The sequence below is a fragment of the Kogia breviceps genome, chromosome 5 (genome assembly GCF_026419965.1).
Source record: "Kogia breviceps isolate mKogBre1 chromosome 5, mKogBre1 haplotype 1, whole genome shotgun sequence".
NCBI lineage: Eukaryota > Metazoa > Chordata > Mammalia > Artiodactyla > Physeteridae > Kogia > Kogia breviceps.
In genome coordinates this window covers 100,605,448-100,677,536 of record NC_081314.1, presented here as the reverse complement: position 1 = coordinate 100,677,536, position 72,089 = coordinate 100,605,448, and the positions used below count along the sequence as shown (strand labels likewise).

The following is a 72,089-nucleotide window of genomic DNA, read 5'->3' as shown; positions in this document are numbered from 1 at the left end:
CTTGTTGTGTAGCCATGATGAAGAAAAAAAAAATCTGCTTACCAATGAAAAAAAGACAACTATAAATGGAATCTCAGCTATAGCAAAACCTTATTCTTCTGTCTCAGTGGTTCTCAACCCTGGATTGAGATTCATTAGAATCGCTGGAGGGAGAGATTTGAAAACTCATTAGAATCGCTGGAGGGAGAGATTTGTGTTTCTGTATTTCTTGAAACTCTTCACATTAACTCAGACAACTCTGCTATGGATACAAAATATTAATCCCACATTTTTTTTATTTGGCTTGAAATGACTTCTTTTTTTAGATTTTTTTCATTGTAAACACACCTTCTTATTTCCATTAAAAGTTAAAATGATCTTTTAATTTTTTTTAGCATACACCTACTTTCAAAGAGTAGCTTTCTGACAGTGTAACAGAGCAAGAGGGAAGTAGTCTATGATTTCTTATATAAAATCCACAAACTGTATGAATCTCACTCATGTAGCAGAGCGATAACTAGAGATTTGAACATGAAGTTTTGAACAGTGATATTTATATTGATACTTTTAAATGGTCTTATTTTGTGCTGCCCATCTCTATGATCAATTATTTCACGTGGCTAGTGAGTGTGGTGCAATGAAGCAGGTCTAGGAGTTTGATCTTCCTATGGCCCACTCCCTGTTCTTTAGCCATAGATTATATTATTATTATCCTTTTGCTTGCTTCTTTTGTGGGGCCAGTCAAAACTTGTTTGTGGGTAGGGACATTTAGCCCATTTGTACCATGTTTCTACCTTATTCTAAACTGGTGGGTTTCAAACTTTTGACTATAACTCACAGTAAGATATTTTACATTGTGATCCAGTAGACACACATCCATCCATACATGTATAGCACATAAACATTTTACAAAAATAATCTATTCCATTCCATCCTATACTATCCCATACTATTCTATTTCATGAGAAATGTTATTCTTGACCCACTAAGCTAATATACTAGCACAATAGTTATTTTAAAAGGTTTTTATAATCTAAACCCATGATTTTCAGCACAGCCTGTGGGTTATAGCATCCTCCTAAGGGGGTCAGTAAAACCCTCAAGGGGTGTGCAGATAGCTTGAAAACAAAACTGTTCTTTGTTCCATTGCTTTGATTTGGGTTTAGTGAAGAGAGTTAATTTATATAGATTTTCAAATATCGCATGTAGGAGAAAATGAGATTATTTAACGTTTCTGAAAGATCTAATCCCTACTTTCTTCAAATCCCATTTATATTTTATCTTTTTCATGGAGTCATCCGATGAGTGGATCAAACTAAACACCCATTGAAATTCACTTAGCAGTTAAATATGTATTGCTGGGTGACACCTTTTGTGTAATTCTTTGGGTCAGAGACATATATGTTATGATGAGCTTTGGTTTTCATACTGTTCTTGATAGACTGTTTACCAAAGTAGTCTGAAGAGGTGGGATCTCCGTGACTCTGAGGATTTATGTTTAAATTTGCCAAAGGTCCTGCTGTACTAGTTATAATGAAACGCTGTCTGCAGTCTCATCCACAATAATACCTTCTTTTGCTCACCTCCTTCCCCTCACTGACTTCTGTCTGGGATCCACTGTAAGGGCAGTTTACCTTGCCTACTGTGGCCCACAGCCATCTAGAGCTTGCCTGATGGTTCAGATCCCAGAGACCATTTTGGTTTATGAGAGAGTGCTGAAAAATTGTGTTTAAAATTATGTCTTATATTCCTAACCCTGGATATAACCAGGACTATAACTTTGTTAGAATTATGTTCATCTCATCTAAAACACAAAAGCTCATAAGCTATCTTCTTAAGAAGTGATAACTCTCCTCCCCTTCATAACTCTCATTCTCCAATATCTTGACCTCATTGACTTTCATTCTATAAATGTTAGGCTGATTTCTGCCTCTTTCCCCTAACTCTACTAGGTAAAGGATGAAATGTCCTTTTTTCAAAGGTTCTGTAACCCAGTTTTAGTTAGTCACTTAGATCATGTAGGTCCTTATTTTACAGATAACCAGAAAATCGAAGAGAAGCAAAATGAGTTACTCAAGTTATCACAGAATAAGTTACCACTAGATCCCCTGATTTTGAGTTTTTATTATGATAAATTACAAATATACAAGATATTGAAATAAAAGCATAATCTTTAATATTTTTTCTGTATTTCCTACACACAAAAAAAAACTTTTTTTCAATGAGTTATTTTTAAAACAGAAATACTGCCAATCCTTGAAAGTCAGGGTTAATGCTTAATTCTGTCCTCTTTACTGATTTTCAGAGTAAGGATTTGATATAATGATCACTTCCAGTGATCTATGAATAACCTTTTAAATTCATAAAATAGAAATAGTTAATGTGGTGCTTATTGAAATGTTTAAATAGAAGGATTTAAATTTTAAGTTCTCCCTGACTTCCACATCAATTCTTGAGTAATGCTTTTGTGTGTACATGCATGCTACTTGATCCAACTGGCTAAAACTTTGGTGGATCTCATTTCATTATGTCCCTAAGTGTGTGCTTTGTGGACCCAAATTTGTTGTTAGGCAAATAGCTTAGTTAGAGATATTAGAAATTATTACTTTGGAAGCAGCTTTTAGTTACTTCGTTTTATATTATCTATTACAAGCATGCACTACCTAGGAAGAACATTTAGCCACTTGGTATCAATCCCCACATCTAAAAAACAAAGGCAGCTCTCTGTTCACTTCAATGTATTCCTCAGAGTGTTGTCATGAAGGTTAATAGTACATTCCCCCAGATAGTTCAACATGACAAAAAAAAATTATGAACATTAATGAGAACAGGGTTGAAAATGTATTTCAGGCAGAACAAAGTGCTGTTATAAATTACCAGCTGCCTATTTTATTTTGTGATTATTGCTTCCTAAAGGCTTTTCTCTTTTTTTTGGTGGTACGCGGGCCTCTCACTGCTGTGGCCTCTCCCTTTGCGGAGCACAGGCTCCGGACGCACAGGCTCAGCGGCCATGGCTCACGGGCCCAGCCGCTCCACGGGGCATGTGGGATCTTCCCGGACCGGGGCATGAACCCGTGTCCCCTGCATCCGCAGGCAGATTTTCAACCACTGCGCCACCAGGGAAGCCCCCTAAAGGCTTTTGAGACCTTTGAGAAACAAATAAATCTAGATGCAAGGAGAAATAAATAAAAGTATAAAACCAATAACAACTTAATTTATATTTTTTCATGTAATTTTAATTTTACCATTTTTGTCTGTGGAAGGACAGAGCTGCTCAAAAAGTGAAACGGCTATTGCCATTTTTTTTTTTTTAACACTATTGAGATCAGGCTGTGAGACCTCTTACAGGTTTTATTTCTTATAAAAATGACAAGAGATAGATGTGAGGGTGTTCTAGATGCAACATTTGCCACCTAATTGATTGTCATAGACAGAGTTAAAAAAGCAGTAGAAGGTCTCTAAATCTTCTTGATATAGTAAAACCTAAATTCTGATAAGGGAGGTGATTTTAGAAAGAAGTTTCTGGGGAATTTATCACTATATTCTCCTACAGTTGTTAAAACATCATGCATTCATTGGCTCTTTATAACTGGAAGTCATCTCAGTCATTTCTAGCCAAATATTTCATTTCACACATGAGGTAACTGAGGGTAAGGCACATTATGTGACTTCCCCAAGACCACAGGCAATTAGTGATGAAATGAGAACCAGAGCCCAAGCCTATGGTTATATTTATACAAAGGTATGTTAGTGTGTGTTGCATAAGTGTCACATAAACGTTAGTGTGTGTTGCATAAATGTCCCCAAGACCATAGACAATTAGTGATGAAATGGGAACCAGAGCCCAAGCCTATAGTTATATTTATTCAAAGGTATGTTAGTGTGTGTTGCATAAATGTCACATTATATGAATTAATGGGCAACATGAAAACAAAAATATCTCAGTAAGCCTCTAGAAGGAAGTTGTTGGGAGGCCCAGCCTGTAATTTATGATGATACAACAATGTTTTTTCCTAAGAAATCTTTCATTATCCCAAGGTCATAAACATATTCTCCATAAATTAACCTCTAGAAGTTTTAATGTTGATAATGTAATTATGAAGCTGAAGTGTTTGCCTTTTGATTAAAAACTTTTGGAGGGCAGAAACATGTATTCAGAAATGCATATTCTGTGCATTTAGTGAAGTTACATCAAACTGGCATTTATCATCAACAAATTCAACTATGCAATCTTGGGGAAAAAAGAGAAATACAATTAATTTAAATAGCATGTTCAGTCTTCCTGTTATTCCAATCAATGAATTTATTTATGACTTTATGTAAGCATGAGATAGACAACATCAAACTGATATCCTACAGTTGATCTTAGTTCCCCTGTAACTCTGAGTATAAGCATCTCAAAGTGTGGTATATGATTTTAGCATTTAAAGGTGTGATTCTATCTCAACTTTTATTATGGCTTCTGAAGCAAAACAACCATTTACTCTGTGTTTAGTGTGAGGTTTTCCTGATGTTCTGTTTTGAGTAATTGAAAAATATCTTCTGAATTTTTTAAGGATCAACATTAAATTAAAACTATAGATGACCAAACCTAGCTATTCTTGAAGATTTTAAGCTCAAATTCTGACTATTTATCTGTAAGTCTAAGCAGACTTTGATAGTCATTTTTTAACAGGTTTTTGAGGAATATTTGATTTTATATGCAAGTAGTTAACTGACATACAGAATAGGAAATTGAATATAATAAATTTTTATAAAAGGCAATTTAATATGTTTGAAGGAGTTCAATTATCTGCTATAATAATCCATCTAAAAATTATTTAACTAACACTTAAAAATAGATTTTAAAATTTGTTCAATCTTACATTTTCTTAACTATCTCAATAATATATATAATCTTATATATAATCATGTCAATTTTACCTTAAAAATCTGAATTGTTTACTCAGTTACACATCTCAAATCAAAATAAAAGGACAAAACTGTTAGTTAAGTAGGTCAAATTCTCTAACACATTTGAATTACTAAGAATACCAACATGCATAGATTCTGTAACATGAAAAATGATTCTCTAGTTTTTGATTATCTTTAACACTTCTATGCCTACATAATCCTGGGGTTAATAGATGCTGATAGATGGAAAGCACTCATCTTCTAAGCTAACTGCAATTGCTTATTAGCCAGAGGTTTTGACTGGGACAATGGGTAGATTCTTATTAGTAATCGTCATGCAACATAACCTTATTTACAGCCTATACAAGGACTTGATAAATTAGAGAAGAATTGTTGTAGCCCACATGACTTTTCCAGACCATATAATCCACATTTCTAATGTTCTTTAGATTCCTGTTACATGTTAACTCAGTTTTTCTCTCTGCAATCTCAGTCATGCAGCTCTTAATATTTGATTAAATTTTGCATTTATGGACTCAAGATATTTGAATGAATTTCATCTAGCTTTAAATATTTCTGATTTTGACAGAATCTTGCATTTTCTCACATTCTTTTGGTCTGGTGGGACCATAGAATTCTTACCAACGTAAAGTGCTCAGATTTTCTATATTACAAGAGACTAAAGGGCTATCACACCTTAAATGCAAAGCATAAACCTTTGCATTTAGTTGTATTAACTAACTCCTTGGTCTCTTTTTTTGGATCCCAGATTAAGGGAAAAAAACAGGTATAAAATATACTTTTGGTGAATTGGGGAAAATTGAATATTGAATTGATATTGGATGCTACTATGAGTTAATTGTAATTTTCTTAAGTTTGGTAATGGTATTGTGGTTATGTAGAGATGGTCCATTTTTCTTATGAGATGTGTGCTGAAATATTAAGGGCCAAAATGACTGAAACTTAATACTAAATGATTCAACAATCACCATCACCACAACAACAGATAGATGGATGGATGGAGAGAGAAAGTAAAACAAAACTATGAGAAAATAATATCTACATGGTCCCTTCACATCTCAAGACTGTGTTCGAGTCCATGGCGGCCTCAGCATCTGAGAATGTCACCTTGATAATATAGATCTCATCTCCAAAGATACTAATCTATTCAATTGTGAGAAGAAAACCTGGCTGTGAACATCTCATGGATAATGTATATCTCTGTACAGGGTTTTGTATTTAAAATTAGTTTGCATCTTGGATACATTCAAATGAAGATTTGTTCTTTCTCTTTAAGTGAACTCAAATTATGCAAGAGACTGATTTTTGTCCATGGCAGGAAACACTTAATCTTCCCATTTCAAGATAACTCAGGTTTAAAATTTAGTTTCTTTGGTGTTAACTATTCAGTCATAGTCAATATTCTCTTTATCCCCCTTCTCCTAACTCCTCATGTTTCATGTATGGAAAGGGATGGTAGGGAGATAGTATAGTGCAGGTTTAAGAGCACAGATTCTGTAGCCAGATAACCTGGGTTCAGGTGCCATCTCTATCACCTCCTAGGTGAGTGACCTAAAGTAAGCTATCTAACTATCCTGCGCTTCAATTTATTCACCTGTAAAATGGGGACAATTATAGTACTTATAAGTTTGCAGTGAGAATTAAAAGGTAATATTGGTAAATAATGTTTAATAACTATTAAATAACGGTTACCAATAGTAATTATATAAACAAATAAATGATAAAAATTGATAAAGTATCTGATGATCAAATTCTTGCCTAGGTGGCTCCTTAGAGTTATGGGAGCAGCTACAGAGTGAAAAATCGGCAGGTGTAGGATCCAGTATTACTAACTACTCATAGGATTTTAGGCAATCTAAGATCTCTTTGGGTTTTAGTAAATGCAGATGTTGGAGAAATGATCTCTAAGGAATTTTCCAGTTCTAATGCTTTTTGATGTTACAGGAGAGTTGTAAGTTCTAAATAAATATCAAAGTCCTTTGAATAGTATAAAATATTTGATAAATGAATGTTACAAAAATCATCCCATGAAGTATACTCACAATATGCTTTCAGGAACAGGATCCTGGGAGGAGAATGACCAGAAGCGTTGCTGCTTGCTGGCATCATTTACCCTTTGGCCTCTGGCATTCAACCTGCTCAGCCGTGCACATTGATTATTTTACCCATTTCTGCCTTCCACACATGGGGGATTAATCTCAATGCTAAGATCTCCTGTGGCCTTAGAGCTCTATCTCCATAGAGATAGAAGAGGAGCTTTTTGACAAATCACCTGGAGCCATGGAGATTGTAGAGCCATGGTCAGATTGATTTGCTTTTTCAAGACTAAATTGGAAATTCAAATATTATGTTACAGGCACTGTGTCTCCATGCCACAGTACACTCTTTCCTTGCTGTCTCTGTCTTGCCAGTTATTTCCATCATAATGGAGCAAGCCTAACAATGTGGGCATGGTACCAGCTCCTATTGCTGTCTGATGCTCCAATGGGCTTTGGATATATGTGCATGTTGAGGGAACATTTAAATAATGTTTGTGTGCTGCACAGTCATAGAAACAACATTTCCACACCAGCTCCTTTGATCTCCTAAAAACCAGCTATCATAATACAAGCAGATGTTTGAATGGGTAGAAATAAATCCAAGTGGCTCCAGCCTACCCCATGGGGCCTCATACGACTCCATTGGCTCATTCAGGTTTGCCATTCCCCTGATCTTAGTGGGCACAGTTATCACATTTCAAGTAGGCCTGAGTTCCAACCACAAAATTAAAACAAACAAACAAAAAAACCCTTTCTACTAGAATGGTAAGGGGTCAGTGTTAGAGTTGGGAGGGAAAAAAAAGCAAGGAGAATCAGTTTCTTCAACTGAAAAACTCAAGGAGAGCAGTCTATGTCATGGATTATTAGCAGCTCTGGAGCAAACGATGTGCTTGACTTTAGTTTAAACCTGGTGCCAATGTCAAAATACAGATGGCAGCAAATTGTAAATAGTTAGCAGGTTGCCAAATTTGTTTGAAGCCACTTGGATGTGGAAATAATTCAGGAGGGAGCCAGAATCAGAAAAGCCTCCACAGAGGAGACATATTCCTGGAGAAAAAGAGCATTTGAGCAGAGGACAATGCATATGAGAAAAAGAAAACAAACAAAAGCATGACATGTTCTGGAAGTTGTGATAAGAGCATGTGCTAGACCACATATTGTGTGAGGTGGGGGTGCATAAGGAAGAGGTAAAGTAAACTAGCAGGGAATGTTTGGAGTCAGATTGAGGAATTGATGAGGAACTTAAATAAAGATGCCAGTAAAGTTGCAAGTAACAGGAGTGAAGCCTTTGGTATCTATATGAGGGGTAGAATCAGTAGAGTTGCAAATAACTATTAAAACTGTAGTTGGAGTTACTGATTGAAACATAGGGCTAAAAATACAGGAGAAAAATGTGATTGGGTGAAAAGTTAAGGTTTGTGTGTATTGCATCAGATACACACATAGGACTTCGATATGGAATACTTAGGCTGGAATTACAGGTCTGGATGTGAGGAGAGAGAGAAGAGCTGAAAATCTGATGACAAGAGAAGTATAGGGACTGGAACTTTAAATTCATATGAAGTTGGGAAGTTTCAAGGATAGAAAGATGAGGAGCGTGATCAGTGTGGTAGGAAATGAGCAATCATAAATGAAGGAGATTGGGTTGTGTGTTTTTTTGATATTGAATTGCATGAGCTGCCTCTATATTTTGGAGATTAATCCTTTGTCAGTTCCTTCATTTACAAATATTTTCTCCCATTCTGAGGGTTATCTTTTCGTCTTCAATCCAAAAATGGGAAGAAGACCTAAATAGACATTTCTCCAAAGAAGGTATACAGATTGCCAACAAACACATGAAAGAATTCTCAGCATCACTAATCATTAGAGGAATGCAAATCAAAACTACAATGAGGTATCACCTCACACTGGTCAGAATGGCCATCATCAAAAAATCTACAAACAGTAAATGCTGGAGAGGTTGTGGAGAAAAGGGAACCCTCTTGCACTGTTGGTGGGAATGTAAATTAATACAGCCACTATGGAGAACAATAGGGAGGTTCCTTAAAAAACTAAAAATTGAACTACCATACAACCCAGCAATCCCACTACTGGGCATATACCCTGAGAAAAACCATAATTCAAAAAGAGTCATGTACCACAATGTTCATTGCAGCTCTATTTACAGTAGCCAGGACATGGAAGCAACCTAAGTGTCCATCGACAGATGAATGGATAAAGAAGATGTGGCACATATATACAATGGAATATTGCTCAGCCATAAAAAGAAACGAAATTGAGTTATTAGTAGTGACGTGGACGGACCTAGAGTCTGTCATACAGAGTAAAGTAAGTCAGAAGGAGAAAAACAAATACCGTATGCTAACACATATATATAGAATCTTAAAAAAAAAAAAAAAAGTTTCTGAAGAACCTAGGGCCAGGACAGGAATAAAGACACAGACATAGAGAATGGACTTGAGGACACGGGGAGGGGGAGGGGTAAGCTGGGACGAAGTGAGAGGGTGGCATGGACATATGTACACTACCAAATGTAAAATAGATAGCTAGTGAGAAGCAGCCACATAGCACAGGGAGATCACCTCCGTGCTTTGTGTCCACCTAGAGGGGTGGGATAGGGAGGGTGGGAGGGAGATGCAAGAGGGAGGAGATATGGGGATATATGTTTATGTAGAGCTGATTCACTTTGTTATACAGCAGAAACTAGCACACCATTGTAAAGCAATTATACTCCAATAAAGATGTTAAAAATTTTTTTAAAAAAATAAATGAAGGAGAAACAGGACTATGCAGGGCATGAACACTAGTACAGGAAAGCATTTCACAGGGTGTGTAAATAGTGTTGCAAATGTTACAAAGAATTCCAGTAGTGTGAGGAAAAAAAGAGGTTGTTGGGTTTGGTCATTAGAGGATTCCTAGTACAAATAGAAGAGTAATTTCAGGGGAAAGACAGGAAAAAAGCAAAATCCCAGGGGGAGAGTGGACGAAAGTTAATGAACTAGAGAGTTAGAATGTACTAATCTTTGAAACAAGTTTCAAAGTAAAGAGAAGAGCAGTATGGCAATACCTTTGTAGTTTGAGAAGGAGATTATAGGGGAGGGGAAGTAGCCAAATAAAAGGAAAACTTGAATTGTATGACAGGTGTCAGTTCTAACCACCTAGCCTTCAATTATCTCTTTGTAGAATTTTGGAATAGGAAATGTCTCAAATATTCTAGGTTATGACCTTGGCTTCCATTTCTCCAGTTATCCCTTTAAGCTGTTATAACTTCCTAGAACCTTTAAGCACAGTTCCCTTGATGTGATGCTGCAACCTCCACCCAGGCCTTAAGTAAGGGGGCGTTGCACTTTTTCCACATGCCTATAGGCCACATGGGTGAATCAGTCTATTAAGATGTTGGAGTAACTAAAGAAAAAAAAAAGGAAAAATTATGTAAATAAAATAAAAAGCAGTAATTATTCTATACATTAGCTACTTAAAAAAATACTTATTGCCCTGGCATTGGTGAGGGTATTTTGTCCATTTATCATCATGTGGTCCTAAATGGCCTTAGTAGGGAATTCTCATCTGTTTGGTCTTTAGGTAGCATCACTGCCCTTGTTGTGTCCACCATGGCTGTCATATCTCACACCTTCTCTGTGGACTTTAGTACAAACTCTAGGCTTCCAGACTCTTCAGTCTTCCAACGCTGGCTCTTAAAGTTAAAGTCCAGATGTTTGAGAACCAAAATCTTCTCTGTCTCTAGTAGTCAAAAACCATGGATCTTTATAAAGCAGAAACTAACACACCATTGTAAAGCAATTATACTCCAATAAAGATGTTAAAAACAAACACAAAAAACCATGGATCTTTATGCAATTTTCTCTACTTTGAGTTAAAATAAGCTGCTTGGAAGTCAGAATTAGGCAATATTTTTCTTTTAATATAGGTTCTATTCTCATCTTCCTAAAAGGATCCAGAGCTGTGGGACAACAGAAGTGATCAGGAGGAAACTCATTCAAAATATTGTTATATTACTCAGGAATCCCACATAAAGATGGGCAATTTAGGGAATTTCCAGGGTAATTTTGACTATATGAGCTAGCTGTAGATCCTGACTGCTCAGTAGAATGCTATCCCTCTGAATGTGTTAGAAACATCCTCCTGTCAATATGTATTATACTTTCCTGAGGCACTCTTTTTTTTTTTTTTGTGGTACGCGGGACTCTCACTGTTGTGGCCTCTCCCGTTGCGGAGCACAGGCTCCGGACGCGCAGGCCCAGAGGCCATGGCTCACGGGCCCAGCCGCTCCGCGGCACATGGGATCTTCCCGGACCGGGGCACGAACCCGCGTCCCCTGCATCGGCAGGCGGACTCTCAACCACTGCGCCACCAGGGAAGCCCCCTGAGGCACTCTTTATTTTCTTTCATAGCACTTACCAAATATATATTTAAGTATATTTTAATGTATGCCATTATTATGACTTTTCCTCTCTCTAGTTTTTAAACTCCATGAGGGTAAGGACCATGTTTGTTTTGCTCATCACTGGATTGATTACAAGTGCCCTGAGTCTAATACTTAGAAATTGCTCATAAAAATTTGTGGAATGAATAAATAAATGAATGGATTAACTGAGAAATATCAAATAGTGGAGTACTAATAGAAAGGGGCTCTTGTGTTCTTAGGTAAGAGTTGACCAAAGTATGAAGTTATCTTTATTGTTATTGGTACCCATGCAAAAACCTTTGATTTTTGGAGGTGGGTTGATATCCAGCCAGAATATATCAGCATGGTGTCTCTTTTGATTGGCTGATTCCTGTGCTATGCCTGCTCATATGTATTTTGTACGTCATCTCTATTGAGAAATATTTTCATTCTGACATGATCACACTAATAGTCAATTGTTTAATTAATTAGAGGGAAATGGGCATTTAAGATAAATAAATTATCACTTTATTATTAATTTGTTATCACTGTACTTCATGAAAGGATGAAGGAAGTCAATATACTAATATATCTTCAAAGATACTTCAGAAGAATAAAAGGTACACATATCTTGAAAATAAATGTGGTAAATTATTTTAAAAAGCTTTTAGAGTGACTTAGTTCAATCTGTCAGTACCTCAAAAACTAAGGTGCTAGAATAAATGTTCTAAACTAAAAACTGTAGATCATTTAAATGCTATAGATTACTTTAGAAAACCCTCAACAGAAAGACAGGTGAGAAATGCGGGGAAAGGGAAATAAATGAGCACTCACTTTGTGTCAGAGAAAATTGGAGTAGATTTTACTCTTAGAAACAACCTTTAGAATTCATATTTCCTCATAGTATACATCACTATCTTTAGAGTCATAAAATTTCTGAATGTCTTCTTGATGACTAAGCCTGTTTCCTTCTCTGTTTGAGGCATTATTCTGAAAGTACACGGTGTGTTTTATTCTTTGTTTAGCAAGACAAGGACATTCTATGTTAAAGAATGTGTATGTACATAATAACGGATATTTCTGATGAAAATTTTATATTTTCATTTTCCTTTTAATATATAGTTGCCTCTAATGTCCCAGTGCAAACACAGAAATAAAGAACATAGAGCTTCAGTCTAGACACCCGATCAAAAAACAGATTTCTTCATTAAATAGTCATTGTCTCCAGCATGGTAAAACTGGTGATTTTGGAGGGTGAGCTAATACGTCCTTTTCCTAGAGGCAAGACCATGTAACACCGTGAGACTTGACTGAGCAAGACAGCTGCCTACCTGTACGACTTCAGTGCCTTTTTGCCCCAGGTCTTACCTGGGTCCTCTTGGTTCCTTTGAAGGCTGAAGTAGGGCTTTATTCTTTTAACTTAAATTTTGATCACTATTAAAATACCTACATTTCTTCTCCTCCCCTTCCCTGGGAACTCTTCAAACTATTTGCAGTCATTTAAAGCTTAATGAACTGTTTCTGAACTCTTCTGAGAAGCAGGCTTGGGTGGGTCATACAGAAGCACCAGGAAAGAGGTTAAGCCCCCTGTAGGGGACAGCAAGTCTGTGCAGAGTAGCAGGTCAGTAAATGCACAGGAGGGCTGAGAATGAGAGGATTAGGGTGATCACTGATGCCTAAGAGCCCATTCCATATTTTTGCATATCTGTATGATTAAACAATTTGCTTTAGTTTACTAAAAAAAAAAAAAATGCATGTCTTAGATTGACAATTAAATATTTGAAGAAATTATTTTTGGTTTGAATTTTCTATTTTTTCTTCCCAACTAGAAGAGTATCATACACAGTGGCCCATATGAAGGTAATAAAATTAAAGAAATATGAACTTTTGATGAATTGTTTCTGCAAAAGTTATTTCTCGAGAGTATGTAAAAGCTCTTTTGAACAGATTCACTTTTTCTCAGGTCACAGGGGTGCTGTTTAATAAATTACTTTTCTTGGGTACTAAGAGCCAACTTTATTCATCTGGAAAGGTTAATGCGGCTGTTCAAAGTGTCCAAGTTATTCCCAGAGAATAATTTATGCACTGAAAATCTGTTTTATTTGGGAAATGCCTAAAGAGAAAAAAAAAAGTGCAGTACAAATTAAACACAGGTAGATGTGGTAGTTCATAAATGAAGTTGTTTTTTTCCCTCCGAGCTTCATATATGGACTGATTTATATCCCTGACCATTTAAAATTTCAAAACTTCCTCTCCTCCACCCCAGAATTTCCTATCATTCCTTTTACTTTTTCTCCATAGCACTAATTGTAAATATACTCTGTATTCCACTTATAGATTTCGTTTTCTTCTGACTTCCCTCACTAGAATGTAAGTTCTATGCAAATAATTTTTTCTGATTGCATTACCTCAGCTCCCCTGGACACTACCAGGCACGTGTAAGCATTCAATAATATTTGATAAATGAATGTAGGAATAAATCAATATTGATTAAATTTACCAAGTAATCGCCAAATTTCCATTTGATGTACTGTTGTAAGGATCATTTTCTGGAAGGCAATGCCATATAATAGTTGAGGGTGGTTTCTGGAGTCATTGTGCATTGAATCTTTTTTTTTTTCTTTTTTAAAAAATTTTTTATTGGAGTATAGTTGCTTTACAATGTTGTGTTAGTTTCCGCTGTATAGTAAAGTGAATCAGCTATATGTATACTTATATCCCCTCTTTTTTGGATTTCCTTCCCATTTAGGTCACCACAAAGCATTGAGTAGAGTTCCCTGTGCTATACAGTAGGTTCTCATTAGTTATTTACTTTATACATAGTAGTGTATATATGTCAGTTCCAATCTCCCAATTCATCCCATTCCCCCTTTCCTCCCTTGGTGTCCATACATTTGTTCTCTATGGCTGTGTCTCTACTTCTGCTTTGCAAATAGGTTCATCTGTAGCATTTTTCTAGATTCCACATATATGTATTAATATACAGTATTTGTTTTTCTCTTTCTGACTTACTTCATGCTGTATGACAGTCTCGAGGTCCATTCATGTCTCTGCAAATGGCACAATTTTGTTCCTTCTTATGGCTGAGTAATATTCCATTGTATATATGTATCACATCTTCTTTATCCATTCCTCTGTTGATGGACATTTAGATTGCTTCCATGACCTGGCTATTGTACATGGTACTGCAATGAACACTGGGGTGCATGTATCTCTTTGAATTATGGTTTTCTCTGGGTATATGCCCAGGAGTGGGATTTCTGGATCATATGGTATGTACATTGAATCTTAATTCTCATACTGGTCATCTGTTTAACCTTGGGCAAATTCCCTAACATTTCTGTGCCTCAGTGTTTTCATCCTCAGAATAAGGAGAATAATTTACCTGTATCATGGTTAGAAAATATACTTAGAAAATATGGTTAGAAAAGTGCTTTAAAAAACATTCTGGTGCATAATCAGCCCTTAACAGTCACTGGCAGTATCATTAAATCAATTTGGGAAAATAATATATTTTATGCACTCTGCCTAAGTGAAATAAAGTCATGACAATTATGTAGATATTAAAAATATTTTGCCTCAATCATCTGAAGCATTTAGCTCAAAGCATATTTTAAGAATTCATTATTAATATAATTTACTTTCTGAAAATTAACAAGACATTAATTTTATTTATTTGACAAACTCCAATTAAGTTGAACAGAGTATTACAATTATTCCAAAGATCAAGCTTAGTTTTCAGTTCTTCTCTGTCATTTACTAGGTCTGTAACCCTGGGCAAGTCAATTAAAAACCTTGGCTTCAGTTTCCACATTTGTAACATGGGCAAAAATTAAATCTATGTTAGTAGTTGAATATTAAACATAGCACAGAATCTGGCACATAACAGATCTTAATAAAAGGAGGGTCAAAAAAAGATGATTAAATGTATAAAATCTAGAGAACAGTGCGACAGAACTATCTCAATTTATATAAAACTGAGTGAGAATTAAAAGTGAAATTATGTTTTTCTGACTCCAAGTTCAATCGTAAGCAAATAAATTAGAAATGCATATTTTAGAAGAAGTTATTTTAAAACGAGAACTTAATATGAGAAATATTGACATTTGATAGCAAGTCACTCAGCATATGACTTCCTTTGTATCGCTAAGTATAAAACACAGAGCCTCTTAATACCAGTTTAAGAGATGCAAGTGTCTCTTTAAAATCAACACTTCCGGGCTTCCCTGGTGGCGCAGTGGTTGAGAGTCCGCCTGCTGATGCAGAGGACGCGGGTTCGTGCCCCGGTCCGGGAAGATCCCACGTGCCGCGGAACGGCTGGGCCCGTGAGCCATGGCCGCTGAGCCTGTGCGTCCGGAGCCTGTGCTCCGCAACGGGAGAGACCACAGCAGTGAGAGGCCCGTGTACCGCAAAAAAAAAAAAAAAAAAAATCAACACTTCTGAATTCCTTAAAATTCAATGTTATACATACAATCTCTCCCTCCCCTCTCCCAATCAATTTAAACTTATGGAGGTACTGAGTTAAGAAAGATGTACAAAAACCTTGTGATACATGTGTTCAGGGTCATTATTATCTAAGAATGTGTTACTAATGTTTTATAATATTGACCATGTCAGACAGTCTTGTACAACATTGTTAAGCACCAAAGTAGGGTCATTGGATGCTGCACTTAGTGATGGTGGAGAAGATGGGAAATGTTTCTGCTCAGGTTCTCTAATCCGAGTTTGCTGGAGCCACAATGGGACAGCAAGCATTTCAGGTCATCCCAGGGTAAACCACAGACACTGGGTTCTACCTTGTAACGTGAAGCTCAACTAAGTTTTTTAAGCCAGATTGAGACTGGAGTACACATGTCTAGAATTGCACATGCCCAGGAGCTGGGGAGTCTGAGCAAACAAGACATTATGCTTTAATGAGTGTAAAGAATCTCAACACAATCTCCAAACCCCAAGCATTCCCATTTCAGAAAAAAATTTTAGAAACTGTGGCAAGTAATGTCTCCAAGCTTGCTACTACTGTGAGTTGATACTCAAGTTTTCTATGTACAGAGCAAATGATGGAGAGAGGATTGAGGATGGGGAGTGTACAAGAAAATAGTTCATTAACTCCCAAAGTCTTGAAAATGCCATGAGCACTGCCAATGTTATAGGGATCAGAATGTGGATACTGCCTATACAAAAGTTGTGGTGTCCTTCAAAATTACCCCTGCTTAATGTACCATAATATTAAAACACAGACCAATAGGGCTTCCCTGGTGGCGCAGTGGTTGAGAGTCTGCCTGCCGATGCAGGGGACACGGGTTCATGCCCCGGTCCGGGAAGATCCCACATGCCGTGGAGTGGCTGGGCCCGTGAGCCATGGCCGCTGAGCCTGCGCGTCCGGAGCCTGCGCTCCGCAACGGGAGAGGCCACAACAGTGAGAGGCCCGCGTACAGCAAAAAAAAAAAAAAAAACACAGACCAATACAAATCACATTATAAATATAATAATGTGATTCAACTAATCAGGGCTGTTACTAGCCCAGAGGACACCTTTGTATTGTGCAGTCTAGCTCCAGAGCACGTGGCTTAGTCAAAGGAGCACAGACCCTGTCACCATCCCTCTCCATGGGATTGAGAATGCCTTCTGTATGTCCAGACTGTGCTATGTTCTTTACGTGTTCGTAGTTTATAAAGTCTTATGATCATCCTCTTGGTTTTCAAATGCTAAATCTAGAGAATGCCTGAGGGGGAATTTGAATCTGTATCTGCTGATATCAAAATCAATGGATTTTTCTGTTAAAGCAAGCTACCTTCTACCTCTACCTTCTTCTTGTCAAAAAAATATTTATTAAGAGTTTTAATCTCCATGACAGAGCTCTAAGTCTTATTCAAAGTGTAGAGATATGTCTTTTGGACAACCTCAGATCTGATCTAATGTTGTAAAGCAAAGACTTTACTACTGCTATTAGTGGTCCATTTCAAGTAGCACATGTTTCTTAACAATTTTTGCTAAACATAGATGTGTCCAGTTTAGTCTGTAGTAATAATTCTCACTGTTTCCACAATCAGGACCTCCTCTCCCTTTTAAAAAAATAATTTTCTTCCTCACAATGCCCATATTATTGAATACATCTATTAAACAAATTGCATTCACTATGTCAGAATTTGTTTATTTTTATATGAAAAGATCTAATAAAGGGTACATGATTTTAAAAGCTAAAGAAAACAACTGATGATAAATGGCAACCAAAATAACATAAAATTTACTTAATAACGGGTGATATTTAGGTAGCTTGTGCAGCAAGCTTTTATCAGAAAGATCTAGAGTTGAATTCTAATCCCTCCACTTGTTTTCCATGTCACTTTAGCATCCTGAGATTTATTTTTCCTTTTCTATACATGGAGTGGTGATTCCAGTATCATCCAGTGTTTATAAGGATTTGAATGAGAGACTATAGGTAAATGATCTGGCAACACACTGCCTTCTTTGTATACAGTGTCCACTCAATAAGCATTATTTTTCTCCTGTGAGACAATATAAAAGCTAGAAAGCCTTTTTGAATAATAAAAATAACTCACTCTTGAAAATTCATGACTCTGAATCCCTAGGGGTGGGAGACTTCTCTAGATTGAGAGGCAACAGTGTGGGTCTAGAGTCTCCAGTGCCTTCTAGGAGTTAATGGGACCCATCATGAGAAGGAAGCGGCGGGGCATTGCATCGCTGTGTGTGTGATGGGATGTACCATTCAGACACAAGCTGCTGTCTTTCCTAAAAGTCTTCCAAAGACTCCAAAAGAGCAAGGCTCTCTTCGTCTATTTGGAGTGTCCTGAGGAGCTAGACATTGGAAGGCATAGGCATGGCCAAGAGACCCCAGGGTCTGGGTCAGCCATTTGTATGAGTCTTCTGTTTCTGGAGTGTCCTAGCGTATTAGAACTAACCAGACATGTGGCTGTTCTTCCTAAAGTGACTAGGTTTGTGCCTGAGTGGTATGTCATAGTGCCTAAGAAAGGAAGCCCCTGTTTAATTAATAGTTTTTGTGTCTATTTTGGGGAGTAAACTCATGTTTTCCTTTCCCACATCCTCACCAAAGTGACTTTGTTCACCATAAACATGTTCTATTAAAATGACGATTCAGGGCTTCCCCGGTGGCGCAGTGGTTGAGAGTCCGCCTGCCGACGCAGGGGACGCGGGTTCGTGCCCCGGTCCGGGAAGATCCCACGTGCCGCGGAGCGGCTGGGCCCGTGAGCCATGGCCGCTGAGCCTGCGCGTCCGGAGCCTGTGCTCCGCAGTGGGAGAGGCCACAACAGTGAGAGGCCCGCGTACCACAAAAAAAAAAAAAAAAAAATGACGATTCAAAAGCAAGACATATTTCCTTCCTTTTGCTAAAGACTTGATTGATAATCTAACGGCAGATCTTTAAGGAAAGCTAAAACATCATTTTTTTTCCCCAAGCCCAAAGCTTTAAAAATGCAATAAATTATTTGAATAAGCCATTTGCAGTTTTATTTTCTTTTTGTTTTTTAAACATAGGCCAAAACCACCAACCCAAAAGATTTTTTTCCAGTGCACAAACTATGCTCTGAGAATAAGTTGGGCACTTCTGGAAGATATTTTAACTTTATCAGGACAATAAAAGTTTGAATAGGAAAAACAATTAAATACCAGACTGACTGGAGTTTAAGTATTAAAGTAAATTTATATTTATTTGTTCAACACACATTGAAAATTTCCATTACACTCTCCTAAGAATTCAAGGTTTTCATACTTCTTTATCAATTATCAACCACCAATGAGCAGCCATTGGAGAAACCAGGATGTCATTCCACACGTAGTATTTTTCTGTTCTCCCTTTTGCTTTATTCCTTTGTTTCCTAGGAAAATGATATACAAACCATTGATTTTGAGAAGCAATAGTATCCTGAATTCCTTTGTTGAGAGGAAATTTTTGACATTATTTAGGCATTGAGAGTATTGAGAATTCTCTGAAAACCAACTATTGAATGTTAAATCCCTCTGACTATGGATATTGGTGCTTTATAGCATTGCCTCCAAATCAGTCAGTCTGCCTAGCTATGCTGTTCTAATCTGCTAAATACTTGGTTTGAGTTCTTCCTATTTATAATAAAAATCTTTCTTTTGCAAATGTTATGATTTATGTCTTAGTTCTTCTACTACAAAAGCCTAGCTTTGTCACGCTTGCAAACTGGAGTCAAAGAATAAAAATAATTTTGAAATATTGTAGCCAAAATCTCTGCCTCGTTGATAATTATTTCTGATAATCCTTAGGTCTTCAATGAGCTTTGCCTGCATGGATGTTGACAGCCCGCCTATCCAACAGTGAGTTGAGATCAGCCTCAGTCTTCCCAGCAAGTGAGAGTGAAGGCTGGTGGTGTCCACATGAAAAGTAACTCTTTTCTAGGTTTTGCAATGGAATGGATATGGTTGCTCTTGCTTCTAACAATTAGAGTGCTTCCAGGGTCTGCTCAGTTCAATGGCTACAATTGTGACACCAACCTCCACAGTAGATTTCCTGGTAAGTCTGAACCCAATCTTTTCTCTAGTTGTATCTGGAAAGAGCGATTATGATTGAATAGTAAATAATTTAAATACATATGGAAAATGAGGGGGATATCTGTCTATATTAAGTGGATGTTGACAAATGGCAAATGACAAAAGACATTTTTCTGAAGTTGTAACTTAAAACCACATTAACATACAAAGTGTTCATTGTAGTTTATATTACTATAATGACTGCTTACAGATGTGAAAAATATTGGCTAATGGTTGATAAAATTGGGAGAGGCTAATGTCATTCAAAATTTGTCTAACTGAGGGCTTTTTTCTCATAAATTAATTCAGACTTTAAAAATTGCCCTTATATGCTGATAAATTTATTTAGGAAGAATACCCAGAAAATGACTGTGAAATATTACACAATACTCAAAAAAATCCTATTTCAGTGAAATGTTGGTCACCACCAAAGTACACATGCCAGCTTCAGAATGCATTTCATAGCAACCCATCAATATTATGACAGACATGAGATTTTGACCATATTGATGGACGTGTCCCACAGGTTCCTAAAATCTGTACTTTTTAGAGGTAATTTAAAGTTTCACTTAAGTAGTCATCTTTTTATATCAGCTAAAGTTATAGAACCACAGTTCAATAGTTACAAAATAAGAATTAGATGATCTGAAACTACTTTTCTACTTATGTATTACAAACTGAAATACCTTCTGCAATGTTTTACATGCTCCTGTGTTTGGAGCATGCCAGAGTAACAACACACCTGCATAGAGCAATCAGTAAGTAGTTAGGTAGTTGATGTGAAATTTCTAATTTATTTGACGAGAGGTAATCCAGCTTGCTCCAGAATAAAGACAAGACTATGTAGGAATGGCTTCATGAGCCCAGACCTAGTATGAAAGTACTTGACAAGTTAAGTAAAATAAGGAGGTCAGGATGGGGAATGTCCAAAGGCAAGTTTACAAAGGTAAGTTAAGGCAGGGTTCTTAATGATTTTGAAACCACAAATGATAGGATTTTTTTTTTTTTACTATGGAAAATTTCAAACATATGCAAAAGTAGAGATTAGTAAAAAAAGCACTCATAGTAATCATACAGCTTCATCATCTGTCAACATTTATAAATTTTGTTTATCTCTCCTTCTTACTACCTCCATCTCTGACATATTTAAAATAAATTCATTATTCATGTTTCATTATGTATATAAGTGAAAAGAACTTTAAAAAGTCTTACACTTGTATATCTAATAAACTTAACAATAATTACTCAATATCATCTTATACTCAGCCAATTTGCTTCTAAATCCACATGGTTCATTTGTTGACATGTTTCTTAAGTCTGTCTTAATTTATAGAAGTCCCTTGCTTTTCTAAAATGCCATTTATCTCTTTAAATAATTTGGTAATTTGTTTCTTAGAATTCCAACACTCTGGATCTGGTTGACTGTAACTCTTATGTGTCCTTTAACATGCTCCTCTTTTCCTGTATAACCTGTCAACTAATGAGAGCTAGAGGTTTGAATAAATTCAGGTGCAGCTGTTTTGGCAAGGATACTTTTTGTATTATTTGTGTAATAAAAGTGTTTTGTCTTCATTCTGTAAGCAATGAAGAGCCATTGCATCTTTTTTTTTTTTTTTTTTTTTTTTTTTGCGGTATGCGGGCCTCTCACTGCTGTGGCCTCTCCCGTTGCGGAGCACAGGCTCCGGACGCGCAGGCCTAGCGGCCATGGCTCACGGGCTTAGTTGCTCCGCGGCATGTGGGATCTTCCCGGACCAGGGCACGAACCCGTGACCCCTGCATCAGCAGGCGGATTCTCAACCACTGCGCCACCAGGGAAGCCCAAAGCCATTGCATCTTTTTAAACATACCTTTTTAAGGGTTTGATGTGGTCACATTTTGTTTCAGAAAGCAGACGTTGGGGAAAGTGTGAAGGACAGAACCAAGTTAGAAGAGACTAGAGGCAGAGAGAAATGTCCTGAAGGCAGTGGCAGTGGAAGCAGTAGAAGGAGACAGTTATTAAGAGATGCAGTATTTTGTGGTGGACTCCCCAGAACTTGAGAACTGATTTGACTTGGGAAGTGAGAGAAAGAGAAGGCTAGAGGCTGTTTTGAACTTAGATAACTGGATGTCGATACTGTTAAGTGATGCCAAAAGTATAGGGCATTTGCATGTTTTAGAAAGGAAGTGTGGGTTCGAAAATAATGACTTTGAAGTGCTCTTAGAAAGTAAAGTGGCAGCCTCTACTCAGAAGTAGGAAATATGGACATGGGTCTGAGGAGAGAAGTTGAAACCGAAAATAACTGTGTGAGAGTTGAATCCCTGTGCAGTGAGTGAGCAATGAATGAGGGGTAGGCAAAGGAAAGTTGTGGAAATAGACTACTATTTAAATAACCCTGGTGGTGAAAGAAAGGGAGGAGTAAACTGAGCCAGCAGTTTAAATGAGAAAGGAGAATTTTGCATTAGAGGACTAGAGACACCTGAGTCTACATGAGCAAAGGGAAATTATTCAGAGACTAGGAATACTAACAAAGAAATAATTGATGTAATGAGGAAAGAAAATATGGAAGAGATCAAAGGTACAGGTGGAGGAGTTAACCTTGGAAAAGTGGCAGCTGTTTGTTTGATTTAGGAGAGAAGAGAAATAAAAGACAGAGGCAGAGAAGTTGAGAGATGCTAATTATGTTCATCTTCTTGGTTGAAGTGGAAGGCAGAGGCCCTCAGAGAGTGAGGGGCCAGAGGCCTGGCTGGGGCCTGGGAAAGGTAGTCAAGTCTTACCCTGTTATGGATAAAAGAGAAGGCCAGAATATAAGAAGATTGCTCGGCAGAGAGGAACTAGCTGATGATGTATTATACTTGTAAAGGTAAATAAAACCTGTAAATAAGCCAAGGAGTGACTAGGACAGCAAAAGGAAGTACTTTTCATCTGGTACAATTTAAAAATTATGTTAAAACTTCCATTTACCATGGTGCCCGCTGACCATCAGCGTCAAAATCACCTGAGATAGTCGTTCAGTGTGGACTTTACTGCTTTCCCCCAGATATGTAGTGTCAGAATCTCTGAATATGGTGCTGGGAATTTGTATTTTAAACCCTGCAGATGAGTCTCATATGCATTATGATTGAGAACAGCTGACGGTATTCTATTATTTTCTTGAATCCACTATTCCAGTTAAAAGCACAGTCATGTTTGGGGAAATATAACTAAAAACAAACTCTTCTCCCAACCCCAGAATTCTTTCCACAAAGATAGTAGAGATGAGAACACATTGATCATTGAATAAGCATTAAACCAGAATGTGATGCTCAACACAGGCAATTCATTAAAAGTTTGCAAAGACAGAAAGGAATCACACTCTTTTACATAGTCAAGCAGAGGCAACCCATTGCATACATGTTTTCAAAATAAATAATAATTAGTCCCCAAGTAAGAGGACTTGACAGCACCATTTGTCACATATAGTTCATCCTGGATTTATCTGGTAATTGAGGTAACCATCTGTGTTAGTGTATTAGCTTTCTCCAGAGGAAAGATAAAATTCTCATATCTTTATGAAAGGAGGTACTTTTGTGATTTGGAGCAAAGCTCCCACCGAAGTGAGGCTCCCACCCTCCCCAGACTGTGAGACAAGGATACTATTTTCCTTGATGTTTACATTTCTAAGAGATGGTTCCCAAGTCCTTGAGAAAGACGTCCCTGCATCATAAAGCTGACACAAGTCCTATCTAATTTTCAAAAGGATTTATATACATTTCAAGGAGAAGAGAAAGTACTTACAAGTTTTCTGATATAAATGGTCTCTTCCTTTATTTTCAACAGGGAGAATTAAACCTCTTATTTTTAATTTGTATTTGTCCTTACACATGTTAGCACTTTTAGTACTTTTGGGCTTAGACAACAAATATCCAAACTTTCCAAATTTATACACACACATACACATTGTTGCAATTTAAAATTTATTTTAAAAAAATCTAAAATTCAGATAAATCAAAAGCTCCATGAGAGGCTTTAAGTTTATATGGGTAGTCTTTTCAAGTAAGCCTATTTTTGCAGGTTGTTTGCAAAAGAAGACCAGAGTGAGCAAATAAAGCCTGAAGGTTAATTGCTCACTCCCCTCTTGACATGTGGCTTCTCTTCCACATCAGGATCACCCTTGATGTCATTAGGAGCTCCACAAGCTGCTCAGATACTAAGCAATGGGCTAGAATTAGAATGAGTCTGGCAAAGGAGAGGAGCTATCTAAATGCAAAGTAATGTTAATAATGATGAGAATAATCATCTCACCCTATCTGACCTTTGCTGTTTCATGATATCAGAACTATTTTCTTTAATTTCCATGCCATTTATCCTTAAGCCAAGGGAACCACCATGGTCTAATTCATTTTAAATTTAAAGGGATACCATTTAATTTTAAAGGTAGTTAACTTTTGCCTATCTAAGCTAGTAGCAGGGAATAAACTCATGCCCAACTGACATTATAATTATGCTCTTCCAAGAATGAAATGCAACCCATAGTTGACTTTTAGAGTACCAAAGAATTATTTGGCCAAAGTGAAACATACAGATAAATGCATTTGGCCTCTGCAACTAATGGGTACCTTCCAGAACTAGCCCCTCTTTTAGAAGATGGTATATGTAAGGGTCGGCCTAAACTTTCAAGCCTCTAAAGAAGTCTTTAATGATAAAGGCACAAGCAAGGAGAGATTAGGTTAATGACACCAGAAACTTTGTGGCCTGACATTGTTTTATGGTGAACTAACCAGTCATGGGAAACTGAACGTAAGTCAATGTTTTATGACTTGTCATTTTGTATCTATTTGAAATAGTGCTAAGAAGGAATAAATTCCATGTATAGAATGCTAGGCACATTATACAATTCTTTTATTTCTTACAATAAACCTATAAAACTTTTAAATTTTTATTTTATTATATGGAGATTGAGGGTTAGAATTTGTCTAATACTGCAAAGCTAGCAATTGTCAGAGATATAACACTAGAGCTCTTTCCATCAAACCATGATGCCTTAAAGTGAATCTTGAATACTAAGTTTAAAAAATGATTTATACCAAAAACCAAATAATCCAATTACAAATGGGCAAACAAATGAATAGACATTTTTCCAAAGAAGACATACAGATGGAGAGTAGGCACATGAAAAGGTGCTCACTAATCCTCAAGGAAATGCAAATTAAAACCACAATGAGATATCACCTTACACCTCTCAGAATAGCTATCATCAAACAGACAACAGATAAATGCTGGTGAAAATGTGGGAAAAGGGAACCCTTGTGCACTGCTGGTAGAAATGAAAATTGGTGCAGCAATTATGGAAAACAGTTTAAAGATTTCTCAAAAAATAAAAATGAACTACCATATGATCCAGCAATTCCATTTCTGGGTATATATCTGAAGGAAACAAAATCATTATGTCAAAGAGACATCTGTACCCTATGTTCATTGCAGCATTATTTACAATAGCTGAGACATGGAAACAACCAAAGTGTTTATCAACAGATGAATGGATAAAGTTGTGAGATACACACACACACACACCACACACACACACACACACACAATGGAATACTATTCAACTATAAAAAAGAAGGAAGTCCTGCCATTTGTGACAACATGGATGGACTGCAAATGTTATTATGCTAAGTGAAATGTCATATAGAGAAAGACAAATACTAAAAGATCTCATTTATATGTGGAATCTAAAAAACAAAAACAAAACTCATAGAAAATGAGAAGAGATTTGTGCTTACCAGATGCAGGGGTTGGGGGCAAGGGAGAATGGATCAAAGTGGTCAGAAGGTACAAACTTCATACTATAAGATAAATAAATACTGGGGATGTAATGTACAACATGATGATTATAGTTAACACTGATGTATGCTATATTTAAAATATACTAGAAGTTGCTAAGAGAGTAAATCCTCGAAGTTCTCATGACAAGGAAAAAAGCATTTTTGTCCTTTTTTTGTGTGTCTATATGAATGATGGATATTAATTAAACTTATTGTGGTAATCATTTCACAATAAGTGTAAATCAAGTCATAATGCTGTCACCTTAAACTTATATAATGCTGTATGTCAATTGTATCTCAAAAAAACTCAAATTAAAAGTTATGTGTAAATGGAGAATCACAATGGAAACTGCCACATTATAGAATTTGAAAAATCATATGGTAGGAAAATTTGTTTAGCTTTTTCAGGACCAGCTTGACTAAAGAAATTTTTTCTCTGATAATATTTATTAATATTTCAATGAGTACCAGTGTTCCCCAGGAAATAAAATAGAGAATCACCTATTTCAGTGATAGACTTCATGGGCAGGTCAAGTAAAATGAGCTGGCTGATTTTGTGTTAGGCTTTGCTTAACCATTGCACTGTTCTGTGCCCAAAGACAAAGTAAGAGTGGATTATGGAATAATTATCCTAGGGAATACGTTCTGTCTCTCTGTGTAGGTAAGAAAGGCCAATTCTGCTGCCTTTCTATATAGTAGTAGTGTTTTGGTCTCCAAGCTGTGAAGAAGATGCCTGCTTTCTCTTTGCAGCTGTGACTACAATTACTACACCAGATGAGGCAGAAGAAGTGATCGAGAGGCAGCGATTGCAGATCACATCCTGATTAACCTTCAGTGATAAAGTGCAGTGGAGAGAAGAGGAATTAGTCAGCAAGTTCAGTGACTGAACAATTCAGAGTTCTGAATTGTTCTTCTTTATTTTAATAACAAAGTTCTTTATTGCATGGATTTTTCATTTCCTCTACTTGTATAAGTAAAACCTATATGCTTTTTTCTGCTTGAAAAAGGTGACTAAACTCTTCTAGTTCTAGCAAGTGTGAATAGAAGCCTGCAAAGTTTATCGAGGACTGCGTATGCATTTCTTTCAGCCCTGCAGAAATGCAGCTTGCATTTGCTAATTAGAAACAGAAGGGGAAAACTGAGGTGGTGAGGAGCCTGTTCAATACAGAGGGGAAACCTGAATTCCTAATCCACTTTAAATTATTCATCAGCTGCTGGTATTTTGGGTAGTTGAAATATCAATACCCCTTTTAAACTTCTTGCTCAATATTGTATGAAAAGTTGAGGAGAATTAACTTTAAAAATTGTGTTAAAACGACAAACATAACATCTGTTTTCTAAGCAATTTTAAGTTTATGTAGTGCCAAATATTGCTACTCTCATTTTATAGAGATAGAAGTAGAAATGATATATAAATTACTTTTATAATCTGCTAAGATTATATAGTCTTGGAATATCTCTTGGAGTCCAGGAAATAAATTAGAGTTGACCGTCCATATCCATGGGTTCCACATCTGTGGATTCAACCAACCTCAATGAAAATATTCAGAAAAAAAATTCCAGAAAGTTCCAAAAAGCAAAACTTGAATTTGCTGCATGCCAGCAAACAGTTACATAGCATTTACATTGTAGTTACAGCTATTTACATAACATTTACATTGTATTAGGTATTATAAGTAATCTAAAGATGATTTAAAATATATAGGAAGATGTGCATAGGTTATATGCAAATACTGCATATGCCATTTTTATGTAAGGGATTTGAGCATCCATGGATTTCTTTTAAATTTTAGTATCCAAGGGTGGTCCTGGAATCAATCCCCCATGGATACTGAGAGATGAGTGTCTTGTATTTCCAGATGAGATTTCTGTGGTACTACAAAGCAGCGCAGTCTTCAGCATACAGAAAAGACTCCTCCTATTATACTGGATAGGTTTAGGTTGATACAATCAGTTTTAAACCAATGCTACCTTTAAGTGTATATAAACCAGCCCATGGATCCAGGTGCAATCATATTCATGGGAATACATGCATCTGAACTGCACAGAGCCGTCAGTTGCTAACGACAGACTCATGGCAGCCTCACAGGTCTCCTTCAATTGTTTTGTGGAGTCCCCAGGGCATAGTTGCCATTTGAGGTAACTGTCCTGCTCCTCTGGTTATTAAACTGCTATGGTTTGTAGCATGGGGTAGAGGTGGGGAAGGAGAAGACTGCACCTCTTCCCAATTTTATTTCACACATTGCCACCTGAGCACTAAAATAGACTCATTTGGGTTCAGTCTCAAAGTCTTTCACAACCCTCTTTCATTGTAATTCAAACCATTTCGTTCCTCAAAACAGAAGGAACTCAGACACACACCCATCCCCTTTACAATTTGTTTCTCTCTCTTTCCTGTCCCTTTTTCATCTAGACCTCTCCCTCTTGTAAACCTATAAATCATACAGTTTGGTGGGAGTGCTTAATCCCACCTGGTAGAACCCACCTAAGGATTAATTCCTGCCGGATCAAAATGTATAGTTATGACTAAGTAACTCAGTTGGTTAAGAGACTTGTGTAGGGGAGGAAAGGTAATTTTCCCTCTACCCTTCTAGGTTCTTCGCTGAAGCCCCCTATAATAAAAGACAGATTAATAGAAAAAAAAAACACACAGAAGTTTAATAACATGTAAACCTCCTGTGTTCATGGGTGATACCCAGGAAAACTGAGTAACTCCCTGAAATGGCCTAAGCCACTACCTTAAATACCATCTCAAGCTAAAGACAAAAGAGATGGTGGTGGTAGGTAAGCCAGTCATGGGAGGTCATCAGGTAGATCACAGTAAACAGGAGTACGGTTGTTATGCAGATTTAGGTCTGTAGCCTCCATTTGTAAGAGTTTCTGGAGGTTTAGTTCCCCTCTTCCTTCCGGGTACAGAGAAGGAGATGCACTTACAAATGGAGATTTCCCTTATAAATGTAAATGTCTCTTGCAGAAGAGTAACTTCCATTTGTTTTCAGGGATTCTCCTATGTCTGCCATTTCTTTTTTCTTTAAAAAAAAAAAAATTATTTATTTAGTTGCACTGGGTCTTAGTTGTGGCACGTGGGCTCCTTAGTTGAGACATGCAAACTGTTAGTTGCAGAACGCATGTGGGATCTATTTCCCTGACTAGGGATTGAACCTGGGCCCCCTGCATTGAGAGTGCAGAGTCTTAACCTCTGCGCCACCAGGGAAACCCCTGCTGTTTCTTAAAAATAATCAATTTAAGGTAATCCTTATGACAAAGAGGCATATTTTGGGGTGGCATATTCTGCTCCCCTTCACTTGCAACATTGGCATCACCTGGGAGCTTGTGAGAAATGTAAAAATCAGGCCCCATCCCAGATCTACTGAATCAAAATCTGCATTTTAATAAGATTCTCTGTAATGCATATTCATAAGAAGTGCTGATTGGAGCGTGGTACTCATGATGTCTTGCCAGCTTTATGTTGTTACATATCACAGTGTTTATGCCAACCCCAACTGGCTGTCATGCCCTTGCTTGCTATTATTGACAGTAGGGATTAGCAAATCCCTTGCTGTTAAGGGGAAATGACTTAAAAAATTTATTATTAATAATAAAGCAAGATAATTAATTGCCAGACTGATGCACTTAAAAAAGCTAAGTACCTAAGCAAATAGCAAAGATCCATTAATTTCATATTATTTAGTGTGTTGAATTGGAAAATATCTGACATAGAGAATTTTGATGTTCCTCTAAAAGTCTGAAAACAGGAATCATCTCAGGCAGTAGGCAGAGTACAGATAGGAAATATGAGTTCTGGATGAACAGTCAAGATGAACCTGTATTATTGAGCACATATTTTCTTTGTGAACCTTGAATATTGATATTAAAAAGTTAGAAATCATGCATGCTGTTTGTGAAAGAGTTTAATTAAACATATTTTAATAAACACTTGCTGAGTGTTTGTTAGGCATGCTGGGAAAACGCAGAGCTTTCAATGAGTTCATAATCTAGTGGGAAAGCAAATATCCACTCCCAGTTATAATGTAGGTGATATAGTAGACTCATAGTTAACGTGATGTGGGATAGAACAGAAGAGAATGACTATATGTCACTGGAAAAATGAAGTCTTATAAAAGGAAGCCTTAGAAATTGTTTTTCTGTTCTCAGCCCATTTCTATTACCTGAGTGCTCTCAATGGGTATTTCATCTATTATTATTGTTTATAATTGATGTACTGAGTATTGGTGATTATCAAATTTATAATTCTTACTCTTTTCTATCCTCTAAATATCAGACTCTTATTTCTAACTACCTGCTGTATATTTCTGCTTGAATGTCCCATATGTACCTCAGCCTCTCAAAAACTGAGCTCATCATCTTTTTCCTTCCTGTATTCCTTATCTCAGGGAATAATCCACCCAGTCACTAATGCTAGAAACTTGACCATAAGTTTGACATCCCCTTCTCTTCATGCCATCATCTAATCAATTTTTTATAAAATTTAGCCAGTTGGAACTGTTTCATTTCTTCCCAACAATCCCTTCCAAACAGCTGTGCCCTACCAAGACATGGTTGTATATAACGTGGTATTCAAACCTCTGTCATATCAGTATCAACTGCATTGCAATTGTCTGTTTTTTTCTCTGTGTCCTTTACCCAACCATGAGTTCCTTGAAGTGAAGGAGTCCTGTTAATGTCTTTATCCTCAGAGTTTAGCACAGAGATTAACATACTGTATATAAACAAATGCTTTTGTTGGATACTTTGTTAACATGAAGTGGCATGTAGTTTAGAACTTGAAAATAAATAGGACCAAATATCTTCTAGCTTGTGTAAAACTGATGGCACTGATTTTGTCTGTTCAACTCCTGTGCACCCCACCCTTTTTTTTACAATCTACACTGACACCCAGAATTGCTTTTCATACAGATTTTTACATTTTCAGGTCAATAGTGAAGGAACATTTTGAGCCACTGCACTGCAGTGCTGAGTTCAGTTCAATTCTGGGTTGTTTGTGTTGCAGAATATATGTGTGCAAATTATTTGAATACTTGCATTGATCTGTGCCCTTATTAATCCAGGTAATAATTAGAACATGTTAAATATTCTGACACTACTGAAAGGAAATGTAGGTCTCAAACTTAATAGTATTGAGATGAGATAAAAATCATTACATGTATCAAAAACTAGGAATCATTAGCCTCATCTGGATGCCATTGGATGTAAGCCAGTTGAGTATGGAATTGTTGAGAAAAAGAAAATAGATATATTTGTTAAATATGTGAATCATATGCTGAGAATATATTGTCATTAATTATGTCTAAAGGGAAAAGTACATTAGTTGTTCTAGGAATGGAACTTTCTTGGAGATAAATAGGTAGAGTGATGTTTTTATTCACATATACAGAATTGGATCCATTCCCTTTTTATTCCATTTATATGGTAACCATATTCTATGAACCTCATATCAGGCTATGTTTTTGTACATGGTGAGATAGATGGTGACAGGATATTTAGTGTGACAGGATATTTAAATTTGCATAATTTTAGAAAATCTGAGAAAAACTCATTGCCTGATTGGTAGGTAAGAGGAGTGCAGAACATCTCTTTATTTTTATCTGAGTTCAATTGAATATTACATTTTTAAATTTCCTATGAATAATTAGCTTGGTTAAATACCAGGGGAAAAAATCACCCTTTTGGCAGCATAACTGCACATAAACTCTGTATGCAGGCCTACCATTTTAGACATACTTAGTATCTTTAGACAGAAAACACTAGAAACCAAACATCTAAAGATGTTTATTCCTTGATTATTTTTTGTCGTTAGCTTGTATTCATTGGATTGTTTAATACTGCAGTGTTGTTCAAAGGAATATTACAATTCAGGCCAGGGATTGGACAATAAAAAGGCTAAAAAAATTTAGTTGTTGAGAGCAACTGTTATTCAGTAACTGAAAAAAAATTTCTCTACTTTTGGCAGAAATTGCTCTTTGGCAACTTGAAGTAGCATTTTTGTTTCCCTCAAAGCCTCACAAATGGAAAAGTTGTGCTGAATAGATGTCTTTAGTATCTACAACCAGGGAAAAATGTGTTCCTTGGAAGGGACAGTAAAAGTCTTTAGAAAGCTAGGTTAGGATGGATTTGAACAGATCCTTTCTTACACTGTAAAGTCTTTAGTTTGTTATCATTTCTCCAAGTGGGATCAGCTTGTAGCAAATTCAGTTCCACTGCAGGGGTTACAAGTCTCCAGTTATAAAGCAGAAAACAGAAGAGAGCACTATGTCTGGACAAAGCAATCACTGCCATTGTTAAGCTAGCATAGGCATCAATTAATTCTCAAACAAAGGTGAGGAAGCTAAAATTTTTAGCTGGTTTAAGTTAAGGGAGTGATACCTCTTTTGTAACATATTTAATGATATGTATTAACTTCCATACATTTATGGTATGCCAAGTAATGCAATGATACTCATTCTCTATTTCCCCAGGCATAAAGAGTTCTTAGTGCGTGCTCTAGTAGTTGCGAATTTGATTTCACATTTGAGTAGACATTTTGCTACCTTACAGAGACCATTTTGTATGTGAAGGTTTCCTGTGATCTTGCCTATGTGCTTGCTACTTGGCCTCATTGCCTACCATTTCCTCCTTGCTTTTTAAATTCAAATGAAAATGGAACTGTCCAGCTCCTAACCAGCCTGAGCATATTTATTTCACACTTCTGTCATCATTCATGCTGTCCCCTTTGTGCTGTAAGTTTCCCACTCCTTTTTGTAGCAAACTCCTACCGATGCTTCAAAACTCAGTTCAATGCCATCTTCTCCAGGAAGCTGTTCCTAATCAACTGGTCTGGGTAAGGTTCTCTTTCTATGCCACCCCATGGTTCTCTGTCCAATCTTTCTGTAAATGTGGGCCACACCTATCTCCTCTTATGGACTGTGATCTACCTAAGAAAAAGGACCACTACTTTGTACATCCTTAGTGCAGTCAATTGCCCCATACTTTATGTGAGTAATTAATTAATTACTCACTGGAGTACATCAATGAATATCATAGCCTCCTGCTTTCTGGCACTTTCAATTTATTGAGAAGACAATTATACAAATACATATATGATTCCAAGTCAATACGACAACATAAGACAGAGTAGCATAATTTAGATTTGGGATCAGGAAAGTCTTTGGGAAAAAGACAATGAAATTTGAGACCTGAGGGATGAGTAGGAGTCCCTCACACAAAGATTGGGAATAGGAGAAGCATCCTACGCAGGGGAAAAAAAACTGATTGAAGGTCTTGTGTAACCTATATTAGGCTTTTTAAAATCCGGTATTTTATTGAGGAATAACATATAAAATAAGATGCAGCAATTTTAAGGGTGTGGCTTGAAATTTTAACATATGTATACACTCATGTTATCACCACCCAGATTGATAGAGAACAATTTTATCACCCTCCAAATTTTCCTTGTTTCCCCTATTCTAGACAGTTTTCCTTCAGAGGTAACCACTATTCTGGCCTCTATGATTCAGTGGGATACATTTTAAAAACTGGAAAGAGTTCAGTGAAACAGATGTAGGGAGTAAGGGGGATAGTAGAGAGGAGAAGAGAATGCAGAGGTAGGCAGGTGGTGGATCACAGAGAGTCTTGAGGACCTGGTTCAAGATTTGGACTTCTGGCCTGAGTGAAATGAACAGCTGTTGAAGATCTTTGCAAAGAGGTAACATGATTGGATTCACGTTTTAACAGCTGTACTAATCAGAGGGCATTAAGAGTAGAAAGAAATAAAGGAACCAGTTAGGAGGTTAATGTAATATTCTAGGGGAAAATATAATTATGGCATAGACCAAGGAATAGCATAAAGATGGAGAAAAATCAACAGATTTAAGATGTAATTTGAAGTTTGAATGTTTGAAACACTCAAACATTTGTTAAAATGAACTCATTATTTTAATAAGAGCATCATTTAAAAATTATAGTTGCATTTGAACAGCTAATGTTGTTGAAAGCTAATAGAGATATTCTCCCAATTTTAAATGGTATTTATTATTTTCTGTGTTGGCACAGTATACTTCATATGTGGAATATCATTTTATTTTCCACCTACAAAGGGAATATTGCTTGGAGTTTTCCATACTAAGCAGCCTAAAATTTGCCTTTTGGCCATGAAAAAGATTTTCCATCTTTCTATCTTTTGCTATGAAAAAAATTTTTCTTTTTTGTATTGAGTTTAAAATCATAATCAAATATAGAAATTTCCATTTTGATTGATTCGTCTCCTCAAAATATGACTCACTTTACCAACAAAAAGCCAATGTGCAGAATAAACACTCCAAAGAAATATGCTGTTGAACACTTTTCCCCATAGATTAGAACTGATATATTTAAGCAAATTAACTTTATGCCAAAAAGTCATGAATGACATTTACATATTACTTAGATCATTTACCAAAAAAATATTTTATTTTGCTTGTTTTTCCTTTTTTGAACAATCAAGGTGATTTCTCCAAACAGCTGAATCCATTTTTTTTGTTTGTTTGTTTGTTTGTTTTTGTTTTGCGGTACGCGGGCCTCTCACTGTCGTGGCCTCTCCCGTTGCGGAGCACAGGCTCCGGTCGCGCAGGCTCAGCGGCCGTGGCTCACGGGCCCAGCTGCTCCGCGGCATGTGGGATCTTCCGGACCGGGGCACGAACCCGCGTCCCCTGCACCGGCAGGCGGACTCCCAACCACTGCGCCACCAGGGAAGCCCCGAATCCATTTTTATTTGTTTGTTTTCACACTTTGAAAACCAGGTGTATGTTTCAGATTCTTTATCTCAGTGGTAAAAAATAAGGGTGTTAAAGAGTGGTAAGCTTACTGTATTAATTTCCTAAGTCTGCTGTAACAATGTGGCATAAACAGAGTGGCTTCAAACAACAGAAATTTATTTTCTCACAATTCCGGAGGCTGGAAATTCAAAATCAAGGTATCAGTAGGGCTAAACTACATCTGAGACTCTGGACAGAATCCTTCCTGGCCTCTTCCCAGTTTCTGGTGGTTTGCTGGCAGTCTTTGCTGTTCTTTGGCTTGTAGGTGTGTCACTCAAATTCTCTGTCTTCACATGGCTTTCTTCCTGTGTCTCTGTCTCTTCACATGATATTCCTTTTAGAAGAACACCAGTAATATTGGATTAGAGACCCACCCTACTCCAGTATGACCTCATCTAAACTAATTACCACATTCTGAAGTACTGGGGGTTAAGATTCAATGTATCTTTTTTTTTTTTTTTTCCTAGAGGGAGGGAAACAATTCAATCTGTAACGGTTACCAAAACCAATAAAACTAAAAGCTTCTGACACTGGGGAATTACCTCGCAGCAGCCAAATTCTCCATTTTCTACATATATTTTCCTCATTACATGCAGAAAAATAACTAAATAGAGACATGAAAATCTTGTGTGTGTGTGTGTGTGTGTGTGTTTGTGTGTGTGTGCCTGCTCACCTCTATAGACCTGGAATGGATCCCATCACTGATAACTCATGGAATCATGGAAAACTGCAAATTGTGTATTTACATTTTCATGCCTAGTTAATTGCTTTTATTCAGGCATAGTCATTGGCAAATTTTTCTTAGGGTAGACTGCATGTCTGTAATATCAACAGGTAAGTTTTCATTCTCTTCCTCTCTAGCATAATTTAATAAAATAAAATGGAATCTGGATGGATGGCTTTTGTTTATACATCCTGGATAAGATGGGTTACAAAACACCGAAGTGCTCAACAATTTGGCTTAGGATGGATTTTAACTGCTTCTTCCTTACACTTGAGAAAATGCATCATTTGTAGTGAGTCTCACTACTCTAGACAGGTGGTCTAAATAATTCAATTACTCTCTTCTGAATTTCCTCAGCAGCCTAATTTTTTCCACTCAATTCTCCAATCATTTTACATTACCCAATCAACATTTAATGCACATCCACTGTGCACCGGGCACAAGGAAACAGAGATGAACTATAATCTCTACACTCAAAGATCTCTCCTGAAATAACTAAATCAAAGACTATTTTTCCTAATACTTTCACGTTAGATTATGGTGTATTCAAGTATAGGAATGAGTTAAAGAGACCAAGGGGATGAAAATACCTCAGGGGATGTTAAAGTTATTCTTGAACCCCATGCTGTGCTTTCGTGACTTGTTTGTTTTTCTATATCTTTTATTTCAGCTGAAAGAGACATCAGTGTCTACTGTGGGGTCCAGACCATTACAATGAAGATTAATTTTTGCACAGTACTTTTCTCCGGTTATTCTGAAACAGACCTGGCACTGAACGGAAGGCATGGGGATTCCCACTGCAGGGGGTTCATCAATAACAACACCTTTCCTGCCGTGGTCATTTTCATCATCAATCTCAGCACCTTGGAGGGCTGTGGAAACAATTTAGTGGTAAGATTAGTGTGAAATAGTGTGCTAAGTTTGGGGATCATAACTAAAAAAACTCCCAATTTCATGAAATAATCAGAAGCCCAATCTACCTTTCAAGAAAAAATTCCAATAAAACTGAACAAATAGCTTTCCTTTGCCTGTTTGAGGCTTCTTTTTTGTTTGTTTGTTTTGTTTTTGTTTTTTTTGTTTGTTTGTTTGAGGCTTCTGCTCCCAATCATACAATTTTATTTTCCAGTAGTGGTTCTGTTTATTGTAGCTGGTGGTTGAGGGGCCTGAGATTAACTGTGCTTCTCTAACCAACATTATTTTGTGTGAGTGATGCTGAGGAATATGTCTCTACGGTTTATCATTAGCTTTGTTCCTCATGCTTTTTATGGAAGTATCTTTTATATTCCACTGAGTTTGGCAATGGATCACTTGGCCTATTGCTTCTTAGTGACCCCATTCATGAAGAAAGATGAAATATAGAATGAGAAACTTAGAATCTTCTAGGTATCATGTTTACCATTGAATGATCCACATCACTGTTTTGTAAAAGAGGGCTGTTAGCATTTCCAGTGTGAAATTCTTCATCCTGTGGGACTGTCCTTTTGAATTTCAAAATGTTATCATACACAATCTTACCCATGAAATCCCAGTAGCACGCTCTCTCCAGTCATTGTGAAAATCAAAACACCACTTCAAATATTTCCACCTTGAATGAGAACCACTAGTCTACACTATTCATTTATTTATGCATGCACTGAACACCAAAAATAGAATTGTGAGAGGCATTCACTCTCCTGGGAATTAAAATCAATTGAAGTAAAAATATTGTGATTTGGGGAGCATTACACTAAAATTCATTTAGCACTATTTTTTCTTTTGCTTGTTTAAATATAGTCTTATCGGTTAATCCTAGCAAAGACAAAAAGAAGAGTCAATGAGCATGACCACTTAGCACAGTGAAGAAGGAGAAATCAGTTTTTCCACTTGATAAATTATTGTTTGGGATTGAGGGGGAAAGCTTGATTATTCTAAGGGCAGGACTTTTAAGACATGGTAGGAGATAGGAGACAGGAAAAAGTGATTTCTTTGAATCTCCTTTATCTTTTCCCGGAGGGCAGTTAGAATATTGTGCCCATGACCATTTCCAAGTCTACAGCTTGAGTATTGTTGACTCTTTTTATTGAAAACGTTTCTTCATCTCTCTGGGTTGTGTGCAGAGAGGTTATGAAGTGGGCCTAAGGGAGAGTGAGGAAGAGTGATGCAGGTTGATTATTACACATCCAAGATTCCATGTGGAGGGAGGGAGCCCATGTGGAGAGCAGCAATACTGCCCCTCCTCCCACGGTAGCCCAAGGCCTCTCCTTCAAGGAGCTTTCTACTCTTGACTTCAGTCTCACCCTGCTGCTGGAAAAACGATTTGGGAGAAATGCCAGACAAAGCCTGTGTGTGTGTGTGTGTGTGTGTGTGTGTGTGTGTGTGTACGTGTTCGTGTGTGTACCTTCATTTTTTTTTTAGAGCTGAATTACTCTGGTATAAAAATTGAGGTATATATTATGTGTATATATATAAATATATGTATATAATGTTTTATCACAGACAGAATTTGCATGTTTAGCTAGCCAGTCAGGCAAGCAATGTGTAGAGAGGAAGAATCACTTAGTTTTTTATTTTTGTCTTAGATGTCACCACCTTTGGAGTTTGCTCCAAGGATAGTCCTGTATGGGAAAAATTAAGTAGACTACTGAGTCATCTGGATTAGAATCAAAAATGTTTTCATTCATAATGATTTTGGTTCTCTTCATGAGTCAGCTAGATAATTGCTTCAGCTTTGCCCATGTGCTCCTAGGTTCGTGTATAAAGTATATTCTATTGTTGAAAATTAAATGTTACAGGTATCCATAATATCTGCTAAAACTATTAATTGAGCATCATATTGTATTTGACATGGTGGGAGAAGCTCAATTGTATTATGAAGGTCAAGAACATTATTAATTATTCCTGAAATGCTGGTTCTTAAATTTTAGTGGGATTGGAGAAATGAAAGCTAACCAGTCCCAGGAAAATATACACATGGACAATATTTTTATATAAATTCTAGGAGTTCATGATCCCTCTGCAACCCACCTATGAACTATTGTCCTGGAAGGGGATGAGAATCTCCATGTACCACAGAGGAAGACCCTGAGAAGATCGACCCTAAGAAAATCTGTGACCTTAATTCATTTGTTCAGAATTTATCTCAAGGACCCCAAGATGCTGGTGTCACTGAGCTATGCTGAAGGGACAAAGGCAAACAAGACCAGGAGGGTCCCCTGCCTACAAAGAGCTCTGATTATGGTGTGCTGAGTCAGACTGCTCATGCACTGTGACTGCATGAATAGAAGCTGTGTGTCAGGAGAAGATTCCAGGGAAGATGAGATACAGGGGAGGAGTGGGATATGTCATGGTGAGGAGGGGAGAGTGGAGGCAGGAGGAGTATACACAAAGGCCAGAGCAACAAGGGCCTTGGGGCTGGGACGTTATTAACCAAGAGTGGGAGCCTGGAGACGTGAAGCTAACATGGAAAACAAGATCATATTAACAGGGGTCTTTTAGGCCATGCCACGGAATTTGGACTTTACCCATGAGCGTTTTCAAATTACTTTCTATAGCACAACGAATGACATATAGTCTCTCTACTTTCTTATTTGTGAAATATGAGTATAGTGTCTTTGGTTATATGAAGGTTTATTTAGTTAAAAGACACATATGAGTCAGACAGAGAAGGACAAATATTATATGATATCGCTTATATGTGGAATCTAAAAAAATGCTACAAATGAACTTATTTACAAAATAGAGATAGAGTCACAGATGTAGAAAAGAAACTCACGGTTACCAGGGGAGAACGGGGGGGGGGATAAATTGGGAGATTGGGGTTGACATATACACACTACTATATATAAAATAGATAACTAACAAGAACCTACTGTATAGCACAGGGAACTCTACTCAATACTCTGTAATGACCTACATGGGAATAGAATCTAAAAAAGAGTGGATGTATGTATATGTATAGCTGATTCACTTTGCTGTACAGCTGAAATGAACACAACATTGTAAATCAACTCTAATCTAATAAAAACTAATTAAAAAAGAATAAAATCACCCTCTTTATGAGAAGAAAAAAAGACATATGGTCACTTATAAGTAGCATATATGTGTATAATTTCAAAACCATGCCATGTTATAGTGGCAACAGACCCTAGAAATGATCTGTCTAATGTTTTATTTTGCATATGAAATGCCTAGATTTACATGTAACTATTTAATAACTGATCTTGATCTACCATTCTAACAGGTATCCACAATTCCTGGAGTCAGTGCTTATGGAAATGCAACTTCAGTACAAATAGGAAATATTTCAGGATATATTGATACTCCAGACCCACCAACAATCATCAGCTATCTACCTGGACTTCTTTACAAATTTAGTTGCAGTTATCCATTGGAATACCTGGTTAATAATACCCAGCTTGCTTCGTAAGTCACATTTTATTCTTGCTTTCTCATATTGTCTTTTGGTTTGAGTCATTTTTACCCTTGAGGGACTTATAAAGATAGTAGGATTTATTGAGAATAGCTAAACTCAATCTAATGGAAACCATATAAGGTCTTATCTATCTATCTACTTACCTACCTATCTACCTCTCTATCCATCTGTAAGTGTTATTGTTATGATGCATATCAACAGCTCAGTTTTAATCCCCCCCCCAATTAAAATTGGCTCAAACTAATCAGGTGTCTGCCTTGGGTTCTCCTAGCTCCCTTCAGAACTGCCCAAGAACCCAAGAACCCTGGGTGCTTATGCAGTCCAGAAGGGCCTGTCCTATTTCCAGTGTGCAGAACATTCGGTCACTGCATTTTTGGGTCCTGTTTGGCTTCATTCTCTGCCGTATCTCTCACTGGTGGACTCTGCTGCCCAGAATCTGAGGTCTCCATGCCTCCTGCTGAGGTGTCACCTGCACAGTTGCTGATGCTTCTCAGGAAAGGTGATGTCACCCAGAGCCAAAGAGCTTCACACATGGACTGTGGTCATTGCCTTTTGTTTATAGTCATGTATTCATTCATTATTCCCAAAGCACATACTCCAAGACAGTTATACATCCACGTTACAATATAACCATATGGATTTATGAAATACTTTTGACAAGATGGGGTGATTGAATAAGAACTTTCCCTCTCCAGTTCTAGGGTTTTCTATCACAAGAGTAAAGTTATTGTTTAATCTTAGTCACAGGGAACGTGGAGGACACATTTTGCTTCAGGTAAAAAATATTCATAGATGATTTAATGGCACAATGATGACAAACAACTTGTCAAAAGCAAATTTTTGATGTGGAAAACAAGAAAATAAAGGCCTTGAGTCAAAAAGATACAGGGGCAGAGGGAAAGAAGTCATAGTCTTTCATTCTGCTCCCCTCAACTTTCCCACTAAATACATTCCTGAACTTCAATGCACATGGAAATGTATTCATTTATTCAATAAATATTATACACCTACTACGTGCCATGCAATGTTCCAGCAGTGAGCAAAGTAAAACAAAGTCCCTGATCTCATGAAACTTCTACTGAAGTGGAATTGATGAAAATGTATTTGCATCAGATTCAGTTTTCTTTGGAATGATGTTTTTCTGCAAAAGTTTCATGTAAATAATAAAAAATGTAAAAAAGGTTCCTTTATAAATAAAAAGATCATAAAGAATAGTTTGTCTTTACTTAGTCCCTCTTGCTTTTTGACTATTTATCTGTTCAGTAATTTAAACAGTATGCATACTACAGACCTAGTTAAAAGTATGTCAGGATTACTCAAGAGTTTTTTGCCTTAAATCTAACATTAAGGTATAACTGAAACTTTTAAAATCTCATCAATGCCTTCCTTTTCCTCAATCTGTTTTAGGTCCTCAGCTGCTATTTCTGTGAGGGAGAACAATGGTACATTTGTCAGCACTTTGAACCTGCTCCTTTATAACGTAAGTTGGTGGGCAAAGGATGTTATCGTCTCTTTCACTGTTCTGAGGAGCCATATATGAGAATGGCTTTTATATAAAAATCTACCAAAAGCCATATTAACCTTGTTATACTTTGGTAACATTTATTTATCTTTACCACCATTTTCATATATCTTAGTGATAAAAGTATACGAAAAACTCCATTATTTTCTAGAAGTTGGTATATGGTTTAAACTTTATTTTATAAATGTGATTCTGCATAGTTACTCCAAATGTCTATCTACATTTATACATATATATTTATTTATGTGTGTGTGTGTAGCCATAGTCAGGGTCAACATTTTGGAAATAATATATTTGTGATAAAAAGATAGGAAAAGTCCAAATGATACTTGATTTGAAGGCACGATGCTTGGTGTTGAATGTGTTAATATTTTCAATGTGGGTTTTGGCTGTTGTCAATTCTGTCACATCTGAAATAATTTGGGTTGACTGCACAGTATTGTATACACTTTTGTCATTTAAATATCAACAATAGCAGCAAAAACGTGAAAAGTACATGAATTTCTATTTACAACTCTAACATTAATCTCACAATGATATTTTCATGTTGATTAAAAATTTTTATTCATACATGTTAAATGTCTGATTTAAATATCAATTTTCAGTCTATCAACCAACACTTTTTAAAATTATGAATCTGATTTTTACGTTATTATTCATGTCATCATGGCACTGAGTTATAACTCATGCAACTGATTTAAAAGTTATTGCATTATACTTTGAATATAATGTGCTATAAATATTATAGTAGGACATTTTCCAAAGGCATTTAAAAAATCATGTTTATAAGTTTGTAGTCTGACACCACAGAGTTGTAAACAACAAATTAAAATGTGTTGGAATGGAGATTGCCTTTCTGTCATCTCTGAACTTTCTTCTGCAAGGAGAAGCTGCCAAGTTACTTGGTTTTACAATACTCAGCAAATATGGGCCAGTATTCATTCCCAGTATGGCCAGGTATTTATTATTGTTGTAAGAAATATTTTTAAATTAGAACCTTTCTGTTAATTTATACGTGTAAGGACCCTCAGGTAGAATTGCGATGAATGGTTTGGATTCAATCTTATTTGTTATAATTGAGTGAAACAAAGATGAGAATTCCTGATCCTAAAAAAGTGAAAAACATACTCACATGACATTTAAGGATACCACTGTTTTCTGTGAAATTAAACTATTCTCTCAGCAGAAAAGCAGAAAATCAAAATTTAGAAGTGTGGATTTCAGGAGAGCTTTGCTGTTAAGCTCTTTCCTTTATCATTAGAGATAGTATCATAGTCCTGTTGCTAACTAGACCTAATCCTTCAAAGAGTTTCTAGAATCTTAATGCCAAATAAAAGTCTATAATTTGATGATAACCTTAAGATTTTAATTGTATGGTAAAAAGGTAATTGATATCAGAATATAAATGAAATACATAGTGCCAAAATCCTTCTCATTTTTAACCAATTTGCAATGAAAGTATTACTAATGGTTGAATTAATACATTAAAATTTAAAAGTTATTTACTAACCAGTTATTTAATAAAATTCAACCACTTCCCTACAAACTAGTGTTTTAAAAATTAACAGACTTAATTTTTTTAGAGAAGTTTTAGATTTACAGAAAAGTTGACCTAAAATGTACAGAGAGTTCCTATAGACCTCCAGTGCCTGAATACAGCTTCCTCTATTATCTGCACCTTGTATTATGGGTCATATGGCATATTTGTTACAATTGATGAACCAATACTGACATATTATTAAGTAAGGTCCATAGTTTACATTTAGGTTAATACTTCACATTATATATTCTATGGGTTTTGACAAATGTATATGACATGCATCCATTATTACTGTATCATACAGGAGAGCTTCACTGCCCCAAACTAGTTTCTTAACATGGCACCATTGTAGTATTTTGCCATCTTATAGGACATTAGAAAACTAGTAATTTCTACTGAAAAAATTTTTGTATACTTTGACGAATTGATCCAAAACCATACTTATTATTTGTTTGGAACACTAATATTTAGCTACCCAAATGTAATTTTATAGCAGCATTTCAAACTAAGTATTATTTTACAACCATTGGGGGCCATATTTTCCTATTTTACATGCAAAGTTTATGATTTCTAACCCTTAGGAATGATGAAAATTATATTACATACCTACTGCTCTTATTCTATGGTTAGTTACTTGGGAAGGAAAAAGTACAGTTGTTTATTTCTATGTGTTCTGGGATTCAGTGAATGTACTTAGGAAAATTTTACTTATAGTAAATAATGACATTTATTGACTGTGTGATTTTAATATATGGAGTTTACTTCAAGTTGAACTAAGACCTTATTTTTGCATGGTATAAATAGATCAGTTTTCTCCTCTGTGGAAACTGAAAGTGAAGATGACCTTGTGAATTTGAATTGTACCTAAGTAATAATGTCTTCTGAGCATATAAAGAAACAGAGTAAATCTAAAACTGGGTTATGGTAATTATGAATTATTTTTAAAGTTGAAGAAAACATTTAAAATAAATATAATTGATTTTAGGGACAGTATTGTACTAACAGGAGTAAAGGCAACTAAACAAAATAAAATCAAAAGATTACCTTTTAGAAGAATAAATTTGATAAGTCATGATTAAACCACAGCTGAGTCATATCACTTGCAAATGACTTTGTAGTATAATACTTGTAAAAAAAGTAAGCATTCTTCTGCACAATATTGATGCAAATACAAGATGAAAGAGCTGTATAGTTAATGAAATGTGGATAACTTGGAGAAGTTGGAAAAGGGAGCCAGAAAGATAATGAAATAAAAATATTACCTATCAGAAATGGTTAGAGGAGCTATTATCATTTATCACAGAAATATAGAAAATAAGTACAGCATATAATCCCTCATTTATCAGGCTTTATTTGAGAATGAAATATTCCACATGAATGCAACTTTTTCAAAAGTGAAGCATCCAAATTATTATTGTTTTAATTTTAAAAATTCAATATCTGTTGTTTTCTTCCCAACCTTCTTAAATAGAATATGCTCTGTATTTTGCCTTTGCTTGATGATGTTGAGATTTCATAATGAGCATTAAAAATTCCCCTTTGCTGCAAAATAGCATTATCTTCAGAGTTACTGAATTTGGGGGAAACAATTTGCCTCCATGCTAAATGATTTGACAGCTTAGATTTTGAGAAGTTTTTTCTCTATTCTACATTTTTTTCTGTTTTTCTTTACTATCAAATTAAAGCTGTCACTTATCAATTTCTAATTTGCTGCTTTCATCTACTGTAGATTGGGAAGTGATATAAATAAACTCTCCAGAATTGGTCTAAACTGAGGGTAAAAGGTAGAAATGAAGTCCTAAGACACCCTTCTATAAGTCCTTACCATGTAATCTAGTACAGGAATTCCAGGGCATGCATTTTGGCAACTCAGAGACCATACTGGTCTCTTTTTCGGTTTTTTATTAAATGTTGGTAATTTCAAATTGCCAGATAAGTGATTTTGGGTAAATGAGACATTATTTAAAGGGTAAAGACTTACATCTCCAATGGCAAAGGGCTTAAACTGAAGCACATATAATTTAAATAAACTGAATATTAGCCACTAATATAATTTAAATAACTGGAATATAAATTTAAGTAAACTGAATATTGATAGTTGAATATTAGACAAACTAAATACTAACCTCTGACTAGTAACCATTGCATATAATTTATATACACTGAACATTAATCATCATAAATGGTAAACTATGGACACAAAAAGATTTATGCATGAATTTATTACTTGGATATGATTTAAGAACAGTTCTGCCAAAAACTAGAGGATTAACTAGGTCCTTTTTGGAGTTGGTTCTGTAAATTGATGTTGATTTGCCCCCTTTTCTTTTATAGGACATTATTGTCTTAAGTAAATGTGCTGTTGGGAAGACAATGACGGATTAATTGCTTTTTTTTTTCATCATTAGGATTCAACCTACAGTCAGCAGTTAATTATCCCGAGTATAGGATTACCTTTGAAAACTAAAGTATTTGCAGCTGTACAAGCCACTAATCTGGACGGCAGGTATTTTCAAACCCTTATCTATTGTTGGTTAAAACATCTTGGCTGCCTAAAGCCTCATGAATCATAAAGTTAGCTCATCCACTTAAAAAAAAAATATTGCCATTGCCATTCCATTTAGAAATGCTAAACAATGGCTCTTAAAGAAATAGGGGGGACTTCCCTGGTGGCGCAGTGGTCAGGAATCCGCCTGCCAGTGCAGGGGACATGGGTTCGAGCCCTAGTCCGGGAAGATCCCATGTGCCACGGAGCAACTAGGCCCGTGTGCCACAACTACAGAGCCTGTGCTCTAGAGCCCGTGAGCCACAACTGCTGAAGCCCACATGCCTAGAGCCCATGCTCTGCAACGAGAGAAGCCACTACAGTGAGAAGCCCGCGCACAGCAAGGAAGAGTAGCCCCTGCTCGCCGCAACTAGAGAAAGCCCGGGCGCAGCAATGAAGACCCAACACAGCCAAAATAAATAAATAAATTAATTAAAAGAAAAAAAAAGTAGTTAGGGGCATAGGCCTGAGGCCACTCCCCTAGGGATTTTAATACATCTCCTGCCCTAACCAGGTACAGACATTTCGCTCTCGACATCCATGGCTATGCATTTTTGCCAAACATAGCACGGCTTATGCCATTGCCTCTGACCAGACTCTCTCTCCACCACCACCCTCTTCCCTCACACACACCCTTCCATTTTATTTCTGCCAGCTCAAATCCTGCCCAGTGTTCCTGACCCTGATCTAGTGCCATCTCTGTCTGATATCTATCCTTATCACTCCAAACAAGAGAGCAGTCAGAATGGGGTGAGATTCATTAAGGGAAAAGACACGTATTTAAAGGAAAAGAAGAGTAACAGTGGAACCACTGTTCTCCCAGTTTCCAAAATGGGAAACTCGACCCTATGTTAAGGTGACGTACCCTCACCTTAAATGTCCAAAAAACTTCTCAGGAATTCACCCCATCTTATTCTTCAGTTTTCCTTCCCAAGTACCTCACCTACTATGTCTATTATTCTTCCATCCATGCAGCCACCCTCTGGTCCAGCTGTCAGCATCTCGAACCACCTCCTGCACTCTCTAGCACATTCACCCCAAAACATCCCTGCCAGACTGGGGATTGTGACCTTCCTTCATCCTGCTGGTCTTCCCTCAAAAATGTCAGCGCCTAAGACTCCTGTCCAGATTTTCCAGTGTCTCCATGCTGCTCGCATCTCAGCCCTCCCACCTGACGCTCCGCATGAACCCCAGGACCTTCCTAGTCCCTTCTGGTCTTTCACACCTTTGTTCACATTACTCTTCCCACCTGAAGGCCCGCCCACCCACAATCGCCACACCTTCTGAAGCCATAGACCTCAGATTCTCCAAGAGAGGGATGATTTCAAATATTCTGCCTCCTGTCAAACTCTATAGCAAATCATGTACTCCAATTTTTGGTTTAGAAGGTAATGCCTATATTTTTTGGTTTGCCTATATGTAAAAATGCATATATTTTACATATTTGCCTAAATTTAAAAAAAAGGAATGCTAATAAGTAGAAATAACATATTACAAGGGTGCTTCCCTGGTGGAGCAGTGGTTAAGAATCCGCCTGCCGGTGCAGGGGTAGCGGGTTCGAGCCCTGATCCAGGAAGATCCCACATGCTGTGGAGCAAATGGGCCCGTGCTCCACAACTACTGATCCTGCGCTGTGGAGCCCGCGTGCCGCAGCTACTGAAGCCTGTGCGCCTAGATCCCGTGCTCCTCAGCAAGAGAAGCCACCACAGTGAGAAGCCCGCACACTGCAACGAAGAGGAGCCCTCGATCACCGGAACTAAAGAAAGCCCGTGTGCAGCAACGAAGACCCAACGCAGCCAAAAATAAATAAATAAATACATAAATTTATCTAAAAAACCCCCAAATTATAAGGATTAAAGGGTGATACGCACTTTATGTCATTAATTGGAAAATATCAATTCTTCCCATAAAGAAGGAGGGGTAGTGACTGGAAAAGGGCATGTGGAGAGCTTTTAGGATACCAGAATGTTCTATGTTTTTCATCTGAAAGATGATTAATCAGATGCAGTAATTTTGTGAACACTTATGATTCATGTATTTTCTATGTGTGTTACTATTCAATAAAAGTTTATTAAAAAACAAAAGAACTCTCCCCATAAGAATCTGGGCCAAAATTATATAAAATGATCTCTAGAAACATCTCTGCAAAATAACAAAATCGATCAAGTTTCATTTGACACTTAGAAAATCCAGAATGATCAAAATTGAAAGGAAATTCAAAAGATCCATTTCTGCCCTAATTAAAAAATTATAGCATGTAAATAGTTTATTTTGGGTTTCTCATATATTATTATTTTAACATTGCATCCTGAAGAGATTAGTACACTCTAGAAATCTGGGCTTACTTTACCTTCTCCCTTTTTGTCTTCTTGGCATTTTTATTCTTGGTTGTATGTGATTATTGATGTGTGACAGCAATTTGTTGCAGATTTTTAAATACTTAGAGTTTAGGAGAAAATTTTAATAAACAAGAAGTCTCTGCAAATAATATAAAACTATGTTCCCTGGGATAAGATGTTTGTCAATATCTACTTCCCTTGGATTAGTAACTAATATCCAAAAAGAGATTCTGACTCTAGCTTATTCTTACCTCTTCCTGCAGATGGAATGTCTTAATGGATTATTGCTACACGACCCCATCAGGGAACCCAAATGATGACATTCGATATGATCTCTTCCTTAGGTAAGTGTCTAAGTCTTGTATTGATAGCAATAACCCTACTGTAGATAATTAAAATAGAAAAGCTAAGTCAGATAAACAAATTATAGGGTACTTTTATAGCTTTTAAATTTAAATTTTTACATTTTGAACTTCTAGTCCTTATATAGTTGCAACTATAAAAGTGGAGAACAAAACAGTTATACTCCAATAAAGATGTTTAAAAAAAAAAGTGGGGAACAATTTTCAACATGAAATGCTGATAAGGCTGTTGTTGAATGACAGTTACAAGTAAGTTTGCTCCATCAGAGATGTGTTATTCATGTTTAGGTCATGTGGGAATATTTCACTGTCTTAGGAAAAGCATGGCTAGGGTACTATTGACAATATGAGGAAGGCAGTGAGAGGGTACGGTACTATTTTTCCAAAACTAGACTGTCTCATGGTATGTCAAAAGGAGAATAAAATTCAAGTAATGGACTAGATAATTTAGACCCCAAAATGCTTTTCTTCATTTATCAGTATTTAATATGAAAGTGTAATACAGCCTACCACTCCTATTTTATCAGAGCCAATAACTTCAACTTCATTCCCCAATAGACAGTGATAGAGTGAATGTAATCTACATTTGGGGAAAGGGGACATTGATCTTAAAAACATTCAGTCATCTCAGTTCCTTTTCAACATTTTTATCTGACAGGAGAACGGACTTGAGAGTCAAGCAATGGCTTCTAATCATGCTTATAAAATGCAGTTGGCTCTGATCACTGCCACTTATTGACACATGATGGGAGTAATATGATGGGAAACCAAAAGAATAAGTTTTACTGGCTAATCAATGTTAAGATGATACTCAGAGGGTATGATCAAACTGACACTCATATTCTATTGCTGGAAGTGTAAATTTGGTTAACATTTTTGGGAAAAAATAGCAGTATGTATCAAAAAACCTTAAAAGATTTCATATCCATTGATTCTACTTTTGTGACCTGGGAAGCATATTTAAAATATTTATGACTTTCTTGTCTATCAGTGCTATTTAAAATAGTAAAACATGAGAATCGACTGCGTGTTCAGCAGTAAGGAAATGGGTAGGTGAATTATGGAGAACCAGTAAGTTGAGAGCTCACACAGACACAATAATCATATAAAATTATTTATAAAATAGAAAAAAATAGTTGGTTCTATTTTATCTCTTCCCCTTCTGTCTTCTTGATATTTCTATCTTTAGAAATATGTGGTTCTTTAAAATTTAAATGTATTAAAATATGAAATGAAAGAATTAGCATATACGATTGTACAGTTGACCTCATTTATATAATACATGATAGAAAAGACTATAAGGAAATACATCAAAAGGTTCACCTTTGTTATTTATGCACAGTAAGATTGTGGATCCTTTTGTTTTGACATTTTTCTTATTTTCCAAAATTTCTATAATGATTACGTATTGATAATGTAGAATAAGATCATCAGACTTCTGGTATGACTATGGCTTCAGCTTAATTCTTTCAGTTTTCTTCTTGGAAACTATAGAGACTGAAATGGATAACTAAAAAAAGTCCCCTAAGTGCCATTTTCAGTGAGATTAGGAGGAAAAGAAAACCTAGAAATTCCAAAATATGTGTTAGTGTTGATGAAAGCAGTTAAGATCAAGACAAAACAGAGCAGGAAGAGGATGGCAGGAAGCAGAGTGGGAAGAAGTGGCAGGAGAAGCAGGGAAGAAAAGTGATTGCTGAGGGGTCCCAGTGCCATAGATCCCAGAAACAGTCAGGAGAAATGCATACCTACAAGAACAAGAGAATCACAAGCTAACAGAATTGAGAAAAAAGGGATAAAAAATCCATAAAATGCCAAAGAAAGGGGGAAATCAACATCGAAATGAGGAGGGTATGGCTCTATCAGATATTAAAGTTAATAGAAGCTCTAAAGTTATTAAAGGGGTATGATATTATGTGAGGCTAGACACATAGACAAAAATTTAGAATAGAGTTGAAAAATAGATCCCAAACATGGGGATTAATTATGTGACAGAGTTTGGTAACATGCAAATCAGAGGGATTGACAGAGATTTTTAAAAATAGTGCTGGATAGTAGATAATCTTAAGGAAAAAAATAGCATAGGATCTGTACTTCACTCATTATACCATGATAAACTTTAAATAGGTTAATTTAAATTTAATTAATTTAATAATTAATTAATTAATTTAATAATTAATTTAAATTTAATTTAAAACTACAGCTTTAAAAGTGATGGAAGAAAGCATGCAAAATATCTTTAGAAATTTGGAGTAAGGAAAATCCTGTTTAGCCCACATACTAGAAGCCATAAAATAAAATATTTAAAATTAAATTATGTAAAAATAAAATTTCTGTGCACAAACACACACACACACACACACACACACACACACACACTGGGAGGAATGTCCAAAGCCAAACAACAAAGTTAAAACAATTTTTTACAACTTATGTAACAAACAAGGAACCATTCTTCCTAAAAACCAAGAATTTATAGGAATCTTAAGGAAAAGGCCAACAGTACAATAACAATGTGAGCAAAGAACATAAACAATTTTCAGATAAAGAAACACAAATGGCTCTAATATATATGAAAAATGCACACATCCATTCACACTAAGAAAAAGGTGAATTGATATTATATTGTGATAGTTTATTGTTCCTACCAAATAGGGAATAATCCAGAATTTCATACATATACTTTGTTGATGTAGCTCTGAGGGAAATAAGTATTTTTTATACATTACTGGGGCAGGACAAAATGCAACAATATTTATAGAGGGCGATGTGGCAAAATCTGCTGAATGATCCTACAGATATATAGATAACCCAGCACATGTTCAAAATGATGTATTGACTACTCATTATTACTTTGTAAAAATGCAAAAGATTCAAAACAATGCAAGAGTATACCAATAAGACACAGGTTAAATAAATTCTGATGTGTGCATGATGAAATAGTGTACAACTGTGGAAAAAGATGAAGGAGGCTCTCTAAATATTGATATGGAAAGATCTCTAAGATACCTTGTTAAATTTTAAAAAAGGCAAGGTACAAAACAATATAGAGTGTGCTATCATTTGTTTAAGAAGGGGGAAACATTGAGAATGTATTGCTTCTGCTTCTATTTGCATATGCCCTGTGAGGCTGCAGTAACATGTGAGGTCACCACAGGCAGGTTTGTGTGTGGACATGGGAGAGCATGGACAAGGGCAGAGATGTGGGGAGAGACTTTTTACTATATATATTTTATACTGTTTGGATTTTTGAACCATATGAAAGTATAATTCCTCTAAAATTTGATAATAATATTATAATCAGAAACTGATCTGCTTAAATATTGTGATCTAAGTCACTTACATATCTGTTGAGTTAGTTTATTCTCCTATTAAGTATCTATAACATGGCATCATTTTGTTAGCTCTTAATGTAATGGGGTACTCTTAATACTGCAGAAATTAATTTACAAGTCACGGTAGGTTGGTACTTTCCAATAATATCGTTTTCACATTCTCTAATGTGTAGCTGTGACAAAGATCCTCAAACCACCATCATTGAAAACGGCAGGAGCCAGCAGGGCCGCTTTTCCTTTGAAGTGTTCCGATTTGTGAAACACAAGAATCAGAAAATGTCCACTGTCTTCCTGCACTGTGTTACCAAGCTCTGCAGAGCTGATGACTGCCCCTTCCTTATGCCAGTATGTTTTTAGCAACTTTATTCTGAACTGTTGAATTGATCTAAGCTGAAAGTTATCAAGTGTTAGGAACTAATTTCTACATAGAAAGTGGTTATGCATCAGGTCAAATAGTTTGAAGTACAATTTTTTCATTCATCCAGGAAAGATCTATTGAATGCTGCTTTGTGCCAAGCATTATACTGGGAATACAGAGATGCATGAATGAGTTCTGAATTCAGTTAGCTTATCCTTTAGGATCATGAGATAATCATGGAATAAAATATGACAAAATGTTATGGTGCAAAGGCAGACATATATATGGGCTGTAGTAAAAGGCATTATTCATCATTGTGAGAGAGATGAAACAGGAGAGGCTGGGAGGCTCAGTGGAAGAGATATGACTTTGAAGACAGATGAACCCCAAAGAGGCAAAATCAAGAGTGTAAGAGACACTCCATGCCAAAGGATGGTCAAAGTCACAAACACATGAAACAGGGTAACCAGGGAACACCCAGTCCTTCAGTAGGGCTATGGAGCAGAGTAGAATATCTAGAAAATAGGCACCCTAGTGTTACAGCAATATTAACCTGACAAAAATGCAGTCATGTTTTTTGATTTGAGATAGCTTTAATGTGTTTATATGTGTGCTCTAATTCATGCATTTCTTCACAATCATTAATTGCTTTAGTCCGAAGTAGCTATATCAGTTGGGGTTAAATGGAGATTCCACATTTCCTTGGCTCTGTTCTGACCAACATTTCAGAGAAAGATTTATTAAAGCCTTGAGAGAAATAAAAGTAGAAAAGTTTGATAAACACAGCTCTTTTTCAGGGGAGCCATTGAGCTATGTAAATTAATGAGGCAATGCACAATCACAACGGGAGGAAATAAGAAATGCGGCCCAAGCCAGGATAAGAAATACTGCAGCAGTTATATGCAAAGTAATTAAATAAATGCACAGAAGTAAATCAATAAAATTAAACATGTGGTATCTCTTCTAAAAGAATCTGCTTTCCAAATGGCCATAAAGAAACAATTTTGTGCTGGTGTGGAATTTCATTTGTTTTCTTAACTCCTTAGATTTGTGACCACAGAGAAAGGCGAGATGCAGGGAGGAGGACCACCTGGAGCCCCCAGAGCACTTCTGGAAATGCTGTCCTTTCTGCAGGGCCCATCATTACTCGGAGTGGTAAGAGCACTCCTCCTTTTGTGTGTAGTAATAGACGGTTCCAAAATGGCTTGTTCCTTGGCTTCTAAGGAGAACTCAAAGTGATTCTTAAAGGTACTAATTAACTGTGAGACAAGATAAACTGCTAGACAACTTAATTTCATGGTAGTTTCCTGTTTATTCAACTTACTAAGGGAAATATTGTCTTTACCACATTTCCCTTCACACACACACACAAAGTATATGGTGGTGGACATGTCTCATTTGCCCATCCGGATCCACTCTGCCTTTCCCAGCTCCTCTCTGACCTTGAATACTGGTCTCTGTGAACTGCGCCTTGCCAAGTAGTTTCTGGTTGGACTTGGCCAATAGGTGGCGCTGTCAGAGGTTGGGTGTGAAGTCCACACACCTCCCACCAGACAACTCTCTCCATTCAACTACTCTCAGAGTTCTGGAAACTCTCCCTTTAACCCGTAGCTCAGGTAACTTGACTTTCTCTTGTGAATTCCCTCCATCTTTATAAATAGTCCTATTAAATCTCCTTAAATTGCTGGTTTGAATACCATTTGCTTCCTCCCAGGATCCTGAATTGTAGTAGTATGTAAATACGCCCACCAGTGTGCTCATTTGTGCTCATGACTCTAATGGACACAATTGTTTATACAGTACATTTTCATGTATACAAATATTTGTACATGCATGTCCATACACATACATATACACATACACACACACTCTCCAAAGGGATACTGCTTTACAAGCACGAACCTGGACATATCCAGAATCAGTTGGATAAAACAGACATGCATTGTAAACAACACACACTGAAGTCTGAAAAATTGGTTCTAGTTCCAGCTTTTGTCCTAATAAACTGTGGAACTTGGGATTTTCCTCCACTTCTCTGGGCAAACATTTCTTTCTTTATTTTTAAAATAAAGGGTTTGAAAAAGTAGCCTTTCAGATTCTTTCTAACTCTGTGGTTCTAAATTTGTCTAAAAAGGGAAAGCAGAATTCTGATTTGGACTACATGCTAGTAATTTTTCTCTATTTTATAATAGCCATAGGCTATTATTATGTTTCAACTAGATTATCTTTACCTTTTCTCCAACGCCTCCTGTCCCACAATGAAAAGAAAGTTTTGTCTGAAAGGGATGATTAAGCAAAAGTCATTTGAGCCTGAAAAATCCAGACAATTGCTTTAATTATTCACTCCTTTGTGTTTGTGTACACATATTAGTATTTTTTTAAAAGCCTAAGTAAGAGGCCCTTTAAATAATGCAGAAATTTATTAAATATAAAATTTCAAACTTAGTCTGTACTCCTTGAGGGTTTGGTATGTTTTGAATGGTTTGAAAATGACTGGTTTGTGGTTTGTCAGAGGCCAAATCCTTATCTCTCTCTAGCTGTCGGAAATAGCTCATAGAATTACATTGCATGGAAACTCAGCTCTTGCTGCCAATAATTAGGAATGCTTTTGGGTAGGCACAATAAAAAATATTCTTATTTCTATGGAGCATATCTGGAGTCAGTTTGCTATAAGAAAAGAACCTTGAAAGTGACATTTCTCTGTCCATGTTGAGTAGATGACTTTTCCTCCTTATTAACTTCTTTGCTTCCTTCTTACCTGGATGAAATCAAATTTAAATATTACAAATTTTAAATAATTTACTAGTATAATATAATTTTAAAACAGACCAAAATTATTAAGCTCTCCAAATCCCAGTAAAGATTACCAAGCAGCAGTTTCTAATCTTACTGTAGCCCACCAGCTATCCAGGTTTATAGGTTTCTTCCCCCTCATGTCTAGTCATCCGAAATATCTATGTTAAAACCTCAAAGAGCTAATGCCTTTGATAACAATACGTTTTCTTCCTTTCTTCCAATTTTGAATTGTTTCCACCTCAAAGATGACATTTATTTCCCAATGCACTAAGGTTCTCTCCTAGTCACCTTGGTCTCTCCAACGGTAAAGCCCCCAAAGGATAATGGTTAACCTTCCTTCATTTCTCTCTCACTCTCTGTGGATATTTTTTTTTTGTAACTTTGATAAATAGCAGTAGGATGGTCCTTATTTTTGGATATCATGGTGGCCTCATTGCCTAGAGGACCATGTGTAACAATGATTTCATTATAATACTTTAATATCCTTAAAAATTTTTAATTTTAAAATTCCATACAAATACAACTCAGAAATCAAGCTATAATCATTCACAGGCAAATTCTTTTTTTTTTTTTTTTTGCGGTATGCGGGCCTCTCACTGCTGTGGCCTCTCCCGTTGCGGGGCACAGGCTCCGGACGCGCAGGCCTAGCGGCCATGGCTCACGGGCTTAGTTGCTCCGCGGCATGTGGGATCTTCCCGGACCAGGGCACGAACCCGTGACCCCTGCATCGGCAGGCGGATTCTCAACCACTGCGCCACCAGGGAAGCCCAGGCAAATTCTATGTAAACTTAATGTCCAGCTTAATGATCAGGGCTACCTTCTTCTCTTAGTTTTACTTTATTTTTTACCTTAATTCAGCTAGAATTTATCTCTGCAGATCCTGTGGCTGATTTTCATAGACAAGTCCAGTTTCAGGCTTGATTTGCTCTCTTCAGAGCTCTCTGATACTTGGAATTTTTGCACTGTTTACTCACTGAACCATGCCTTCCCCTAGACATCTGGCTTGGATCAAGTTTAATAAGTTGTTAAACCTCAAAACTTCTGTTTTGTTTTGTTTTACTTTAATGAAGTCAAATCCGTTGTGGTTATTTTTACCCAACATTGTTAATCCTTTTTTTACTTGACTTAGGAAAACATTCATATCCTCAGAATTCAAAATCCTCAAAATTCATGAAATGTTCTTATTTTAAGATCTGAAATGCTAAAACTATTCGGTAGGGAAATGCTTATCATGGGGTACAATCCTGGAAATTTAAAGGTATAATCACTGGGAAATAGTAGTACCTAATTTTTTTTTTTTTTTTTTTTACAAAAATTCATATGGAGAAGTTCAAGCCAAACTCTTGTCCAACTAGTGTCATTGAGTTTCACTGAATAATTCATTCTAGCATATTTATTTAGCCCCTACAGGGACAGCCACTCTGCTAGGAACTGGGAATAAAATAGAGAACAGGCCACAGTCTTTGCCCTTGGGGAATCTTAGAATTCAAATGTAGAGATAGACTATTAATGAACATGACCCAGTGGAGAGTAAAAAGTTTTGAGGATCTCAACCTCAAATATGTGGTTCATTTTACCACATAGGTAAATTGAAGACTTAAAAAAATAGTTTGTGCTTAGAAAGGAAAAATATTCATTCTGCATATATCTTTGCACTTATGTTCACCTTTTCCATTTATTTCAGCTACTTATCTGGGAGAAAAGCAGAGAATGACAATTTATCTTCCACTTCTGGCTTTTAAACAGCTGTGGTATTGCTGCTCTCACTTTCCTCCTACAGGTCCTCAGCTAGCTATATGTTTTTTGAAGAGCTCACCAAGTTTAGAATTCCAATCTGTTCGAATTCCATAGGGTTTATTTTAGTGTACATGTGTATAAGACCAAGTTGGTGTGAGAGAAAAACAGAAGTGTGTGGTGACAAAAAGCTCCTGAAAAATCTCTACCTCCCTTTTCTAGACAGTTCTTTGATTTTCTTTTAATTGCAATGATCCTAACTGCAGGATACCAGAAACAGAAGATAACAGATAAATTTATTCTCTCTAAGCTTATTCAGTATCGAGTACAATTCCAAACAATATTCAAATATTTCACACTCTGATTTCAGCCATCTACCAAAGGTAGGATGCTTTCAGTTTTTCAGAGTCCTGGAGCCTGCAGCTGATGTGGCTCATTTGGCATCTTTGTCCCCACACAGAGATTTTGTCCACAGCCAAGTCCTTGTAGATGACAGCTGGGATATTGTTCTTACAAAAGCGCTTTGGTAATGTAAGAGAGGAGTGGATATTCTGACTTCTTTTGTTAACCTGAAATTGCAGAAAATAATGGGGGCATACGATCATAGAACTTTTGCTTAATTTGGGATACATGGGAGGAAACTTTCTATTCTTTAATAGAAACCTTTTTTTTAAGAGCAAATAAATGTAATTCCTAAGCAAAGAATAACTTTTAAAAAGGAATTTTATAGCACTATATATTCTCTTCCATGTTCCAGTGAGGCAGCTTGTTTTGGGAAAGGGGCACACAGATCTTTTGGATGAATTAATCACAGTGCATACATCCCGTCTTTTTCCGTGAGAAGCTATTGTCCTTGTAGGATGATATTGGTTGGAGGTTAGGATTTTCCTAAGGATGTCTTACAATGAAAATTTTGTATTTTTTTCTTTTTGTCCTATAGCAGTGCACTGCACCATTCTAAAGAATCCTATGAATGAGTGCTCTATTTATTTTGGACATTGTACTTCAGGATCAAACAGCAGAACCATAATTTCTGCCAAGACCCATATGTCTGAAAAGAAATGGCATCAGATGTTTTATAAATATCTCACCAGGTTCTCCCATCAATTATTTCAAATACTAATCCTGGAGTTTTATAGTTTGAGATATTTATCTCTTTTACTAAAAATCTTTCCACACTTGCTAGTTTATATTATTTTAGAAAAGGGACTCTGAACCTGAGCTTTTATTTAAGCCTACGTTTACTTTATCATGGAGGCTGTGACAGATGGAAGTTTCTTCATCTGTAAAATGGGAGTAGCAATAATATCTAAACCATATGGCAATTATGAGAATTAAATGTGATAACATATGAGACAGCACTTTGTAAACTGTATGAAATTACACACATATTAATTGTAATAGTATTTATACTCCAGAATCAAACAGCCAACTGCACACATTTTATGGTTCAAATAACAAACACTCACAGGCACATATATACACCCATGTATTTAAACACAAATATAAAATCCACTCATTGTGTATGCTCAAGGGTTAATGGCTATATGATTACAAAATGGGAAACAAAAACTGGGAAACCAAGTGAATGTGTTCATTGAATCTATTATCTTTGTCAGGGACAAGTGAAAAATCAATGGCTTCAGTCTTTTACTTAACAGATGCAAATAAAACTGCAACTCAAGTTCAGGAGTGATTTTTTCTTTTCATTTAGTTATTAAGTATGAATTTATTTTCTTGGAATTTGATGTTTTTTTGCAGATTATAATGGGCAAATAGACATCACTTAAAATAGAGTGGCACGAAATAATGAATGTTTCTCTATAACAGAATAATAAATGGCAGGTTATAGGGCTCTAAAAAATGTAATAGCTGTTAACAATTACTGCCCCCACTAACCTGACTGGAGAGATAATGATGAAGCAAAGTCAGCAGGAAAGAATACAGCACAATATGTTTTACGATTTTATTTGTATGCTCAGGGCAGTGGCAGGGTGTGGGCTTGGAGGAATAGATAGATGATGAAATCTTGGACACATGGAACAGGAAATGAGAAAGCAGACGGTTTAGCGGGACTTTCGTTATTGCCTTTCCCAGAGAGCTTGTGGGTGACGGTGAGGGGACATATAGGTAAAAAGTAATTATAGAATTGTAACAGACATAGATAAATATTTGGAGACACAATATTGCTTTCCTTTTTATTTTCTTCCCCCCAGATGAAACTCCAACCAACAATTCACAGCTTGGTAAGATAATTAACATATATTGAAAATTAAAGTATAATTTTTTTAAATGTTAAGTATTTTTTGGTGATTAGTTACAAAACTGTAATCAGCTAAAAATAATGAGCTCTGGTTTAACAAGCTTGTTATATTTTAAATAACAGTTCACTGAGGATTTCTGAACTCATATGCAACCTGTTGGTCAAATTTTAGAGCATTTTATAGATGACTTTTTTTGGCTGCCCGGGGGATACCAGGCCTCTCAACCATACAATCCTTTGGGTATTGAATTGAATTATAGTCAAATAAATTGTAGCATAATTGTCTCATGCTGTTATTCTATAAGATACTGATGACAGATGCTTTGCCGGTTTAAATTGGGATAAGGTGAGTTAAATCTGATACTGGACCTTCCCACTGTGTGTGTTTATTACTTGCAGGTTCTCCAAATGAACCTCATTTCCAGCTGAACGCCATCACCAGTGCACTGATATCAGGAATGGTCATTATGGGAGTCATGAGCTTTTCTCTCCTCCTGTGCTCACTGGCCCTTCTACACAGGAAGGCACCCACCAGTTTGGTATTGAACGGCATACGAAACCCAGTCTTTGACTGACTGTCACAGGCCCCTGCTCTCGGGAGAAGGCTTCACTGACTCTACAGTGTGTGACTGCAGTCAGTGTTCTATCTGAATTGAATGCCAGTCAGCATTTGATATTTGTAGGTTTGATAGATTTCAGTGTAGCTTGTTAGCATGACAATAGTGAGAGAATTTTGATAATATTGCTCTTGTCACTTATGTTTGTGGTCAGCCCTGTTTGTATGGCACCCATGGGTGTACTGAAAGTAAGCAAACAACATTCAGGACTTAGATCTTACAGAATCCGTCATTATTTCATTTCATTTCAATTTGCTTTTGATTATTGGTTTTATAGATAAAAGGTGACCATAGGAAAACAAATAAATTTGTTGCATTTTATCCCCTAAGCATTAAAATCCATTGTGATGGCACTTAGATTTGCATATGTGGTCCTGAAATGAAAGTTGCTTTTTGTTTTATTACAGATAATTGCAGCTTGGGAATAGGTTTTAATTGGACCAGCCAATTTGGACACCTGAGATTTAATTTCTCATTCTGTGACCTCCTATGTTTTTGGCTGATTTCCGTGTCTGAAAACATTCATTACAAAAAAAAAAAAAAATACGACTCTTGGGTATTGTATTCTAACCTGGAGGGAGCATCCATTTGTGAAGCAAACACTAAAAATAGTCGTTAACCTCTAAAGGATACTGCCATTAGGTCGTTATTCGTTTGATAGAAGAATCTGTGATCAGTTTTCTCCTGTTCAAGTGAGAACATCAACAGGTGTTCCCTCTCCTCCCAAGTAAACCACTCAACTGCCGCTGCAGCTGTGCTTCCAGACTGCAAAGACTATTCTTAATTCAGGAACCGTTATGGGGAAAAACAAACAGTAGTTGTGGGAGAGGACATTGTCCCCACACACAAGCATAGCGTTCCTATGTGGGTTTTTAAAAACCTAAGTTCCGTTTTTTTCCCTAGAACAAAGAGGAAACAGGTTAAATGTTTCTGCAGAATTTTGTTGGAGTCTCCATGAAAAAAATGTCGCTTTTCTTACAAATTTCTGATGTAGACAAAACATAGAGTCTGGAGGAGGCCTACTTTTGCAGGCGTCTCCTTTAAGGCGTCATGATTGCCATGGAAGAAACAGCATTTTCCTCTGATAGTAAATTGCAAGAAGCATTTTATTTTTTATCAGTTTTGCAAAAAATTTTTAAAAGCCAAGTTTTAAGCCTCTATTCTTACCAAAAAGTCAAGCTTCCTCTTGTTCAATCTATCTACACAATGGAACAAATAAAACAATTCAATGACAAACACCAGAACCTAGCATGTGCAGATACTAGAAGTGCTGTTTATAACTGTAGAAATTGCTGTAGAGACTAATTGTTATTCAACATTTGTGACCTATTATTCAGGACTTAATTTTACTATACTACATGCAAATCACTATGCAAGCTTAGATTTGTTTCAAATGAAGTGTCTATGCTCTGATGTTAATAATTAAATCAATCATTAAATCAAAAAGTACCTTTTCTCCAATTTGCCTGAATAGTTCAGAAGAAAGTATTTATATTACTCTAATTAGCTATATAATTGCCTCAACTTTCTCTTTCAAGGTATAGACACAGTCAGAGGGAAATTGAATCTGAAGAGTCTCCTGATAATTTCTTCAAAATAACAGTCACAAACACTTAAAAAGCCAATCTCCTCTTCCTCATGTTACTTCAAAATAACTTTGAAGTGACCATTCTGAACTTTATCAGTGTTAGCAATTTATTTACTGATTTAAAGGGGGAAATCTTACAGAAAAAAATATGGACCATGCTACTTATGTGACCCTCCATGTACAGGGATAGTATTGAAATATTCTGGTAAATCTATTTCAGATACTTTAAGTGAATTGCCGTTGATCCAAGGATTACCTCCTGTGAATAGTACATTATATCATTGAAACTGGTTTGTCAGTTTGATTTTTGTGCTTTGGGGATAGTTACTGTTTCAGCTATTAACCCGTTAAATTCTATACACCATTTTCTAAAACTGAATAACGCAGATATCAGTTTGCAAGCAACTTAAATCTCATATTATTTTTTGCCACCTTTATAACATAAGTGGGATGTCCAAAGCTATAGTGAGACAAACCAGGTTTGCTTTAAATAGCTTTGTTCTTATAAACCTGCAGTTATATGTAGTATTTAGTTATACTGACTATTCCAGTTACTATAGTGTGAAAACCTTACAAAATATGTACAAATGTTCCTTCAGTTTTAATACCTCAAATTGTTTTTTGCATTTCAGGGGTAAGGTCTGATGACATGTAAAAGATGATTGTTCAATAAAATAATTGTAAGTGATATCTTTAAAACAGTGATTTCTTTGTTTTTTATTTTATTTTATTTTTTTAAGATATATCTCCATCCTGGTCTCACCATTCTATTCCTAATTTCACAAACATTAAGAAAGGTTAAACTTAAAATAAGCTGCCTAATGCAACAGGGAAGGGCAGTAGCTCTAGGCTAGATGAAGCCTGCCCTCTCCACACTGAACTTCCGCAGCCCTGTGTTGGGAGCATATTCATGAGATCAGCTGCAGGTAAAGAAGTACTTTACCTTGTGTCTGAGCTCTGACTAAAACCGAGCCTACGATTTTTAAAAATTTGAGGGGAAAGTAAAAACTGGAAAGACAGGAGCTCAGCTTCTGCCCAGAGTTGCATAGTCTCTCATGACAGTTCCGCCAGGGTCTGGCTGCTACCCCTTGTTTTGGAATATGACAAAGAGTTGAGGAGAAATCCTTTTCCTCACTCAGGGAGAATCCAATCTTACAGAGCTGAGTACTAGTCTGGGTCCTCAAGTATTGGCACTTAGCTTTGGGAATGTCACAGACATGATGGTCCATGAAGGGGCATTGTTAGCTGCGGAAAATGTAAGGCAGTGAACTTCCAGAAGTGAGAAAAGAGCAGGAGAAGAAGTATATGGGAGACATTTGTTCGTGAGCACACACAAGGTGTAGTTTGAAGGATTCTCAGAGCACTTGGCAGGAGAGAACTGTAACAGGATGGAGAGCCTTCTGTCAAGATGACAGAGGCTATTAGGCTAGCACACATTTGCTTTCATTTTATATTTATAAGGAAAACAGGAAGCTGACCACAGATCAATTGCTTTTGAAAATGAAGTTCCTCAATTATTTACAAGCGGGGAGACATTTAATGCAAAACAATCCAAATTTGTAATTTAGAAAAGTATATACTTGGGTAGTAAACAAAATAAGTACCAGGATTGGCTGGTGTATTAGGGTTCCCCAGAGAAAAAGAACTAATAGGATGTATGCATATAAAGAGATTTATTTTAAGGAATTAGCTTTCATTATTATGGAGGCTGACAAGTCCCAAGATCTGCAGTGGGCAAGCTGGAGACACAGGAGAGCTGGTGATGTGTTTCCAGACTGAAAGCCAGCAGGCGCAAGCCCCAGAAGACCTCTTATTTCAGTTCCAGTCCAAAGAAAGGACTAAACCAGTGTCCCAGTTGGAAGGGCAGTCAGGCAGGAGGAATTTCTTGTAGTCATGGGAGAGTCAGACTTTTTGTTCTATTGTGATTTTCAACTGAATAAATAGGGTCCGCTCACATTAGAGAGGGCAATCTGCTTTACTCCTGTATTCAAATGTTAGGTCTCATCCAGAAACATCCTACAGACACACCCAGAATAATGTTTGACCAAATGTCTGGGCAACCCGTGGCCCAGTCAAGTTGACACAAAATGAACCATCACAGCTGGTAAACTTGCAAACACACCATTATTATGTGTCACACTACTAAAATATAAAACGTCCTAATGAACCCAGCTACATTAAGGGAATGAATAAATAAAAATATTACAAAATTTGATAATCTCCTCTTGAAATTACTTTGAAATATTTAATGTCTGGAGGTAAGGGCTTGTGAGCAAAGGGTCCTCTTTCATATTTGCTAAAAATATGGATCAAACAGAGAAAAGACAGGGCTATGAGTGGGTGGTCAGTGATGTGCTTGGAAATTATGCTGAATTATCTCTCCTCATCATGAGAAACAGGGCAGAGGAGGCCTGGCATCAAAGTACTGATTGGACCTACATCCTGCAGGGTTGGTATTGAGGGGGCGGGTGGCCAAGGAGTGGAGTGAGTGATGTCATCAGCAGTGACAACAGGCCAGAAGCAGTGAAAAGCATAAAACAGCAAAGCAGAGATAATAGGGGAAAAATGCAACAAGGAAAGTGTTGAGCCCTGGGAGGAGAGGCAGCTTCTCAGAGGGCATGAGTTCACTGGTAGAAGACAGAAACAAATCTCTGGTAGCTGTTACCCATGTTTCTCATGATGGTGACTTGTCTCGTCCAGAGACTCAAAGGAAGTGGAAACTGGATAAATATAAGTTATACTTTCATGTTTGTGAGAATATCTTGCCTGATCTTTACAAATTTGAATAATACAGGAGGACTTAAAATTGCCTTGATTAATACCACTTTTTGCTGAGATAGCAAGGAGAGAATTGGTTTGGGTACTAGACACAATATTTGGAAATCTCTGTTCAATAAACTTCATTTAAAAAATGCTTTGTATTCTTGGCGAAGTGAAATTGAGAACTCAGATTGTTATCTGCATAGTTCAAACCTCCAATTCCCTTTTGCCTCAAGTATCTGGATATTTTTTGTTTTACTTAAATTGCCAACACAATTATCTCAATTTTCCCTTTCATTTTCTATGTTGAAAAGAGAAGTGACATCATTATATGCAGGTTTAGTCAAAGGGAACTTGGATCAAATGTTGAGGTTAGTTTTCATCAGGAGCATAGCTGTGTTAGCAATGCCCAAAGCACAATCGATTACTGAATAATCCTGCTCGTTTGGCTAATCAACTAACACTGGAAGATCCTGGGAGAGTTTGGGTTTGACAATTTCACATCACGCAACTCTGACTCAAAGTTATACAGGTCCTGAAGCCATTTCTCCCTTTGCGTGTAGTTTTCTAACTTTAGAAATTATTTACGGGCTTCCCTGGTGGCGCAGTGGTTGAGAGTCCGCCTGCTGATGCAGGGAATACGAGTTCGTGCCCCGATCCGGGAAGATCCCATATACCACCGAGCAGCTGGGCCCGTGAGCCATGGCCACTGAGCCCGTGCGTCCGGAGCCTGTGCTCTGCAACGGGAGAAGCCACAACAGGGAGAGGCCCGCATACCAAAAAAAAAAAAAAAAAAAAAAAAAAAAAAAAAAAAAAATATTTACCACTTGGGGATTGGAACTGATTTCATTTTAAAAGCTATTGTTTTGCTAACATATATTTTGTTGTTCATAAAATGAGATGGCAGAATGCCCACTGGAAGAGAACTGAACCCAGTTATTTCTCTTAAATTCTATAAAGATAAATCACAATTAGTTTTTGCATCACTCTCACTCTCAAAACGCAATATGGAACACAGGTGATTCACTATCTCATTAAAAGATTTATCAAAACTTTAATGCTTTCTTTCCGGTTTGTCAATGGATCCATAATGAGAATTTCTCTTATTTTACACTTCACCATCCCTGGTCTGTAGCCCTTGTCTTGTGGTCTAAAATGGAGAATGGTCCAAAAATAGAGGCAAAGGACATACATCGTCAATAGTTTAAGGAAATTTCCTGGAAGCTGCCACAGGAAACTTTCTCTCATTATTTAACTTGCCAGAACTTAGTCACATCATCACACTACCAGCACAGGTGTCTCAGAAATGTACTGTGGGTGTCCATGTGCCCAGCTATCATCAGAGGATCTGACTTAAACCTACGTTATTTAAGTCATGTCATCATTTACTCACAGCTTTAAAACATGAGATACATTGATTTATGTACAAGGATGTTGATCACTATTATTTTTAATAAAAAATATTAGATGCCACTTAAATGTTTCCAAATTCAGAGTTCTTGGATGTATTATGGTCCTTTGCTATGCTATAATGATATGTAAACACTAAAATCAGTTATGAAAAGCCTTTACCCAAATGGAAAATGCTTATGCTATAACATGAAAAGAAAAAAGCAGAATACAGAACTGTATATATAATATGAGCTCACACAGAAAAAAGACATGAAGGAAACTGATAGAAAAGTTAACTATGGTCAGTTAGGAAAAATAATTGGTTTTGATATTAATCTTCTTATACTACTACTCTCTAGAATGTTTTCTTTTCTTTTTTCTTTTCCTTTTATTTTTGAGAAAGTATCCAGATAATTTAAATGAGAAAGTAATTTTAGTGGTCTGGTAATTTGGAAGTTGAGGAAAGTGTTTTGTCTATATTATTGACATAATTGCATCAATTCTCAACTTCATCTACTGAAAAAAAAAATTCTTTGCACTTAATCTAATGAGCATGTAGGAAGAAAATAAAAATCCAAACCTTTCTGAGAGTCAGTGGAAATGCAACTGCTTTATTTATTCCAAAGCAATTCTAACATTTTATTCAACATGCAAATGGTCTGCAATGCACTTAAGATTATACAATGGCAGACACTAAGCAGATTTGGGGAACTCTGGATTCTATTGACAGAAATTAATGAGCTATCTGACTAACTGTTTTTCATTTGTGTATTTGTTTTTCCCATATCACTAGCATTCGTTATGGTCACACAGCCAGGCTCACACTCAAACCGAGTTTATGCTCTGGGAAATGCTGAAAAGCATTATCATCTTCATTATTGTCATCAGTGAAAATCATGTTCGTCCATGCTCTCTGGAGTTGATGGCTGGAATGTTTGAAGACAACATCCAGGCATTTTCCCTCTCACCCTGAGGAAAAAAAATACATACCAGTGTTTTTTTTTTATTTTACTAATAATCTGTTTTTCCTTTGCCCTTTAGAGTTGACAAAAGCTGCATGTAACGAATGCTATTTGTATATAACGGCAATTTCCAGAATAAGTATAATGTCACTGCCTGGCATATGAAACAGATACAGAAATTCTCCAGAATAGCCCCCTTAGTTGAACACTACTCATATTTTGAAGTAAAAAAATAACCATTTCCTGTGCATTTTCGCCTCACCCCATCACCTCATCAGAACAGTGTGATAATTGCTTTGGAGACTCTTGGTATTCCCTCCATGCCCTACTCAGTATCCCTTGGAAAGGGTGGCCAGGACTCCATTGTAAATACAGCTATAAGGTCCGAATTCCTGCAGGTTTGAGGAGAAAGGTTGTAGCAGCTTTCCTGCGCTAATTCATGAACTCTTTTGAGTTAAATTTTTTCCTCAAAAAGGGATCTTTCCTCAAAATGGCAACGAGTGTAAGTAACTTTGTACATACCCAGAGGGTTTGAAATAATGCCTTGAAGACTGTGTGGTTTTTCCTAAATTGTCAACTGTAGAGTTCAAAGGGATCACATTTTGCCTCAGCTTAAAACCAACACTTTTCTCTCTTTAAATGGGATTAAGAGAATCACGGAGCCCTGGGGGCGCGGGTTGGGGCCGCCCTGGCGCGGGGAAGGTTGGGTCCAGCGCGCGGGTTGCTGGGAAGGGGGCGGAGCGCGGCTGCTCTGGAGCGTCTAGAGGGAGAAGGAGAGGCCGCGATGGGCGGGTTCTTCGCAAGACCGCCATGTTCACGGACGCCAAAGAGTCAAGCACAGTGTTCGAGCTGAAGCGCATCGTCGAGGACATCCTCAGGCGGCCGCTGGACGAGCAGCGAGCTGAACGCTCGCTTCTGGACGACGGTAAGACATTGGGCGAGTGTGGCTTCACCAGCCAGACAGCAGGGCCTCAGGTCCCAGCAACTGTGGGACTAGCCTTCCGAGCAGATGAAGCATTTGTGGCCCTGCGCATCGAGCCCTTCTCCAACCCACCCAAGCTGCCGCATGTGATGAAGCCGTAGGACTCAGGAAGCACCCCAATGAACAAGATGTGCAGTGAGAGACCCTCCCCCCACTGGCCCTCCCCCCTTAAAAGATAGTTGGGTGTCCAAAAAAGAAAAAAAAAAGAGAGGTTATTCTCTTAATCCCATCTGAAGAAAGAAAAATGTGTTATCTTTCGCTTTTCAGTTTAAATGACTTCCCCCAATATGTGAACTCTGTGCTAACTCTAAATGGAAGCAAAGAATAATGTGCTGTTTTAAATGTAAATGGAAGATAAGATGTTGAGGCTAAATTTTAAAACCACATCAAGATATATGCATTCTCCTCTCACATTTAAATAATGCTCACATTAAATAATTGTTCCAAAGGAACTGTCAAATGAAACAGTCAGTTATAACTTTCCCTAGCTGAGCTCTGACAACTAGAAAAGTCTAAGCCTCACAGTGAAGTTATGAAAATAATTTTTAAAAAAACTCATTTGCAAAACATGAGCAAAACCTTATTTCTATCTGATATTGGCAGAAAAATGAACAAGTTCTACAGTATTGATTAGGTGAAGCTTTCTAGATTATATTGATTATGCAGGGCTAGCCCAGGGAATCTAAACCATGTAGGACAAAATTGAGTTTTGAGGACCTGTGCATAAATTGCAAAGGTATAGGCATTATTGTTTTTAACTGTTATCTTAAATATCTTTATTTGTGCTTTCTATGCTCTGGGAAAATGTGAAACTGACTATGAAATGCAGAAGCTCTGCAAATCAGTACATAGAGCTTCCTGGGGGCCTTGAAGTCAAGGAATTGAGCACATTGCTTGTAAAACAGGTTGCTCATTCCTGGGAGCTGATATATTATGGCCGGCGTTGGTTTGGAGTAAAGAGAAATAAATTGGAAACTTACAATAACTCTAGAACCCTAGTCCTGGATGTATGATCCCCTGACCCTCACCATCAGTCTTACCCAGTAACTTGTTAGAAATGCAGTTTCTCAGAACCCAGTCCACATCTACTCAATCAGAAACTCTGGGGGTGGAGCCCCCTTTTTTCTGTTTAGCAAGCCCTCCAGTTGATTCTGCTGCATGCTAAAGTTTGAGAACCACTGCTCTGGAATAAGACTGAAGGCAATTCCAGAAAGCTGAAAAGAGATCACCATAGATATATGGAAGTATCTATATATCCCCAAACAGAAAGAAGGAGCCATACTACCTAGTGTCTAGAGCTGGAAATACACCTCTATTATGAAATCCTCTATTATATATAGCATCTTGACCCAAATGGTTACACTTATCTATCATTTATGATCACCAGGGCTGATTCAGCTGACCTGGCTGGGCAGTGGTGTACTTACTCCCTCATTTCTCCTTATTTATTAGCTATGTTTAGTATTTTATATGTTTAGTGAAGGGATGAACGTTCCAGATTGAGAAAGATGGTTCTTTGGTCAAAGACATGAACATCCCTGAATTCTTCTGTACCATATTCCTTAAGGACAGAGAATGCTCCAGGACATGGAAGATTTCTGTTGTCTAGATTGTGTAGATTTGGTCTCTAGAAATATTCTATATAGAAAAAAAACCCTGTGCTTTGGAATCAAAAAGACTTGATTTGAATCAGTTGTCATTTGTTAGCTGTATGACCTTGAGGAAGTCATTTAGCTTCTTTGAACTTCAGCTTCCTTATCTATGAAGTGAAGATTCTCATACCAACTTTTCGGGTTAATTTGAGGACTAGGGGTAATCTATGGAAAGGCCTGGCACTTGGTAGATATTAGAGCTTCCACTTATCCTGATTTCCTCACTGTTGCACCTGTTCGTGGCCGTTATTGTGATTTCTGACTTAATTTTGTTTCTACATAGTGTGGTGGGAGATTAAGAGCATGGACTGTGGGTCAGCATACCTGGGTTTGAATCCCAGCTCTGAAATATATTTTGTGTTTTCCTCATGTGTTCAATGTGAAAAATACTACTACTTACCTTCACAAGTTGTTCTAAGCAACAGATGAGTATGAGTTGCTTCTCAAATGACTGACAGAGAGTAAGCATGCCATTAATGTGAGCTATTACTGTTAACCTCGTTCCTCAGCCCTGTTGTAACTTCACTTTTCTTCCTTATCCTACTTGTGCCCTAAAAATAGTACTTTAGTGGAAAAGAATCATCTATTCACCTATTCATTCAGCAAATATTTTTGAAGATCTACTATGTGAAAGGACTTGAGCACGGGTAGATCTCTGCCTCAGGTTTTTTTTGTTTTTCTTTTTCTTTTTGGCTGTACGCGGTCTCTCCCGTTGTGGAGCACAGGCTCTGAACGCGCAGGCTCAGTGGCCATGGCTCATGGGCCCAACCGCTCCGCGGCATGTGAGATCCTCCCGGACCGGGGCATGAACCCATGTCCCCTGCATCGGCGGGCAGACTCTCAACCACTGCACCACCAGGGAAGCCCTGCCTCAGGTTTTTGAAGACAGATTTCATTTACCACTTCTACTCCAAGTTAGTTTCCTAATCTGTAAAACAGGGATAATAATAATTCTTTCTGTATCCATGTTAGAGTGTAGTAAATAAAATGAGATAGTAAATGAGATTCCAAACACTGAAATGAGATTCCAAAAACTGAAATGAGAAGCCTCAAGACCTTACACATATAATCAAACCATAAACACCTCCCCAAATAGCATAGAGTCAAGGTAGAGGTGTATGACTACTGCTTCTCCTTTCCAAACACATCCCCCGGCTTCCTATTTGTATTTTCTTTAGCAGCCTTCATGCTCTTAGGATGAGATGAGTGAGAAGAACAAACTATTTAACAAGTATGAAATAAGTAAGTAGAAGGACCAAGTTCAGAAGGTTTTCCTCTTTTTCAAAAACTTAAAGCTCTAGACACTACTGTAAATGTGTTGTATATTACCAGATTTATTTGTTGGAAAGAATGTTTATCTACCACCAAGATTACACTCTGAAAACAAGAACTCGATTTTTGAGCACTGAATGACATTAGAGGTTCAGGCTGCTGAACTGCAGGTTACTACAGATCCATTTTGGAGCCAAGGAACCTGGCAGTAATAGGGGCCCCTTCTCCATCAGGGTTGTGATGATAGGGTCTTAAGTTTGTCTTGCTACTTCTCAGACGCATTGACTCTGGATCTCTGGGAACTCCCTGGACATCAGTGTGTCCATCAGGCTGCACTCTTTCCTGTTATTTGTCACCTCTCATGACTGGACTTCAGTTCTAATCCCTGACTTGTTCTTCACTTTCCTGACATCCTGCACAGTGCTCTTCTCTGCCTCTACTCCTATCAGTTGCTACCAGGTCCTGTCCTGCTATAAGCTAGAATTATGAGCTGCAGTGCTGCTGACCAAAGGTGTCACCAGTATTGGAAGATTCCTCTTTGGGGTCTCTTCTCCCGCATGGAATTTTACACCAGCCCAGATCACGTCTAAGTGTGACCCAGGTTTGATTTTTAATTTTAGATGGTTGATCTCCTCCAGGGGAGCTAGTGCATGTGGATTCTTAACCGTGCTTACTTCTCTTACACTATAGTCTGCTGAGTAGTCTCAGAATCGTACAGCCAGGATCTTGTGGGTCAAGACAGGGAAACTATTGAGGAGAAAAAGAGTCATTTCAAACTTCCCTAGACAGCAATTTAAGTGACCCTGTCCATTCAAATCATAAAATTTCTAAGAAGGCAAGCAAAAATATTGTTGATTAAATGTTTAGTCTTTATTATAACTAGCATATTAATTTTAAGTAGTTTTAATTTATAGTATAGCACAATTTTATTTATGTGCAGCATGTAGCCTTTATAGAGTAGAGTGCTCTCTTGTATAATCAGTGTGTATAGGATATTTATGCTCATTTTGTTGGACTCTGAGCAGAATTTTAGTATTAAATATATGGAAGAATTTTATGCTTTTTTTTTTTTTTATGACATCATTGGCCTAAACTAGCCTTACTTTTATGCCAAGTCTCTTTCCAAGAACACAGCTCTCAATTTCAACATTATTTCTATGGGAAAAATACATAAATACACTGTCTTTCATGAACATTTGCTTGTCTGTAATTTCAATAAACCTAATGCACAGAGACCTACGTTTTCCTCTTTCTGTTGGAACATTTTTTCCTTTGGTAATGATTTCCCTTCAGGTCATGTGATTTGCTATGTGGTGGTTGAGCCTTTTACTATGAGTGAAGCATTCATTTCCTTAAGTCACAAAATTCTCAGGAAACTAAAGTTCTTAAAAATGCATGTAAGTGTGTGGGGGGTGGGACTGAGGGGACTGTACATATAAATGTAATACAATCAAGAAAAAAATCCTTAATTAGAAAACAATTTCAATTTAAAAGAAGGCTATTGAAATAGACAATAAAAGTTGATTTAACCCATATCTGTCTTTTATTGTTAGTACTTATTCTCTCAGTGTATTTTAATTCACAGCCTTATTCAGAGATCTAGATTTTATATGGCCAGTGAGGCCTGAAAACCCTCTCCCTGGTCATCTGGAACAAGATGGAAGCTGACAGATGCAGCTGCAGTGCATAATATCCTCCACAACACTGAACATCTGGTGGTCGATAACAGGTAAGTTGTACCCAGGGTCTCAGGTAACATGCAAAGCAGTGAGAATTGGTTTTATGTTAGAAAGAATGTTGAACAAGAAGCTGGGAGACTGACATTCACTTTGGCGAATCATAATCTTTCTAAACTTCCGTTAGATTCCGTATTGTTGTGCTTTATTAATTTCCTATAAGAAATGCAACTGGCATTTTTTCTGCTTCATGCATCAAACTATTTAATATATTAACACTTCAATAAAAATAGTATAATTACATGTGGAAACATGTGCATTGCAACTTTAAGTTGTCTGTGCTTGGAGAGAGTAACTGTTAAGTCTAACCTTGAAGACTTAGGTTAAGCCAGCAATAAATGTAATTTGATATTTTAAAACTCCCATCTTCAGACTCTATGGAATAAAATATACATGGTAGAATAATAAGATCTCATAAACAGCAAATACCTAATCATCTTTTGTTTGTAATTGAAAGCTTTTAATTTTATGCCAGTTGTCGTCATTATATATAGTAAGATGCAAATCCTCACAACCATCTTTTTCTACTATTGAAAAGTCATATAAATTTAGAAACTATTTCATTTCATCCATGTTATGTTCATTTCAATCCAGAGTAAGCAAACATTTCACATGCACACAGTGAATCTTTTATAGTCCCATTTTAAGGTTGTCAAGTATTCTGATTTCAGTCCTATTTGATCAATTTAAATAGCAATTTAAATGGTTAGATTCTGCTGTTAGATTTTAATTACCTTCAATTCTATCAGAGTGGGTTCCA

The 72,089-nt window shown here is 36.8% G+C and overlaps 1 protein-coding gene and 1 pseudogene across 1 annotated transcript; both read left to right on the top strand.

Annotated features, from left to right (window-relative positions):
- The first annotated feature begins 19,716 nt into the window (after positions 1-19,716).
- On the top strand, positions 19,717-58,943 carry ZPLD1 (zona pellucida like domain containing 1). The gene is made up of 10 exons (XM_059064679.2): positions 19,717-19,852; positions 35,837-36,057; positions 39,386-39,567; positions 40,985-41,057; positions 45,048-45,145; positions 47,787-47,867; positions 51,391-51,562; positions 52,622-52,730; positions 58,322-58,351; positions 58,768-58,943. Exons 1-10 carry the CDS (start codon positions 19,717-19,719, stop codon positions 58,941-58,943), a joined length of 1,278 nt encoding a protein of 425 aa, XP_058920662.2.
- Positions 58,944-66,497: 7,554 nt separating this feature from the next.
- On the top strand, positions 66,498-66,770 carry LOC131756874 (elongin-B pseudogene; annotated as a pseudogene).
- The last annotated feature ends 5,319 nt before the right edge of the window (positions 66,771-72,089 follow it).

Coding starts and splice junctions, on each gene's coding strand:
- ZPLD1 (XM_059064679.2), top strand. CDS start 19,717: ATGAAAAGTAACTCTTTTCTAGGTTTTGCAATGGAATGGATATGGTTG. Junction 51,563..52,621: donor ACTGCCCCTTCCTTATGCCA/GTATGTTTTTAG, acceptor TTAACTCCTTAG/ATTTGTGACCACAGAGAAAG. Junction 52,731..58,321: donor GCCCATCATTACTCGGAGTG/GTAAGAGCACTC, acceptor TCTTCCCCCCAG/ATGAAACTCCAACCAACAAT.